Source organism: Dromaius novaehollandiae, unplaced genomic scaffold, assembly GCF_036370855.1.
Source record: "Dromaius novaehollandiae isolate bDroNov1 unplaced genomic scaffold, bDroNov1.hap1 HAP1_SCAFFOLD_37, whole genome shotgun sequence".
Taxonomy (NCBI): Eukaryota; Metazoa; Chordata; class Aves; order Casuariiformes; family Dromaiidae; genus Dromaius; species Dromaius novaehollandiae.
Window position 1 is genome coordinate 126,193 of NW_026991398.1, and position 70,059 is coordinate 196,251.

General features: G+C 52.7%; 3 protein-coding genes and 1 pseudogene across 3 annotated transcripts; 2 read left to right on the plus strand and 2 right to left on the minus strand.

The window, feature by feature from the left end:
• Window positions 1-4,691: 4,691 nt before the first annotated feature.
• LOC135326162 (olfactory receptor 14A16-like) lies at window positions 4,692-5,246 on the plus strand (the record flags this gene model as incomplete). The annotated part of the gene is made up of 1 exon (XM_064504010.1): window positions 4,692-5,246. A coding segment is annotated over one exon (555 nt), but the record flags the coding sequence as incomplete, so codon positions are not given.
• Window positions 5,247-16,488: 11,242 nt separating this feature from the next.
• Window positions 16,489-17,422, minus strand: LOC135326163 (olfactory receptor 14A16-like; annotated as a pseudogene).
• Window positions 17,423-22,272: 4,850 nt separating this feature from the next.
• Window positions 22,273-34,502, minus strand: LOC135326164 (olfactory receptor 14A16-like). Its single transcript, XM_064504011.1, has 2 exons — window positions 33,897-34,502; window positions 22,273-22,338 (listed from the first exon to the last, which is right to left on the minus strand). Exons 1-2 carry the CDS (start codon window positions 34,500-34,502, stop codon window positions 22,273-22,275), a joined length of 672 nt encoding a protein of 223 aa, XP_064360081.1.
• A 23,544-nt stretch (window positions 34,503-58,046) lies between these two features.
• On the plus strand, window positions 58,047-58,952 carry LOC135326146 (olfactory receptor 14C36-like; the record flags this gene model as incomplete). Its single annotated transcript, XM_064503988.1, has 1 exon — window positions 58,047-58,952. A coding segment is annotated over exon 1 (906 nt), but the record flags the coding sequence as incomplete, so codon positions are not given.
• Between the last annotated feature and the right edge of the window lie 11,107 nt (window positions 58,953-70,059).

The window sequence follows — 70,059 nt, forward strand, 5'->3', positions numbered from 1 at the left end:
CTGTGGCATCCCTTGCAACCGTCGATCCTAGAGGAGCTTTGGCTTTCCTAACTACTTCCCTACTTCCTTGGACAATATTTCTGAATTGCTGCTTTGCAGCCTCTCCCTGCTTCCCATTCCTGTGTGTTGCCTTTTTGTAGTGTTGTTCAGTTGTGCATTTAGCCAGCCTGTCTCCTGAGATGTCTACTTGTGCTCCTGGGTATCAGTAAGGGCCATTCTCGAGCTTGGAGGATGCTGCCTTAAAGACCGGCCAGTTTTCTGAGCTCCTTTGCCCTTCAGAGCTGCCTCCCAAGGGATTCCTCAACCAGTCTCCCCAGTAGGCCCAGGTCTGCACTTCTGACATCCACAGTCTGGACTCTGCTCCTCTTCTTCCCCGCTCCCCTCAGGAGCAGGAGCTCCACTACCTCGTGGCCACTGCAGGCAAGGCTGACACTGATTATCATCACATCCCTGGTCAGTTCTGCCTTCTTTGCAGGTTCCAGGTCCAGGAGAGTGTCACCCTTGTTGAGCTGCCTGGCTTAACTGTGCTTGGAAGTTGTCCTCCACACCCTCCAGAATCCTCCTGGACTCTGCACCTTGCTGCATTGCCCTCCCAGGGAATGCCAGGGAGATTAAAGTCTCCCCATAGGAACCAGGGTCTGTGATCCACAGACTTCTTCAGGTTGCTTAAGATTGCTTTTGTAGTTCTGCAACAGCTTGTGCATCTCCACTTCCTCTTGTTTTGTGGCCCAGGCTTTGTGCCTTTGTGTATATTTGGGCTGCAGAATCTCAGCTGTGGCACCAGGGCTGAGTGCAGAGTTGCTACTGTAAAACCTGTTCCCCAGAGACAAGGACGCCATGTATGCAATGGCCCCACTTCAGAACAGAGACCTGCTGATGTAGGCGATATATGGTGATATAATGATGATATGAGGCACCCACTAAGAGAGCAAACCCTGCAGTAGCCAAGGCCAGGGAGAAACAGAGCTGGGCCATGCAGCTGTGGCAGCAAAAGTGTTTTGTGCCCAAGACGACTTTGCAGCACCTTGGGGCCTATAATAGAAGTTACCAGATGTCCAGGAAGGACAAGGTGCCTCTGAGAAGGTCCTTGGGCCTGAACAGCCTGCAATCTAGCCACACTGTAGCTGCGTCATTAGCATGGTCCCGGTTCACATAACTGGGGGGTGAGAAAAGCTTTAGGGAGAGGAGAACTAGATGGATTTGAGAGTGTAGAAGTATGTGTGGAGACCGTGGTGCAATGTGCAGCACGCTTGGATGTAGATGCAATAGACTTTGCCTAAAGGCAGTGGTGGGAATCCCTTGCTTGGGAAGAGGTAGGAGACTCGAGATGCCCTGGGGTGTTTGTCCAGCTCCCACTCCAGAGTGGCATGATTTTCCTGTAGGTCCTGAGCTGTATCTGCTAGAAACATGGTGGTTGTGCTGGGCACCCCGTGCAGGTGACATGGCCCTGCAGGCCTGTTGTCATTGCATTAAACCAAGTGTCTGCACTGAATTACATCAGCTGTTTGCAACATCAGGATCTGCACAGGTCTCAGCTTCAGGGTGAGCGGAGCTCTTGCAGTAGTAGGTAGCTGGTGTCATTTCAAATGGCCAAGGAGATTCTCCACCTGGCAGCTGATGCCCCAGAAAGATGTGGGTTTCAGAGCTGTTACATCAGAGCAAGGAGACACTGGTACATGTCTTGGACCACCTCTGGCATTTCAAATGTCAGAAGCTGTTTGCATATGAACAACTGACTCCCACACTCCATCTCCACTGATTACAATGGGAGCTTAGACAAGAAGCAGACAGTCACACCATGCACCCCAAAACCTGGGCAAGGGGAATCCCACCTCCTGTGAGTCTGTGGAGTGCACAAGAGGGAACTGAATCCTACTGCATCCCAGGAGCTTCCAGATCAGTATTTAATGCCTAGCTTGACACCTCGAAACCAATTGCTAAGGCATGAATAAATGAACTCCCTTCTTGTTCCTGCCTAGGTGTCCTGTCTTCTTATGGGATGGGAGCAGGCCCTTCCAGAGTGGGACATTTCCACCTCTCCCAGATAACCATCTTCTGATGAGACAAACTGAAACACTGAACTCAGTCTCTCTCCCCTGTTTAGGGAGGGACAATCGGTGATTATTTTAGGCTACTTCAATGGGCATTTTCCAGGGGTGACCACATGGTCTTTGAGGAGATGTCAGCCCTGGAGCCCCGGGAACTTCCTGAAGGTGCACAGGGCACAGAGAAAGTCATGTCTTTGCTGGGCCTGGCTCCTGGGACTGCAGGAGCCCATGGCAACCTGGCAGGCACTGCAGAGAGACAGCTCTGTCCAGGAGCAGCTCCTCTTAAAGGAGCAACAAGACTGAGGGCACTGCCTGCAGGCACCAGGATGAGAGGAGCGGCTCAGAAGCTAAAGACAGTCAGAAATGGGAGGACGACTGAGAGCTCACTGTGAGGAGAAATCTTCACCACCCTTGACACAGTAAGTCTCTGGCTGCAGGGCAATGCTGCTGTGGTTCCCGGAGGGTTCTTCTGCAGCTGGCACCTTCCACAGCTGATATGTTCTGTCAGGGTGGCTCTGCCACCTTCTCCTGTTTGGAGCAGGTGGAGCTTTTGAGCAGGGATTCCCAGCCACACCATCACAGGGACAGGGCATCACTGCTACCTTCTCCCAGGGACAGTGCAGGGGTGTGAAGCCAGAGAGTGCACCCATGTCTGCCCAGGGCTGCAATTCAGAGCAGTATCCCTGAGCTCCAGGGTGCTGTGTGACCGGGGCAGGGACTCTGCCGCCTGTGAGGGTCAGCACTCAGCCTGCCCGAGGAACTCCCCACAGCACTGTGGGGAGAAGCTGTGGGTGGAAGGAGTGACCCCTGGCAGGGCAGGTTCATTCTCCTATTGAGAGAGTGCTGTGTGGATCGGGGCTGCACTCAGGTTCAGCTCACCCCCAGGATTTTTCCAAGGGACCTTTTCAAGAGGAATGTCAAGGCGAGGGTTACCTTAAAGATAAGGAGCTTTCCTAAGTCTCTGCTTTCACCTTCCTACTGTTTGCAGGTGGGGGGGGGCGGGATGTGTGTGGAAAAGGAGCTGTCAGGTTTGGACAAGAGACTGACACTCCTAGACCTTTACTGTGAGAGATCAAGAGGTCTGCGATGAACCTCAGTAAGCTCTTTCCCCACTCTGGATGGGATCTGTGAGCACTGACAGGGAATAGACATGGGATAGAGAAACAGCTCCCAGGAGGAAAAGGCAGTGAAGATACAACCAGTGAATGAGAAGAAACTAGAAACAGAAATGCTGTGCAGGGGGTAATTTGGAGAACTCCCTCAATGCAGACAGCTTCCTCTAAGCAATCCCCCCATGTCTCCTCTCCCACCCAGCAGAGCCTTTGCCCTCAAGGCCATGGGGTGCAGGCCATGAGCCCCCTCCTCGGCAGCCTGAGCTCCAGCTCCAAAGGAGCATCCCTCCTGCAACATGCCCATTTCCCACTGCACAGCAAAGGTGCTGAGAGTGACTGTCCTGAGATGTTGCTGTCTGGGAGGTGGTGTGCACAGCTGGGTGCAGTGAAGGCTTTCCTGCGTGCCCGCCTGCCTCTCCCTCCTTGCTTTCCCTTTAGGAGGAGAGTCACAGTATTCCTCTTTGTTTCCTCACCTCACCTCTCTGTGCTGGTCTGGTTCTTGCTCTTGTAGTCTTTGTGGTTAAGGCAGTAGCTTCCCACTCCCACTACATGGCCTGAAGAAACAGTGAAGATGGTAAACTTAATGTGAGGGCAGGGTTCATCTCACTGGGACAGAGACATCTAGAAGGTCAGGTCACCCCCTGTCTTCACTGTTTCTTTCCTTTGCTGGAGTGGGAGCTAATGTGACTGATTCTGATACAGACACTTCCATTCAAGAGGGCAAGGTTGGGGGAGATGACTCTCTAACACGGATCTTCTCTTTCAGCGACAGCTGGCATAAGTGTTATATTCATCTCTCACAATGATAAAAAGAGAATATTCCCACTGCATCACTGGACCAAATGCCCTAACTCAGCTCATGGCATCCATCTGCAGGTATCCCTACCAAATACACAGGATGGTCTGCCACCTCCATTTACACACTCCGGCAGAGCAGCACTGACTCCTCCGGAGCCCATGCGCAGAAGCCCATGCTCTGCACAGCACACTCAGACAGCACAAAACAGAGGTCAGCTGAAAGGAGGTAAAGCAGAAAGGCAGTGTTAGGGGGAGACTTGGGGGAGTGGAATGGGATTTGCTTAGAGAAGCCTGTCTTAACTTGACCATGCCTTTTCCTCATGGGACAGTTCCCCAAACTGAGATGGAGCACATGTCCAACAGCAGCTCCTTCAATGAGTTCCTCCTCCTGGCATTCGCCGACACACGGGAGCTGCAGCTCTTGCACTTCTTGCTCTTCCTGGGCATCTACCTGGCTGCCCTCCTGGGCAACAGCCTCATCATCACAGCCGTAGCCTGCAACCACCACCTCCACACCCCCATGTACTTCTTCCTCCTCAACCTCTCCCTCCTTGACCTTGGATCCATCTCCGTCACTGTCCCCAAATCCATGGCCAATTCCCTGTGGGACACCAGGGCCATTTCTTACTCAGGATGTGCTGCCCAGGTCTTTTTTCTTGTCTTTTTCATGTTGGCTGAGTATTGTCTTCTCACTGTCATGGCCTATGACCGCTACATTGCCATCTGCAGACCCCTGCACTATGGGACCCTAATGGACAGCAGAGCTTGTGTCCAAATGGCAGCAGCTGCCTGGGCCAGTGGTTTCCTGAATGCTCTCCTGCACACTGCTAACACATTTTCAATACCACTCTGCCAAGGCAACACAGTGGACCAGTTCTTCTGTGAAATCCCCCAGATCCTCAAGCTCTCCTGCTCAGACTCCTACCTCAGGGAAGTTGGGCTTCTTGTTGTTAGTATCTGTTTAGGCTTTGGGTGTTTCCTTTTCATTGTGGTGTCCTATGTGCAGATCTTCACTGCTGTGCTGAGGATCCCCTCTGAGCAGGGCCGGCACAAAGCCTTTTCCATGTGCCTCCCACACCTGGCCGTGGTCTCCCTGTTCATCAGCACTGCAATGTTTGCGTACCTGAAGCCCCCCTCCCTCTCCTCCCCAGCTCTGGATCTGGTGGTGGCTGTTCTGTACTCGGTGGTGCCTCCAGCAGTGAACCCCCTCATCTACAGCATGAGCAACAAGGGGCTCAAGGACGCAGTGAACAAACTCTTTCAGCTGGTACTAGTTCAGCAGCAATAAGCTGCCCATCCCTCTTCACAGGCGATTTCTAATTTTCTCAGACAACTCTTATGCCTTGGGTATTCTCCCTGTGATAATCATGCTTGTAGAGAACTTTTTTGAATTCATCCCACTTCTCCAGCAGCAGGGACCCCCCACTCAGTCTGCCTGAGAGGCCTTCTGTGAATGTGTCTGTCACTGTGTCAGAGCTGGCCTGTCTCTAATAAAAGGGGATTTCCTCAGTGCTGTGCTTGAAAGTTGATTTCTTCTTCCAAAACTGAAGCCAATAATTCACGCAAGAGCTTTCACCCTTGAAAGGACTGTTGCTTTCTGGGAGGTCTGCATGGGCTAAAGGCAATGAGCTCATGGGATACTGTGTTAGGGAATGAGGGCTGGATTCAGCTCTCACTTGTGGGTGCCCAGTGCTCCTGGAGGTGCTGAGTGGTCAGGCGGTATCTGCCTGGGACTGTCTGCCCTATGACAGGGCTGGTGACAGATGCCCACAGTGGGGACCCTGCAGGCAGAGGGAAGGGAGCTTGGAGAGTGGTTCATGTCACCTTCAATGGGCTGGATCTCGGAACACACCTGAACACAGCGTGAGCCATTTGAAATGTCCTGTGATTGCTCAGAGCATCATCCATGGCCACAGACCCCTTGGTAGAGGGTTGTCAGGTGCAATGATGCCCGTCCAGCTGGGTCTGCTTCTTGCCCCAGCCACCACGGCCAGTGCACAGTCACCCCATGGCCCTGGGGCACCACAACCCGCTCGCTCTGCAGAGCAGCACCACCAGCTCAGGGCCCTGTGGGGAGCACAGGGGAGGCTCCAGGAGTGGCCAGGCAGGCCAGCACTGATGCACTCCCTGGGGTGAGGACACACACCGGTGGGTTTGTGGGGCAGAGCCAGGTCTCGTGGAGGGGAAGCAAGACATGCCGGGTGCAGGAGAGTGGAGGCCATTTGCAGCCCTGGCTGCACAGCCCAGCTTTATGGGCGAGTCTTGCTGTGCGGCCAACTCGTTCCTGCTGGGCTCAGTGCCTGTATCGAGGGGAAGAGCCAGGCCTAGCCAGCCTCTCTGCTGGCCCAGACCCCAGCAGGCCCTGGGGACGGCTGTGTGCTAACCCCTGTGTGGGACATGGCCAGGGCTGGGCAAGGTGCAGAAACTGTGGGGGCTGCCAAAGCAGGAGGACTGTGGGGAGATGGGGCACCGAAGACTGTCGCAGGGACTGTGCCAGGGGGATGTTGGCCTGGCCCACGAGCTCTTGTCCTTGCTCCAGCTGTTGCTGGAGCAGAGGCCGAGGACCACGAGGTCCCTCAGGCAAAGCTGTGCTCCTTGGGGAGCTGCCCTGAGCACCACAACAGGCAGAGCTGTCAAGATTTGTCACAGGAAAACATGTTACCAAAGACCTCATGTATGCAAAGACTTTGATTGCAAGTGGTGACATGCTGGCATAGATAGCAGGTGGCAATGTAATGGTGAAATGAGGTTCCCCCTAAGAAAGCAAACCCTGCAGGGCCCAAGGCCAGGGAGAAACAGAGCTGGGCTGTGCAGGAATGCCAGGAGAGGGGTTTGCTGCCTGAGCTGCCTCTGCAGCATCTTAGGGCCTGTGGCAGACTTGAACCAATCTCCAGGTAGAACAGGGTGTGACTGAAGAAGCCCCTGGGCCTGGGCAGCTTGTGATCCAGCCACCCTAAGGACACCGTGAGCCCAGTGCCTGTTCTTATCATATTGAGGAGTGAGAAGACATTCAGGGGGAGGAGAGCTAGAAGGGTTGGAGAGGGTAGAGACTAGAGCAGAGACCTTGCTGTGATGTGCCTCTCCCATTTAGGAAGTGCACTTGGATGCAGACAGTGCAGATTTTGCCTAAAGACAGTGCTGGGATTCATTTGTTTGGGCACAGGCAGGAAACCTGAGATGCCCTGGGACACTGGCACAGCAACCACTCTGAAGGGGCATGCTTTTCCTGCAGGTCCCATGCTGTATCTGCTAGGGACACGTGGTTGTCCTGGACATCCCAGGCATCTGAAATGGCCCCACACGCCTATTTCTGTGTCATTAAATGAAGTGTCTGCCCTGAACCACAATAGCTGTTTTTAACATTGGGATCTTCAGATGTCTCAGCTTCCTAGTGAGACGAGCTGTGGTTGTAGTAGGCATCCAGGGTCTTTTGAGACGACCAAGAAGATTCCCCATCTGGCCCCCACCTGATGCTCCAGAAGGATGTGGGTCTCATAGTTGCTCCATCAGAGCAAGCAGACACTGGCACATGCCTGGGACCACCTCTGCCTCTTCAGCTGTCCCCAGGTGTTTGTGTGTGAGCAACTGACTCCCACCCTCCATCTCCAGTGATTCCAATGGGAGCATAGACAAGGAGCTCCCATGCAGACACCTCTGTTGTGCTCACTTTGGCTTGGTAAGGGGAATCTCACCTCCTGTGTGTTTGTGGGGTTCACAGGAGGGATCTGAATCCCACTGCATCCCAGAGGCTTCTAAACTGGCATGAGATGCCCAGATTGACTCATCTGCAACAACACCTGAACCATGTGTCCATGAGCTCCCTTCTTGTCCCCTTCTAGGTGTCCTGCCTAGTTAAGAGACAGGAATAGGGCCTTCCAGAGTGGGACATTTCCACTGATCATAGATAGTCATCCTCTGATGAAATAAACTGCAGTGTTGGAATCTGTCTTTCTCCACTCTTTAGCAAAGGAGAATAAGTGATTATTTTAGTCTACCTGAGTGAACATTTCCCAGGAGGAGGGAGCACAAGGGACAGAGAAATTCAGGCCTTCAGCTGGGCCTCTGCTCTTGAGTGGGGCCAGGCTCCTGGGATGGAGGGAGCTCATGGCAACCTGGCAGCACTGCCCAGACACAGCTGTGTGCAGGAGCAGCTCCTCTGCCAAGAGCAGCAGGGCTGCGGGCACTGCCTGCTGCTGCTGACATGAGCTGAGAGAAGGCAGAGAGAAGTGGAAGGCAGTGTGGAGTGGGAGGACAGAGGAGAGCGTGTTGTGGGAGGAATCTTCACAGCCCCTGACACGGTAAGCGTCTGGCTTCAGGGCAATGCTACTGAGGTTCCTGGAGGGATTTTCTGAACCCAGTCCATCCTATAACTGACAGATTCATACATGAATTCAGTGACCTGTGGCAGGACAGGTTCATTCTCCTGTTGAGAAGGTGCTGCATGGATCAGAGGTGCCAGCAGTGCGAGCTCATGCACAGGTTATGTCCGAAGGGTCTTTTCAGAGGAAGGTCAAAAAAAGGCTAATTGAAAGGGAAGGAGCTTTCCTTTTAGTAAAAGCTCATTAGTACTACTAAAACTAGAAAAAAATATATTCTAATTTTGGCAGGGAGAAAAAAGGAAAGAGCCTTCTGGTTTGGCAAGGAACCTGGACTCTGAAACCTTCACTCTCAGAGATCAATAGGTCTGTGAGAAACTCCAGCAAAGCCCTTCAACCCCACCTCAGCCGACAGACAGCACCAGCAGCACCTTTACTGCCTTTTAAGAGCTTTTCTGACCTGCTCCTTAGGACCTGTGAGAACAGAGATACCTGTGCCCAGTGCCCTGTCCTGGGCAGTTTCTGTAGGGCAGAACTGAACACACAGAGGGTGGGAAGGGGTCTGGGAGCACTGGCAGGGAAAAGATGTTGGGACAGAGAAAGAGCTGCCGGCAAGGACAGTGCCAGGCAGCAGAGATGGGCAGGGAAGGAGAGGGAACTGCTAACAATCATTATGGCAGGATGGATTTGAGCAAGTCTTGGTCAGTCCCTGCAATGCAGACAGCTTCTTCCGAGCAAGCCTCCCATGTCTCCTCTCCCACCCAGCAGAGCCTCTTCCCTGGCAGCCATGGGGTGCAGGGCATGAGCCGCCTCCTCTGCAGCCAGACCTCTGGCAGAGGAGAGGGGCTTCTCTCCTACCACGGGCAAGTTTACTGCTGTGCAACAAAGGGGCTGAGAGTGACTGCCCTGCGATGTCACCGTCTGGGAGGCAGCATGCCCGGATGGGTAAGGTGAAGGCTTTCCCGAGTGCCTGTCTGTCTCTCTCCTTGCCTCCCTTGGCAGCAGGATCATGGTGTTGTTCCTTGTTTCCCGTCCTCTCCATGCTGCTCCTGTTCTTCTCTCGGGCTCCCTGGGGTTGGGGTTTTTCAGCTGCAGTTGAGACACCCGCCCTGCGAGTTGTGCAAGAGAGGGGTCTGCACTGGAGCAGAGTGTCCGCAGCCCCCTTCTAGCCTGTGCAACTCCAGGAAATGCAGTCTGTGGGGTTGGGAATTGAGCTGACTCTCCCTTAAGGAGAGCCCATCGTCAGTCCTAATGGTCCTTTGACTGTTTCCCTGTTGGGTCCTGCCAGGCTGCGAGCTGCCCTCTAGAAAGGCACAGCTGTCTCACAGCATCTCTGTGATGTCTGAGAGAGAAAAGAAGAGGGTTCAGAGATGCTGAGAATATGGAGATTGTGGTGGGAGGCAGTATATGGGCATCTGAAAAGAGCCCTGTGTGTCCTTGGCTAGAAGGGGAGTGTAGAGACCTCCCTCTGGTGCCCTGAGAAAGGCAGAGAAGGTTGGAGATCTGCTCTTTGAAACTGGACTCATCTGCTCCCAGATGTGGCTGGTTTCTTTTTAGGGCAACATAGGAGTGTGATCATCCCCCAGCTCAAAGAGGTGGGAGCACAGGACAGCTGGGAACAAGACTAATAGACAGACTAGCTGTCCTCACTCTGCACCAAGTAGCAGTGAATCTTTTTGTTTTTAAAGACTCACAGTAGAAATGCTGAGAATTTCTACCTTTGAGGAACACTCCCCAGGGGTAACAGGGGCATCTAAAAGAAAATAAACCCCATTTAAAAAATCCCTAAAACTCTGTTCCTCATTCTTTAGAGCAGGTAGTGAAGACATTGAAAAGCTATTCCACATGACAAATAGATTTTTTTTTGACAGAAATTATGAGAGTCAGAGCTGTTTACCTGCATTCCCATGTTCCCACTACTGTACATCAGGACTGACTCCTCTGCAGCCCACGGACAGAGGCTTCTGCTCCTTACAGCACAATCACCCAGCACAAATCAGATCTCAAGCAAAGTACCTGCCCAGAGATCCTCCCAAAAAAGAGAGAGGCAAAGTAGTATTTTCAATTAGATTTTTTTTCTTTTTCCTTGGAAGGTCTCCCCTAACTTGCCAATGTCTTTTCCTCCTTAGACAATCCCCAAAGCCCAGTGGGACCACATGGCCAACAGCAGCTCCTTCAATGAGTTCCTCCTCCTGGCATTTGTGGACACACGGGAGCTGCAGCTCTTGCACTTTGCGCTCTTCCTGGGCATCTACCTGGCTGCCCTCCTGGGCAACGGCCTCATCATCACAGCCATAGCCTGCGACCACCACCTCCACACCCCCATGTACTTCTTCCTCCTCAGCCTCTCCCTCCTCAACCTTGGCTCTGTCTCCACCACTGTCCCCAAATCCATGGCCAATTCCCTGTGGGACACCAGGGCCATTTCCTACTCAGGATGTGCTGCCCAGGTCTTTTTCTTCTTTTTCTTATATTCAGCAGAGTATTCTCTCCTCACAGTCATGGCCTATGACCGCTTCGTTGCCATTTGCAAACCCCTGCACTACGGGACCCTCATGGGCAGCAGAGCTTGTGTCAAAATGGCAGCAGCTGCCTGGGCCAGTGGTTTTCTTTGTGCTCTCCTGCACACCGCTAACACATTTTCAATACCACTCTGCCAAGGCAACACAGTGGACCAGTTCTTCTGTGAAATCCCCCAGATCCTCAAGCTCTCCTGCTCAGGCTCCTACCTCAGGGAAGTGGGGCTTCTTCTGGTTAATACCTGTTTATTCTTTGGGTGTTTCATTTTCATTATGGTGTCCTACGTGCAGACCTTCACTGCTGTGCTGAGGATGCCCTCTGAGCAGGGCCGGCACAAAGCCTTTTCCATGTGCCTCCCGCACCTGGCCGTGGTCTCCCTGTTTCTCAGCACTGGCATGTTTGCCTACCTGAAGCCCCCCTCCCTCTCCTCCCCAGCTCTGGATCTGGTGGTGGCTGTTCTGTACGCGGTGGTGCCTCCAGCAGTGAACCCCCTCATCTACAGCATGAGGAACAAGGAGCTCAAGGATGCCCTGAAGAAACTAATTCAAGTGGTACTATTGCAGCAGCAATAAGCTGCCCACCTCTCTTCACAAGTCATCTCCAGTTTATCTCAGGCAACTCTTCTGTTTTGCGCTTTCTATCTGTGATACTCATGTTTGTGCACAAATGTTTGAATGCATCCCACTTCTCCAGAGACAGAAACGCCATCTGTCTGACTGAGAGGCCTTCTGTAAATCTGCCCCTCACTGTGTCAGAGCTGACCGCTCACGTAGCATCTCTGTAATAAAAGGGGATTTTTCTCAGTACTCTGCCTGAAGGCTGGGCTCTTCTTCCCATCTGGAGCCAAGAATGCGCTCAGGGAATTGCACCTGAAAAGGCCCTGTTGCTGTGCCTGGGTTTTGCATGGGCTTAGGGGCATCAGCTTGTAGAGTGATGTGTTAGGGAAGGAGGGCTGGATTGAACTGTCCCTTGCAGGTGCCCAGTGCCCCTGGAGGGGGTGAGTGGTCAAGAGGTATCTGCCCGGGGACTGTCCCACATATTACAGGGCTGGTGACAGATGCCATTCCTGCTGGAAGGGGATATGAAGCCACCCAGGGAGCACAGAGGATCTCCAGGGCCAGCATGTGCCTGGAGTGGGCAGGCTGCTCAATCCCTGGGGCCGCAGGAGTTGCTCAGAGGGGCTGCAGGCAGCCAGGGTGAAGGATCTCTGGTCATGAGAGCAGTGGAGACATGGAGTGCCTGGCCTCCATTTCCTTGTGCCATTGCTGGTCCCCAGGTGTGGGGCTGATGGGGAGGCTGACACCCCTCTCTGCCCCCCAGCAGCTGCTGTGGCCTGCAGAGGGGCTGGGGCTGTGGGGTGAGTGCCCAGAGCTCTGCAGTCCCCTGCCACAGGCACTGCTGTGGGGCCACCCCAGCCTGGGCTGCTCTGCTGGGTGTGCTGGGGAGAGGGCAGGGGAGGTGGGGAGAGCTGGGGAGGGTCTGGGCTGGACTGGAAAGGGCCTGGGAGAGGACAAATGCCAGCAGGCAGCTCCTGCGTGTGAACGGCAGTGTGGGAGCACACAGCCATGTGCTTGCAGGCAAATGCAGGTCTGCTGGGAAAGGCAGCAGGACATGGCGGGTGCAGGAGAGGAGAGCCCAGGTAGTTCCCTATGCTGCATGCTGTCATGGCAAGGCAGGAAAGGGAGTGTCCGACACCTGCATAGAGGGACACTCAAGGTTCATGAGAGGTTAATCAGGACAGATTTAATAGAAGACTTATACTCCAAACTACCTGGGAAGCCCTGGGAACTGCCCAGGGGGGTCGCTGTTGGACCTCTGTGTATCTTCAGGGCCCCTTAAATCTGCTAAAACTATTTCCTTATCTCAGTTATGCTAAGCTTGAGCAGCTACTGGCTGCGAAGCAGCTAGACATTGTTGACAAAATGGAATATGCATGTCTGACCTTTGACGGGAATTCGATCAGCGTGCAGAGAGCACATGCTGGGGCTGCAATCACACAGCCTGCCAGTCCCCTGCCTCCTCACCAGATCTCCTGCAGGTGCAGGACACTACACATGCACACGCTAGGGAAGCTGCCCCATGGTCATCGTCCCAGACCAGCCCTTCCAGCACTTGCTGCACACCCCAGCTGTGGGGTGGTCCATGGCCAGCTCCGTCCTTCTGCATGTCTCCATATCCCAACGGAGAGGAAAAAGCCAGCCTTGCATGGCCTCTCTTCTGCACCGGACCATGGCAGATCCCAGAGCATGGCTGTCTGCTAACCCCCGAGTGGGGCACAGCCCGGGATGGGCAGGGGCCGGGTGCTCAGATCCCCCAGACTCTGGGGGATCATTTAATAGTCATTTAATAATAACCCAGCCCTTTTGATGTCAGAGGTCTCTGGTGCCAGGTCCACCTCAGCCTGCTCCTGAAAGGCTTCAGCACAGCCCTTGAGGGAGCTGGAGCTGCCTCAGGCCTCAGGGCAGTCTGGCAGCAGGAGGGTTTGACATGGGCACAACAGCAGTGGTTCCGGGAGCAGGGAAATTGGGGCGAAGACCCCTGCCCTCGGCTGCACAGCTAAGGCACTGGATGGGTGATGCTTTTGTGGCCGGCCAGGCTCCAGGTGCAGGGTAGATGTCAGCTCAAGGGTAGGAGTGCCGCAATGGACTTCAGTGCAGCCGTGACTGTGGTGAAGGCAAGTGGGCAGACCCAGACATGTGCAACTGCAAAGGCTGCATGTGGAAAAGGCACTGTGGGGTTGGTGAAGGCCCTCCCTCTCCTCCCTATGGGGAAGAGTATCCCCAGGCGATGCTGGACTCTGGCTGACAGGAAGGGAGCACAGGGCAGGGCAAGAGAGGCAGATGGAGGCTCCTGGGATGCATGAGGGAGTTTTCCAAAGCCCAGGGCTGAGCCAGGCACCTTTGGATCTTCCCCCTGCTGCTCTCCCATCTGTGCTTGTTCTGCCCTGCTCTAGGAGCTCTCACCCCCTGCCAGCCATGCCAGAGCAGAGGTTGAGCAAGAATTCATGGAGTCACAGAGTTTTGGTGGGAAGGGACCTCTGGAGGTCTCCAGTCCAACCTCCCGTGCAAAGCAGGGCTGGCTGGAGCCCTTCAGTCTTGTCTGGCCATTGCTGGACTGTGCCTGACCCCAGTTACCATCCCCAAACCTGCTCTGCTCCTCTTGTCCAAGCACTATGGGACAGCACCTCTCATCGGTGGGTCCCTGCCCTGCCTGCCTTGCCAGCACCCTTGGCTCCCGGCTCTGCTTCCCACATGGAGCAGCCCCACTCTTGGTGCTCCTGACAACATCCTCTTTGCAGCAGGAGCCCTGTCACAAATGGTGCATAAACACTCGAGCTCTGACACAGAAAAGCCTCCTCTCCTAACTATGCATCATAAAATCAGACCCAAGTGCCTGTGCTTGCTTTTTCACCCAGCTCAGACTTTCTGTGCAGTGGTACCTGGGTAGGGGGTCCAAATCCAAAGCACTCCTTGCAACATCGAATTGGCTGTCAGGCAAGGGTTGCTGCTGTGGGCATATATGGTCACCTTCTGTACCTACAACCTTCTCTGGGATCTGCACAGTCCCAGCTTCCCTTGCCAAGGCTTTCTTGACTGTAGTACAGACACAGGTCTGAGGTAAAGATGAGGAGTCAGGTCAGCAGGACAGTGACAGGGTAAGGTCAGGATCTCAGAGGTTCGGGCCAGGCACAGCCATGTCCACAGCATCACTCCGGCAAGGCCCAAGGACAAAGGGATCATCTCCCCAGCAAGGGGGATGAGGCCCCGCAATGAGGCCAGTCACTCTCTGTCTCCCCTGCTCTTGTGCCCAGCAGATCCCCCTCCCTGTCAGCCTGCAGCCCCTCCATGCCCACGCCGCTGCCCAGCACAGCACCAGAGCCCTGGCCCTGCAGCCCCTCCGGCAGCTCCTGCTGCCCCAGAGACAGAGCAGCCTGCCCCAAGCTGGTGCACAGAGAAACCTGCTTCTTCTTATTTTCTCTCTCTGAATGCTGCCCTGCTTTTCTGCTGGGACATCCCTGCTCCCCAGAGAGCCTTTCCCCAGGTCAGTGTGTCTGTGCTGGCCTGGCTGTTCCTGCACCCCTGCCCTGTGCTCCCTGCAGAGCCCCAGGCTGGCGGTGCTGCTCTGCAGAGTGAGCGGCTGTGGGGCCACAGGGTGACTCCTGACTCAGCTCTGGCCATGCTGGTCAGGGCAGGAAACAGACCCAGCTGGACAGGGATCACTGATACTCCTGACATGTGTCTGTGCTCATGGATGGTGCTCGGAGTGACCCAGGACATTTGCAATTGCAGATGTGTTTGGGTGGGCACTAGCTCCAGCCTGTGGTGTTTCACTGCAGGTGCAGGAATCACTCTCCAGGGCCCCTTCCCTGGGACTCCTGGGTCCCCACTGCCTCTCCTGCAATTGCAGAGCCCTCGTTTCCCCATGCATACCTGGATTTAGTGCTTTACCTTCTTGTTACACCACCATGGACCATCCCTCACTTTGTGAGGCTGCAATCACAGCCCACCCCATGGGACACGCTGTCCCTGGAGATCCCCTGGGCTCTCGTGGGGTTCAGATTCCTCTCCAGAAGGATGGGCATCTCTCATCAGCGCTGTCACCTGTGGGACAGCCCCAGGCAGACATTTCAGAGACCATTCCCCCTCCCCACTGGCACTGGTCACTGAGAAATGAGCTCTGAGTGCAGCCCTCAGTTGCTAACAGATCACCCAGGGACTCTGAGCTCATCCCCTAGGACCCCTGGAGTTCACAAGCAGAACACCAACCTCTTAGCGGTGCAATCCCTGGGGTGTATTTTTGACTCCATCTCCTGAAGAAAGGACAGACTTCAGGCACGTCACAGGGGAGATCCCCTTTTATTACAGAAATGTCATTGTGGAGATCAGGTCTGGCATAAGGGTGCCCATTGCCTAGTACTGCCTGTACTTCCTGGACACACGCACATGGAAACACAAGCCTACCACCACCAGGTCATGAGAACTCCTGGGCCATATCCACAGCACAGAGCACAGAAGGCCAGCATGGAAATGAAGAGAAAACTCTGAAAAGAGAAAGTCCTGCTGCTGTGGGTGGATGTGTCTTCAGGACAGCTGCAGCCCCCCCAGGAAGGCTGCAGTGAGGAAATGCCTGCTGTGGCAGTGGGGGGATGATACTGCCAAGCACGGGGGTCTGTCCCCACAAGCTGCTGCCTGACTCCCCTCCCCTCCCCTCCCCCTCCACTTGTGGTGTTGGAGCGCTTTAGAGGGAAGGGACCAGCCCACGGTGACACTTGGCTGCCACCCTCACAGCAGAAGGGTGTGAGATCACACCCTGACTGTGACCCAGGGGACATGGGACCCATGGTCTCACCCCAGCTGCACTCGTCTGAGCCTGACTCTGTGCCCCTGAGCTCCCTTGGTGTCAGCGCCAGAAGAGACACTGCAAAGGGAAACTCTCCTCATTGCACTGGGGCATCCGAGGGAGCTCAGACTAGGGGGCTCTGAGGTTCCCCAGTCGCTGCTGATGAAGGGGGAAACCGGGATTCCTGCTTCAACACAGTCTCTGGGTGAGATTCAAATGAGAGATTCTTGAGTAGACATAACATGAACCTGATTTTTTTTTAAAGCAAAAAGAGGAAAATAAGAAAGAAAGAAATGCAAAACACACAGATTTGATGGGAGGTACCCTGAGGAATTGATGCAAAATGGACAGTTATCAGTGCTGAGATTGGGCCCATTGAATCAGTTTCCTCAGTGCCTCCTTGAGCTCCTTGTTCCTCATGCTGTAGATGAGGGGGTTCACTGCTGGAGGCACCACCGAGTACAGAACAGCCACCACCAGATCCAGAGCTGGGGAGGAGAGGGAGGGGGGCTTCAGGTAGGCAAAGATGCCAGTGCTGACAAACAGGGAGACCACGGCCAGGTGCGGGAGGCACATGGAAAAGGCTTTGTGCCGGCCCTGCTCAGAGGGGATCCTCAGCACAGCAGTGAAGATCTGCACGTAGGACACCACAATGAAAATGAAACACCCCAAAGATAAACAGGCACCAACCACGAGAAGTCCCACTTCCCTGAGGTAGGCGTCTGAGCAGGAGAGCTTGAGGATCTGGGGGATTTCACAGAAGAACTGCACCACTGTGTTGCCTTGGCAGAGTGGTATTGAAAATGTGTTAGCAGTGTGCAGGAGAGCATTGAGAAAACCACTGGCCCAGGCAGCTGCTGCCATTTTGACACAGGTTCTGCTGCCCATGAGGGTCCCATAGTGCAGGGGTCTGCAGATGGCAACAAAGCGATCATAGGCCATGACAGTGAGGAGATAAAACTCTGCTAGAGATAAAAAAAAGTAAGAAAAATATCTGGGCAGCACATCCTGAGTAGGAAATGGCCCTGGTGTCCCACAGGGAATTGGCCATGGATTTGGGGACAGTGGTGGAGATGGAGCCGAGGTCGAGGAGGGAGAGGTTGAGGAGGAAGAAGTACATGGGGGTGTGGAGGCGGTGGTCGCAGGCTATGGCTGTGATGATGAGGCCGTTGCCCAGGAGGGCAGCCAGGTAGATGCCCAGGAAGAGCGAGAAGTGCAAGAGCTGCAGCTCCCATGTGTCAGCGAATGGCAGGAGGAGGAACTCATTGAAGGAGCTGCTGTTGGACATTTGCTTGCTCGGGGCTTTGTGGACTGTCCAAGGAGGTAAAGATAGTGTCAGGTTAGAGCAGCCTTCTCTGAGCCAAACCCCTTCTGTTTCTCATAGAACCCCCCACCTTTCCTCTGTCTTTTACCTTCGTTCAGCTCCCTTTCTGGAGCTCTGTTTGCACTGTCTGACTGTGCTGTGCAGAGGAAGGGCCTCTGCCCGTGGGCTCCAGAGGAGTCAGCCCTGTTCTGCTGGGGGGTGTAAATGGAGATGTCAAACTGACCTTGCTATGTGGTGGGATGCCTGGGGCTGGGTGCTGGGAGCAGGGGACTTGGTCCACATACCATTATATTGGGGTATATTCTCTATTTACCACAATGAGAGCTGAACACAGCTCTCATGCCAGCTGTATCTGAAAGAGAAGATATACATCTCTGCCAGCCTTATCCTCTTGAACAGAGGTGTCTGTGTCTGGATCAGTCACGCCAACTCCCACTCCAGGAAGGCAGAGAAACAGTCAAGTGAAGGCAGGGGGTGCCTGACCCTTTCTCGATGTCTCTGTTCCAAAGAGATAGACCCTGTCCTCACACCAGTTTACCATCTGCGCCCTTCCTCCAGGCACTGCAGAGAGGATGGGAAGTGATTAGCTCTGATGCACACATCCTGCAGCAGAATATGTCCACCCCATGTGTGGAAGGGCTGGTCAACATTTGGAAACCCATTTTTCTCTGCAAAATGATCAGTGGAGGAGTCTGATGATATATTGATATACATATATATATACAGAGAGATATATATATAATGGTGTATACACACACACACACACACACACATTTTACATGCCTCCTTCTCAGCGTGGGAGCATTCTTTGATGGGGTAGAAATCTTTGGCATTTCAGTTGCTCTCAGCATGAGCCCTTGTGCATCCCAAGAGGGAACTCTGCGGTGACTTCGTAGGTGGCCATGGGACCTGGTCTGTCAGTGAGTCTTGTCCTTCACTGTCCTGCACTTGCACCTCACTCAGGTGAAGGACAACCACACTCACAAGTTCCTCTAAGAAAGACACTGGACTGAGCTGGGAGCGGAGGAGTTCAGTTTCACAGTGAACATTTCCAAATTCCTCTCTCTCAGCCCAGAGATGGAGAGGGTGATGAAGGGTGTGACAAGGTTTCTGACTCTCATGAGGAACAGCTCCAGGCAGCAGAGATGGGCAGGCAACGAGAGGGAACTGCTAACAGAAACATTATGGGAGGATGGAGCTGAGCAGGTCATGGTCAGTCCCTGCAGTGCTGACACCTCCCTCAGTGAGCTCAGTTCTCATCTCCAGAATTCTCCCAGCAGCAGGGCACTGTCCAGGGGCATCCCCATGTTTGCAGGTGCTAAGGAGCAGGTCAGATAAACCCTGAGGAGGCCAGCAAAGGGGAAGCTGGTGCTGTCTATAGACTGAGGGATGGGTGAAGGGACTGTCAGAAGTTCCTAGCAGACACATTAGCTGCTCATTGAAACTGTTAATAAGTCTCAGTCTGTTGTCCAACAAGCCTGACAGCTCCACTTTCATTTTCCCCTTGCCAGGTGGTAGAAAATCTAAAGCACCATCTCAGGAAATTGACTTCTCTTTCAGGAAATCCCTGCCTTCACTTTTCTTTTGAAAATTCCCCTCTGAAATGTCCCATGCATGAGCTAGAGCTATGAGCAGCCCTGTCCCACACAGCACCCTCTCAATGGGAGAATGAATCTGCCCTGCCGGGGGTCGCTCCTCCCACCCAGAGCTTCTCCCTGCAGAGCCGTGGGGAGCTCCCCAGGCAGGCTGAGTGCTGACCCTTGCAGGCAGCAGAGTCACTGCCCTGGGCACACAGCACCCCTGGGTGCAGGGAGAGTGTTTTGAATTACAGCCCTGCGCAGACCTGGGTGCACATCCCGGCTTCGACCCCCCTGCAGCTTCCTTGGGAAGAGGTAAAAGGATGCCCTGGATGCTCAGCCAAAGACTTACCGTGTCAAGGGCTGTGAAGATTTCCCCCACAAGGAGCTCTCCTCTGTCCTCCCACTCCACACTGCCTTGCACTTCTCTCTGCCTTCTCTCATCCCATGTCAGCAGCAGCAGGCAGTGCCCGCAGCCCTGCTGCTCTTGGCAGAGGAGCTGCTCCTGCACACAGCTGTGTCTGGGCAGTGCTGCCAGGTTGCCATGAGCTCCCTCCATCCCAGGAGACTGGCCCCACTCAGGAGCAGAGGCCCAGCTGAAGGCATGAATTTCCCTGTCCCTTGTGCTCCCTCCTCCTGGGAAATGTTCACTGCAATAAACTAAAATAATCACTGATGCTCCCTCTCTAAGCACTGAAGGCAGACTGATTGCAGCATTGCACTTTGTCTCATCAGAGGATGGCTATCTGCAAGAGGTGGAAATGTCCCACTCTGGAAGCCCCTATTCCTATCCCTTCACTAGGCAGGAACCGAAGCTGAGACAAGAAGGGAGTTCATTTACCCATGGTTGGGGTGTTAATTCAGATGAGTCAGTCTGGGCTTCTCAGGGTGGTTTAGAAGGCCCTGGACGGGAGTGGGATTTAGAACCCTCCTGTCAGCTCTACAAAAAACACACAGGAGGTGGGATTCCCTTTGCCAAAACTGAAGTGAGCACCACAGAGGTGTCTGCATGGGAGCTCCTTGTCTAAGCTCACACTGTAATCACTGGAGATGGAGGGTGGGAGTCAGCTGGACACACACAAACACCTGGTGACAGCTGAAGAGACAGAGGTGGTCCAAAGCATGTGCCAGTGTCTGTTTGTTCTGACGGTGCAACTATGACACCCGCATCCTTCTAGAGCATCAGGTGGCGGTCAGGTGGGGAATTGCCTTGGCCATCTGAAATGACCCTAGATGCCTACTGCAACTAGAGCTCCACTCACTAGGAAGCTGAGGCACAAGCAGATCTGTACAAGGCAAACAGCTAATGCAATTCAGTGCAGACAGTAGATTCAGTGACATAAAGATAGGCCATAGGCCATAGGCAGGGCCATGTCCCATGCCTGGGGTGTCCAGCACAACCACGTCTCTAGCAAATTCAGCATGGGACCTACAGGAAAGCCATGTCCTTCTGGAGTGGTTGCTGGGAAAGCACCCCAGAGCCTCCCAGGTTTCCTACCAGTGCCCAAACAACTGAATCCTTTGCCTTTACGCAAAGTCCATCCCATCTACATCCAACAGTATTGCATAGACGGAAGGCACATCACACCAAGGTCCCCACTGTAGTCCCTGCACTCTCAAACCCTTCTAGTTTTTCTCCATGAACAACTTCTCACACCCTCAGTTGATATGAACAGGGACTGGGCTAGTGATATCCACAGGTTGGCTGGATCACAGGACATCCAGGCCCAGGGAATGTTTCAGTGGCACTTGTCCTTCCTGGAGATTGGTTCATCTCTGTCACAGGCCCAATGGTGCTGCAGAGTCAGCTCAGGCAGCAATCCCCTCTCCTGCCATTTCAGCACAGCCCAGCTCTGTTTCTCCCTGGCCTTGGGCACTGCAGGGTTTGCTTTCTTAGCAACCTCCTTTCACTACTACATGGACGCCTGCTATCTATGCAAGCATGTCTCTGCTCCGAAGTGGGGCTATAGCACACGTGGTGTCCTTGGCCCTTGGCAACATGTTTCATCATGACCAGTCTGCACTCAGTGCCACAGCTGAGGCTCTGCAACCCAAATATACACAAATGCATGCAACCTGGGGCACAGGCGCAGGCAGATGGAGATGAACGAGCCAGAAAAGGATGATGTTTTCCTGGATATGGAAACTGCAAATAAGGAGGAACTGATCAGGGATGGGATAGTGTCAGGTTTTGCTATGGTGACCATGAAAATGTGGAGTCCCAAATCCTGGAGGGAGTGAGGAAGGACAGTAGCAGAGTACAGACCCTGGACTTCAGAGGAGCAGACTTCCTGGCCTCTTCAGGGGATTTCTGGGGGATGCCATGGGAGGCAGCTCTGAAGGGCCCAGGAGCTCCAGAGAGTCAACAGGTCTTTAAGGACAGACCTGCCAAGCACAAGGATGGGCCATCCTGGTAATCACTAAAGCTAGCCAACACCTTGGGGACCAACTTGACTAAACAGGGACCTCACACCTTAACTCCAGGGTACTAGGGCAGCATACAGCAGGGGGAAGAAGGGAGAGGCCAAGGAGGAATTTAGAAATATTGTCCAGCATCATAGGCATGGTGTTAGAGAAGAAAAAGCTCCTCTACCATTGACACTTGCAGGGGGACGTCAAGGGCATGAAGATGAGCTGCTACTGCTCCAGTAAGAATCAAAGAATAAAAAGGAAAATGTGGCCTCACTGCTAGATGGGACAGGGATTCTTGTAGCAGCAGATGCAGATAGGTCTGAGGAACTCAAGCCCTTGTTAGCTTCTGTTTCCACCAGCAAAGTCTCCCGGGATGTTGTGCCTTGAGTCAGGACTCCAGAGGAGAAAAACAGCCAGTGGTGGGTGAGGTTAGTGAGGCATTCCTCGTGAGAACTCAAACTACACAGGTCAGTGGGGTTGGATGGGCTGCATGTGAGGATGCTGTGAGAGCTGGCTGCTGTCACTGCAAGGCCACTCGCTACCATCTTTGCAAGGTTGTGGAGATGGGGCAAAGTCCTAATGACTGCAGAAAGGCAAATGCAGCATCCATCTTCAAAAAAGGCCCCAAGGGCAACCTGGGGAGCTGCAGGCAATTCAGCCTCACTTTGGTGAGGAGTGAGCCATGGAATGAATCCTCCTAGGTCACATTTCTGGGCACATGAGGGAGACTCTGCTTGGATGGTCAGAGGGCAGTGATGAATGGGTAGCACTCTTCTTGGAGGACAGAGAGAACTGCAGCACCATTGATGTCTCCAGGAACTTGTCTCATTTAGCATCTGCACTAGTTACATGCAGGAGGTAACACTCATCATACTTGTGGATGACCCCAAACTGGAGGTGGGGGGAGGGGGGGGGCAGCCATATGCTTGAGAGCTGCCATTCAGAGGGACCTGGACAGGCAGGAGGAATGGGCTGTCAGGAAGCTCAGGAAATTCAACAAGGACAAATGCTAGGTCTTGCACCTGGGATTAACCAACACCCCACAGTGTTACAGGCTGGAGCCTGAGTGCCTGGGGAGCAGCTCTGTGGAAAAGGACCTGAGGGTCCTGGGCGACAGAGGCAAAACATGAGCCAGCAGCTTTCCCTGGCAGCAAAGAAGGCCAGAAGCATCGCGGTCTGTCTGAGCAGGAGCACAGCCAGGAGGTCAAGAGAAATGATGATCGCCTTCCAGTCAGTATTCATTAGACCACCTAGAGAATATTGCATCCAGTTTCGGGTTCCCAGAACAAGAGAGAGGCTGATAATTGGGAGCAAATTCGGCTGAGGGTCCTCGCAGTAGTTGGGGAGCTGGAGCACCTGCTCTGTGAGGAAATGGGGCTTGTTCAATTGCAGAAGAGATGGCTTTGCAGGGATCTCATAGCAGCCTTCCAATGGCTACGAGGAGGTCACCTAGAAGATGGAGCCAGGCTCTTCACCAGAGTGCAGTGGGAGGACAAGAAACAATGGGCATAAGTTGAAAGAAGAGACGTTCATGCAGGACATAAGGAAAAGCTTTTCCACTATGAGGATGGTCAAGATTTGGAAGTGGTTGCCCAGAGAGGCTGTGCAGTCTCCTGCCTTGGAGGTTTCCAAGACCAGACTGGCTGAAGGCCAGAGCCACCTGGTCTGACCCCAGAGCTGACCCTGCTGTGAGCAAGGAGATTGGGCTAGAGACCTCCTGAGGTCCTCTCCACCTCAATCCCCAAGACAGCCCTGATCAATCCTTTACCTCACTTTGAGTTTCCTGGAGTTTTTTTCTTCCCCCCCTTCTCAGTTTGTCTCCTTTACCATCCTGATCCCTTCCCCTACAATCAGCCCACTCCTGCTTACTCCTAACTCATTGGTGCTGTATTGGTTTCTTTTTTGTTTGTTTCTTGGTCGTTTATTTTTGTTTTGACACAGGAGGAGCTAAAGTTCAGAAGGATCTTGAGGAACTCGGGTGATTTGGACAACAGGTACCTCATGAAGATTTACAAGAGAAGTGTCAAGTCCTGTGCATAGGCAGGAATAAACCTGTCCATGAGGAGAGGTTGAGGGACCTGGACTTCTTTAGCCCGCTGAAGTGCAGGCAAAGGGCAGTAGAATAGGAGCCTGTGACTGCTTGAAGGGTGGTTTCAGAAATGATGGAGCTTTTCTTGGTAGTGGGAAACAGCATGAGAAGGGGAAAGAGCCACAAACAGTAGCTTGAGAGATTCTGACTGGACTTCAGGTAAAAAGAATGTGACTCCTAGGGTAGTGCTGTGGTGCAACAGGTCACCCAGAGGGAGTCTGTGATCAGCCCTTGGCTTTGTGTTTCAAGGGAAAGCAAGTGAGGACAGGGAGACATCAGGAGAGGTCAGGAGATCCCGGGGTGAGAGCAAGGTGGGGAAGCAGGCCGGGTATCTACAGTCTGCAAGGAAACAGGCACAGGCGTGGGAAAGCATAGGATGGCCCGAGGTGGAGATGGCTGAGTGCCAGCAGAGCTAGGTCTTTGTCCTCTTGGCTATGGCTGGTGTCTCTGCCACCGAGGCCCATGAGAAGGCACCATGCCTTAAAGCACTGTGGCCTTGCTGCCTCCTTGTCCCTTGGGAGCCCAGGAGGTGCCGTATCATGGTCCTGCACTCGGCATTGCACACCCCCACCTGCACACTGCCCCCAGGAAGAGCCCTGAGCAATGCGTGATGGAAAGGATCACCCTGCCCAGGGGCTGGCTGTCAGTGCCTGGCTGCTCTGCCTGATAACACACATCCAGGTTGACTTGGCATCACAGCCACCTGCACATTGCCTTTGCCTACCTGCAATCAGGGCCTCCAGCCTTCTGCTCTAATCAGTCCCTGGGAGACTTTGTTGGTAATTGCCCTCAGTGGGACCTGTTATCACTCCAAGAAACTTGGGATTTCCTTCTGACTGTAACTTCTTGAGAGGTTTGTTCAGTCTCTTCTCAGCATCTGAGGTTCAGGGGCTCAGCACCAAATACACCTCAGGGGTCATTAAAATGCCAAAAACCCTAAGGAGCCATGACTCTCTGCATAATTTGCTTCAGTTCTTCAAGTCTTGTGTGGCTAATTGGGAAGCTTTCAGGAGAGTATTGAAATTAGGCAGATTTCAATGAGCACCTGAAATGAAAGATGTCTGCTTCTTAAGCTTTCTTTATTCTTCAGTTTTCAGAATAAGCCATACCCACATTCTCCAATTCACACTGACCCACTAGGTCTCCTAATCAATTCTGGGCAGGTAGGACAAGCAGGATTTTTGATAGGAGACATGTATGGACAGCCTTCCTCCCCAGCTCCCCAGCCCTGCCAGTTCCCTCATCAGCCACTGGGGACTTAGAGCACTCTGGTTAAAATCTAAGCTTTTTCCTCTCAGGTCTGTAGCTCAAGGTTACAGCTCATGTGCACCAATTCCCACCTGCCTTCCTTAGCGTATTAGCTGCAAAGAGACACAGAAGGATTTGTCTTAATTGCAAACAAACAAAATAAAATTTGAAAGTGTCATAAGAAGTAAAAGACACTCCTCAACTGTATGTCAAGTCCAAGCTGCCTCCAGTGAGTTCCACTTCCCACAAGACATAACCTTCCTTGAAATGTTTTCGACAGATAGATAGGAAAGGACAGACAAGAAGCAGAACAAAGGAGCTGGCTAAAGAGACACCGAGACTGCTGAAAGACGAGGCAAGCTTCAGGCTCCCAGAAGCTCAGAGCAGCAACTGGAGAGTTGAGAGGTATCTGAATGAGTAAAGAGCAAGGGGAGAAGGGAGGAAAATTGGATAACTATGGAAAGTGCATATGTCCAGAGAGTCTGATGCAAAGATGACTTTAGAAATGACCAGTTTAATCAGATCATGTGGAAATATGTGAGAGATCACTGAGATTACATCCACAGCCTAATAGACAGAGCAGTGGAAACACAAGGTCAAGGGCTGATCAATATTTCTTCTCCCAAGTTCATCACCTTTCCTGAAGATTTCCACTCTTTCATCAAAGCAAAACATTGACATTAAAATTGGTCAATCATTTGAGCTGATGAAAATGGGCTCATATTTTTGAAATGTTGAAAACAATTCTTCACCTTTCCAGGCAGAGCTCAGGTGTCCAACCACAAGCAGCCAGTGGCACTTGGAGTGGCCCTGGTGTCTGTGAGGGACCTGTCTGGGCCTGGCAGCTCTCGCAGGGGACCTGCGGGAGACTGGAGCCCCTCAGAGCTGCAGATGGAGGCTGGGCAGAGAGGGCCAGGGCACCTGCAACGGCACCAGCTGTCCATGACCCTGTGACTGCATCCCACCCCAGCTCTAAAAATCACTTTCCCAGTTCAATAAGAACACAAAGATGTTTCAAAAGCTGAAAGATGTAACAAAACTTTTTTTTTGCTTTAGATAATTTATTTAATTTCTTTCTTCTTTCATTTCTATTGACAGTTCCTGAAGACATCTTTTATAATAACGCCTACACTATTAAAAATACTATTTTTGTGTCTTGCACAAGTCCAGCGCCCCTCAAACCACTCCCTGCCCAGAATCTTCCTTGCCATATCTCACTCTTTGCACACAGTGAGTTGTAGCGTGAGGTGTCACCTGCTCACAGCTGATAGAGGAAAACAGGCTGACCAGCTTCAATAAAATGCTCTTGTTATCGATGGCCTAATTTGCACAAATCTCAATGTACCTGTGTTACAGTAACATCTTAAAGGAGTCCCTACACATCTAGCCACTCTCCCTTCTCATTCCCTGCATGGTCATGAAGTGTGACTCCATTTCAGGTGACAACAGGGATGGGAATTATCTGATCTGATGTTGGACGCCTGCAGTGCAGATGTCTCTGGCTAATCCAGTTGTCTGGACTGCCCTTTCTAGTCAGTGGAAAGAAAAAAGTTGTCCCACTGAGAGGTCTGGAGATGCTTCTCCTGGTGACCAGCTAATGCTCCAGAAAGGTTCTCATGGTTCCTGGGTCACATTTCCTAGCACCACATGGGAACACAGCTACACAGGGCATCTCAGGCAGCAGTGGCCTCTGTATGTATCTCTAAGGGCCTGAATGTAAAGTTCCCGTCATTGGGTGAAATCTGTGTCATGAATAGCTCTGTGCAAGAACTGAAACAAATCTTTGTCTTCAGAACTTCAGACATATCAATTCTAATGCATAATTTCTTTCCTTCTGATTGGCAGCACCATATGTATACACTACAGTAATTACACTGCATGAATGTATATATTTATATAAATGTACAGTTATTCAATGTGATCAATTTCCTACCAACACTCTGAATGGAAAAACCTTGTTCTGAGAAACTACTGTATTCAAATTGACATGTCTCCTCTCTCTTTCTCTGCCTCTCTGTCCTCTCTTCCTCTGCCTAGTCTCTCTTTACAGAGGCCTTATGGCCCCTCTGTCCTCCAGGGAAGTCTCCTGGGGGATCCTGCCAAGCAGATCCTGAATGAACTGAATCACTCCCAGAATGTCACCCAGACTGCTGTGTGCTCTTCTTCTTTCTACAAGGTCTCCACTGGCTCATCACCTGCTCCAAGGCAAAGCCCTGTGCGCTCCAGCCACCCCTTTGCACAGAGCACACCTGCACCTCCTCGCCATCCCAGCCTGCCTTCCCCAGGAGCCCAGTTTCATGAGGACAAGAAGAGAATCACACCACCTCTCATCCCATCAGAGATGATATACGAGCAGGAGGATGGGGAGAGGCAGGCAAAGGGGACATGGCTGCAGTGTTGGTTGTGAGGTCACTTCCACTGCAGCTGCCTGATTGGCCCTCAGCAGATGTGCTGGCCAGCAGGCATTGTGATGTCACCCAGTGCCTCAGAGAGCCCACCCAGCAGAAACGACTGCCCTGGGGAGGGGAGGGGGTGATGCAGGTGACAGGGACCCATCTGGGTGCTGATTGTGAGGGCACCTCTGCTGCAGCCACCCCACCAGCCCGCGGCCGGCAGGCAGGCAGGCACGGCTCACGGCCACCCTGCTCAGGACTAGCCCTGTGGAGCAGACCTGCCACCGAGCAGCGTACTGCTCCTTATGTAGGTCTCCTCCAAGTCCAGTGTGCTGCCCTGTGGACCAGAGACACCATGGACATTATCTGGAGGCTTCCTTTGGCAGCTCAGCCTTCCCAAAGTAGCACATGATGTATTATTACCATCCAGAGGGTTTTTTTTATAGTGTGCAAGGCCTGCTGGGACAGCCCTGCACCACTCCAGAAGGAACTGACTGTCACTTGCTTTTATCCACACCTCATTGCCAAGAGGGCACCTTTGTCCAGATTAGCCTCAGATCCACACTTGGGATCTCCTCTCACAGGGGATTCACTTGCAAAGAACAGTCCACAAGTGAGCTACTACCCAGGCTGTGCCCGAAGTGATCGGGCAGGAGCTTCAGAACCTGCAGGCCTCAACCAGCTCAGTGACACATTGCAAAGAGTGCTCAGCTGAGTTGGACACCTGAACTGTCAGGTCAGAAATGACTCCCTTAGAGCAGAGAGGAGCATGTGGAAAGGTGAGGAACATAATTCTGAGGGGGCTTGCAAGTCATCTGCACAAAACAGCTTCAGCTTTGCAAGCTGATTCTCACCTATGACCCCTGAAGTATTTCCTGCTGACTTGCAGGCAAGTGCTTGAGCATCACAACTAACTGCAGTCACTGCACATCTGGAAGAAGTGGTTTTAAAGGCCAATTATCTGCTGAAGAAATACTTTGTCTTTGGAAGTTTCCCTTGTTTTTCCCATTTTAAAAGCTAATGACTGTGGCACTAATGACTGACCGCTTGAAAGGGCACCTCCGAGTGCTCCACTGTGGCAAGACCATTTCCTTGTGAACTGTGTGGGTGAAAAAAGTCCCACATGATCTAACCTGCTCTCTGCGTCCTCCCACTGGATGTCAGCCCCTGGATGTCTGGTGTCAGAGCCCAGAGCAGTGCGCAGGGTGCAGGGAGCAGCACAGAGCCCCGAAGCAGCGAGGCCTTCAGCAAGAAGAGCTCAAGATCCTCTCTACAGTTCAGTGGATTGGAGGGGAGTTACTCAAATGGTTAAGTAAGGGCTAATTGGGAGATAATACTGCATTGTTAGCAAAGAGTTTCTAGGGTCCTGCCACATGAGAAGAAAAGAGTGTCTGCACCAATTAGCTATATGGGCAGTATCTCCCCATAGCCTTTGCTAATAGGAGGGAGAGGCAACTGCTATGCCTCTAGCCTAAAAAACCTTGTGGTTGGACAGATCCCAGAAATGATAACTTCAAGAATCTCCAACAAAGAAACTTTTCTGAAAGATGACCTCTTGTACTCCAAATACTCTAAGCTCCATATTTCTAGGTATTTCACAGTCTCTGTGGCATATCTGGCTGCAGATCCTGGCAAGAGCTTTGGAAACTCAAGGCCTGAACCTCAGTGCACAGAAGGCAGCAGGCTGCCAGCATCCCTGGCTCTCGCCACCAGGGCAGCCTGGGCCCTGCGAGCCAAGTCACCTCCTCACCTCCAAGGGCTCCCCAGCTCCCCAGCCTGGCAGCACTCCCCACGCACAGCACTGCTCTCTCCAGGCACCTCCTCCCATGCAGAGCAGCACCAAGACACTGGGGCCACCACTTGTTCCCACCACAGGGCAGCCCACCACTGTGACACACCGCATGACCCGCCCCTCGCCTCATAGAGGGTTGCCAGCCAACACACGCCTCTGCATCAGAGACATACAGGGGCCAGGACTAGATGTGGCAGCAGCTAGGGGACCCACAAGGGCCCCAAAACACACAAAGGCCAAGTCTATATCCCTTCACTTCCATTCCTCCAAGGCCTTGGGACAGGGAATTCCTCTGGACATTCATCTCCTGCTAGAACCTTTGCAGCCATTTGATAAGCGTCACACAGGCAAGCGTGGGACTCAGGATGGGACAGCCCACAGAAGAGGGGTTTGCTCTGGGGGGCTCCCCAAGAGTTAAGGAACCCGGGGGGTACCACGGCCAGAGTCACCACACTGTGCGGTTGCTGTAGCCTAGTGGCACACCCTCCAACGACCCCATGGTCGCTGAACAAACCTAGTCAGCAGAGGGGAAGTGACACCACAGACTCACACCGAAGACGTCTAGGTACTGTGGAATTCTCCACTGAAGGACCTGTTGATGTGCGTACTGCTATTGACTGAGTACGGCTGTCTGTTGAATAAGCGTACTGTTGTCGACTGAGCACTGGGTTGTCTCTTGGTATGCCTCTTGGTATTGACTGGGGCCGTACAGCTGTTGTGTAACTGTGGTCTGGCATCGTTTGACTGGATAATGAACCAAGCCCAGGAAGGACAAGAGAGTAAGCCACATACCTCTGTGGGGACTCGCACTCACCATCAGCTGGCCTGCGGACCCGACCACCCACCCATCAGTGGGGACGACCCTGAGGCCAACTGCCAGGGAGGACATGAATCATCCTGGCACAATTGGAGTGTGGTGAGAACAATATGGGGAAAACTGTTACCGGAGAGGTGGCCGCATAAGGACAAGGAAAAAGTGAGAATGGTCATTATACCATGCATCTGTTAAAGAACGGTGAATTGAAATTGTCTGGAGATAGCTGCTTAGCACAACTTACATAAAACTTGCTGAGCATGAGGAGCTAATTTTGCTGAAGCCTTAGGCCGCACGTGGGAAAAGTAATGAACCTTTACCTAGTTTAGTAAAAAATAGTGCCTCAGAGCTCATTCAGGCTGGGAAAATAAGGCAGCCACACGCAGTCTGCGTTCCTGTGTTACCCACTCCGAAAGGGAAGACATCAAAACTTTGAAAAATAAGACCTTGGGAGACAACCACCAGACCCAACAAAAACAGAGGTACAACCTTCATCAGAGACCGCAAAAAACAAGAATAAGGAGAAAAACAGCTTACCTAAGAATGATGATGAGACCCAATGAGGAGCAGGAGACCCCAGACCAAAAAAATTACTACTGGTCTAACTACCGCATGAGGGGTGGGAAATGTAAGTTGAAAAAACTATAATTGCCCAGGATTTGTTTACGTCAGGGGCCCTCTTAGGAGGCACCCAGCTCGAGCTGTAATTACTGCATGCATGTGATTAAAATGTAATTTGTTTTGATTTGCCTCTGAACTTTACTTGTGGGAACCTAGGGTCGAGCCCTGTTATGGTGGCCGATAAGCCTAATTTCCATAACAGATTAGAGCAGAAAGTTGGAGGCCCTGATTGCAGGCAGGCAAAGGCAATGTGCAGGTGGTTGTGATGCCAAATCAACCTTGATGTGTGTTATCAAGCAGAGCAGCCAGGCACTGACAGCCAGCCCCTGGGCAGGGTGATCCTTTCCATCACGCATTGCTCAGGGCTCTTCCTGGGGGCAGTGTGAGGGTTGGGGTGTGCAACGCCAAGTGCAGGGCAATGATAAAGCACCTCCTGGGCTCCCTGGGGACGAGGAAGCGGCAAGGCCACAGTGCTTTCAGGAAATGGTGTCTTCTCAGAGGCCTTGGTGGCAGAGACACCAGCCATCGCAAAGAGGACAAAGACCTCAGTTCTGTTGGGAGCTTTTACCCCTGGCAGTGCCCTTGGCCACCTCCACCACAGCCTGTCCTACACTGTCCCACACCTGTGCCTGTTTCCCTGCAGACTGTAGACACCCAACCTGCTTCCCCACCTTGCTTTCACCCCGGGATGTCTCCACCTCTACTGCTGTCTTCCTGTCCTCACTTGCTTCTCCTTGAAACACAAAGCCAGCGGCTGATCACAGGCTCCCTCTGGGTGACTTCTGGCACCACAGCACTACCCTTCAAGTGACATTTCCTTTTCCTAATGTCACAGCTGAGCCCTACAAGCTGCAGCTTGTGGCTTTCCCCTTCTCTTGCTGTTTCCCACTACCAAGAAAAGCTCCATCATCTCTGAAGCCACCCTTCAAGCAGTCACAGGTTCCTACTCGACTGCCCTCAGCCTCCCCTTCACCAGGCTAAAGCAACCCAGGTCCTTCAGCCTCTCCATAAAGGCCTTGTCCTTTAGACCTCTAACCTCACCTTTGCTGACCTCCTCTGGACCCTCTCCAGTTTCTCCCCATTCCTCCAGCACAGGGCATCCCACACTGGGACACCCTATTCTAGATGTGGCCACACCAGTGCTGAGACGAGGGGGATAATAGTTCACCTTGTCTGGGTGGCCGCTCACTTGCCAATGCCACCCCGTATGCAACTGGCCTCGTTTATGGTGAGCATGCAGCACTGGCTCATGTGGCATCTCTTGCAACATCCAGGTCCTTCTCCTCAGGGTCACTCCTCTACCCGTCAAGTCCCAGCCTGTCCTCATGCACAGGCTGTTCTGCCCCCTCTTAAACAGCACCTGCCATTTCTCCTTGTACAACGCCATGAAGTTTCTGTCAGCCAAATCCCCAAGTCTTTCAAGGCCCCTCGGCTTTGTACCACTGTTCTCCACCCTTTGAGCCAGGTGACCTCCAGCTCATTCCCCACACCCTCCATTGCTTACTCCTCCATCCCACCTCTCCCCAGTTTGGCTACAAAGAAGTTATGGAAGACCATGTCAAAGGCCTTCCTACGTTCAAGGAGTGCATGCACTGCACTCCCCTTGTCCACACAGCCAGTCATCCCATCACAGAAGGCAGCCAGATTGACCAGGCACAATTTGCCCTCGATGACTTCAGGCTGGCTGTTCCTGACCCCTTCATGTGGCTGGAGCCAGCTCCAGGAAGATTTGCTTCCCAGGGCCTGAGGTGATGCTGACCAGCCCATCACTCCCCAGATCCTCTTTCCTGTCCTTCTTGAAGATGGATGTAATGTTTGGCAGGCAGGAGGGGAGGGCCAGGGGCCGGGCAGCGGCTGTGGGTCTGTGCCAGCTCCTGCTGCATCACTGGTGCCTGCAGTGTGGAGAAGAGGGACAGAGGACGAGGCAGCACGGGGGTGGTGGCAGGTTGGCAGGGGCAGGTCAGCAGGGGCCAGTGTTTCAGCAGCGAGGGATGGTGCCCGTGCCACCCTCCCAGCAGGACAGGGACATACAAGGAGCGTGCTCTGCCTGTTGTGGTGCTCAGGGCAGCTCCCCAAGGAGCACAGCTTTGCCTGAGGGACCTCTTGGCCCTCAGCCTCTGCTCCAGCAACAGCTGGAGCAAGAACAAGAGCTCGTGGGACAGGCCAGCATCCCCCTGGCACAGTCCCTGCGACAGCCTTCAGTGTCCCGTCCCCCCACAGCCCTCCTGCTTTGGCAGCCTCCACAGTTTCTGCACCTTGCCCAGCCCTGGCCATGTCCCACGCAGGGGTCAGCACACAGCCATCCCCAGGGCCTGCTGGGGTCTGGGCCAGGAGAGAGGCTGCCTAGGCCTGGCTCTTCCCCTCGATACCGGCACTGAGCCCAGCAGGAATGAACTGGCCGCACAGCAAGACTCGCCCATAAACCTGGGCTGTGCAGCCAGGGCTGCAAATGGCCTCCACTCTCCTGCGCCCGGCATGTCTTGCTTCCCCTCCACGAGACCTAGCTCTGCCCCACAAACCCACCGGTGTGTGTCCTCACCCCAGGGAGGGCATCAGTGCTGGCCTGCCTGGCCATTCCTGCACCCTCCCCTGTGCTCCTGCAGGGCCCCGAGCTGGCGGTGCTGCTCTGCAGAGCGAGCGGGTTGTGGTGCCCCAGGGCCACGGGGTGACTCTGCACTGGCCGTGGTGGTTGGGGTGAGAAGCAGACCCAGCTGGACGGGCATCATTGCACCTGACAACCCCCTACCAAGGGGTCTGTGGCCATGGATGATGCTCTGGGAAATCACAGGGCATTTCAAATGGCTCAGGCTGTGTTCAGGTGTGTCCCTAGAAGTAGCCCAGGGTTTTCCATTGAAGGTGACATGAACCCCTCTCCAGGTTCCCTTCCCTCTGCCTGCAGGGTCCCCACTGTGGGCATCTGTCACCAGCCCTGTCATAGGGCAGACAGCCCCAGGCAGACACCTCTTGACCATTCAGCACCTCCAGGAGCACTGGGCACCCACAAGTGAGAGCTGAATGCAGCCCTCATTCCCTAACACAGCACCCCATGAGCTCATTGCCTTGAGACAATGGAGACCTCCCAGAAAGCAACAGTCCTTTTCAGGGTGAAAGCCCTTGAGTGAATTCTTGGCTCCAGTTGTGGAAGAAGAAAGCAACTTTCAAGCACAGCACTGAGGAAATCCCCTTTTATTAGAAATCCCCTTTTATTAGAGACAGGCCAGCTCTGACACAGTGACGGACACATTCACAGAAGGCCTCTGGGTCAGAAAGGCTGGGTTTGTGCCTCTGGAGAATTGTGAGGAATTTAAATACTTCTGTACAAGCCTGATTATCACAGATACAATGCTCAAAGCACAAGAGTTGTCTGAGATAAATCACTTACAAAGAGAGACGGGCAACTTATAGCTGCTGAACTGGTACCAGCTGAACCAGTTTCCTCAGGGCATCCTTGAGCTCCTTGTTCCTCATGCTGTAGATGAGGGGGTTCACTGCTGGAGGCACCACCGAGTACAGAACAGCCACCACCAGATCCAGAGCTGGGGAGGAGAGGGAGGGGGGCTTCAGGTAGGCAAACATGCCAGTGCTGAGAAACAGGGAGACCACGGCCAGGTGTGGGAGGCACATGGAAAAGGCTTTGTGCCGGCCCTGCTCAGAGGGGATCCTCAGCACAGCAGTGAAGATCTGCACGTAGGACACCACAATGAAAATGAAACACCCAAAGACTAAAAAAACACTAACCACAAGAAGCCCCAATTCCCTGAGGTAGGCATCTGAGCAGGAGAGCTTGAGGATCTGGGGGATCTCACAGAAGAACTGGTCCACTGTGTTGCCTTGGCAGAGTGGTATTGAAAATGTGTTCCCAGTGTGCAGCACAGCATGGAGAAAACCACTGGCCCAGGCAGCTGCTGCCATTTGGACACAGGCTCTGCTGTCCATGAGGGTCCCATAGTGCAGGGGTCTGCAGATGGCAATGAAGCGGTCATAGGCCGTGACTGTGAGGAGATAAAACTCTGCTGCAAGTAAAAAGAGGTAGAAAAAGACCTGGGCAGCACATCCCGAGTAGGAAATGGCCGTCGTGTCCCACAGGGAATTGGCCATGGATTTGGGGACAGTGGTTGAGAGGGAGCCAAGGTCCAGGACAGAGAGGTTGAGGAGGAAGAAGTACATGGGGGTGTGGAGGCGGTGGTTGCAGGCTATGGCTGTGATGATGAGACCATTGCCCAGGAGGGCAGCCAGGTAGATGCCCAGGAAGAGCGAGAAGTGCAAGAGCTGCAGCTCCCGTTTGTCTGCAAATGCCAGGAGGAGGAACTCGTGGAGGGAGCTGCTGTTGGACATTTTGCTCTCTCCAGGCATGGGGGACTGTCCAAAGAAGAAAAGACATTGACAAGTTAGGGGAGAATCTTCAGGCGACCCCCTCCCCCAAATGTTGCCATTCTCATACAACCCCCCACATTGCCCCTCTTTACCGAGACGATCTTTGTGCAGCTGCCTTGCTTCAGCTCCACTTTGCACTGGCTGAGTGTGCTGCTCTGACGTTCACAATTTTTGTCAGGTGAATTCCACCCATCATGTGGAAGAGCTTTTCAGCACTTTCACTCTGTAGTATAGAGAATGAGCGTTGAGAAACAGAGTTTTAGGGATTTTTAAATGGTGTTTATTTTCTACTAGATGTCCTTGTCATCCCTGGGGATTGTTCCTCGAAGAAGAAAGCCTTGGCATTTCTACTGTGAGTCTCGAGAAAAACAGATTCGCTGTCCCTATTAATCTCACAGAGTGAAGGTTTAGGAGTCCCAGTTCCTCCCCAAACCAGGAAACTCTTTCTCTTTTTGTCTCTGCCAAAATTAGGGAGAAAACTGAAAGCACAGACACCTGAAGGAAAGCTCCTTCTCTTTCAAGTAGCCCTCCTCTTGATCTGCCTCTTGAAAAGGCTTCTCGGATATCTCCTGTGCATGAGCTAGAGCTGTGAGCAGCCCTGACCCATGCAGCACCCTCTTGGTGGGAGAACGAACCTGCCTGCTGGTGGTTGTTCCTCTCACCCAGAGCTTTGTCCTGCAGCACCGTGGGGAGCTCCCTGGGCAGGCTGAGTGCTGACCCTCACAGGTGGCAGAATCACTGCTCTGAACTTGTCTGAATTACAGCCCTGCACAGACCTGAGGGCACACCCAGGCTTCACCCCCATGCAGCTGCCCCTGGCAGGAGGGAGCAGCATGCCCTGTCCCTGTGATGCTGAGGCAGGGAATCCCTGCTCTAAAGGATCTCCTCCTCTTATGCACTAGAAGAAGAGGGAGAGCAATTCTTAAAAAGCCTATCAGTCATGGGATGGGATGGGTTCAGAAGACCCCTCCAGGAACCTCAATAATATTGCTGTACAGCCAGAGACTTACCGTGTCAAAGGCTGTGATGATTTCCCCCACAAGCAGCTCTCCTCTGTCCTCCCACTCCACACTGCCTTCCACTTCTCTCTGCCTTCTCTCATCTCCTGTCAGCAGCAGCAGGCAGTGCCTGCAGCCCTGCTGCTCTTGGCAGAGGAGCTGCTCCTGCACACAGCTGTGTCTGGGCAGTGCTGCCAGGTTGCCATGAGCTCCCTCCATCCCAGGAGCCTGGCCCTGCTCAGGAGCAGGGGCCCAGCTGAAGACACAAATTTCTCTGTCCCTTGTGCTCCCTCCTCCTGGGAAATGTTCCCTGAAGTAAACTAAAATAATCACCTCTTGTCCTTTGCTAAAGAGTGCAGAGAAACTTATTCCAGCATTGCAACTTGTTTCATCAGAGGGTGACTATCTATGATAGGTGGAAATGTCCCACTCTGGAAGCCCCCTATTCCTATCTCTTCACTAGGCAGGACACCTAGACAGGGACAAGAAGGGAGGTCATTGACACATGTTTCAGGTGTTGATTCAGATGAGTCAATCTGGACATCACATGCTGGTTTAGAAGCCCCTGGGCTAGAGTGGGATTCAGATCCCTCCTGTGAATTCCACAGACACAGAGGAGGTGGGATTGCCCTTGCCAAAACTGAAGTGAGCACAACACAGAGGTCTGCATGGGAGCTCCTTGTCTAAGCTCCTGTTATAATCACTGGAGAGGGAGAATGAGTCAGTTGCCCACACACAAACACCTGGTGACAGCTCAAGAGACAGAGGTGGTCCCAGACATGTGCCAGTGTCTGCTTGCTCTGGCTGAGTGACTATGAGACCTACATCCTTCTGGAGCATCAGGTGGGGGCCAGGTGGGGAGTTTCCTTGGCCATCTGTAATGACACTGGATGCCTACTGCTACTACTAGAACTCCACTCACTGTGAAGCAGAGACACAGGCAGACCTCTGCAGTCCCAAAAGCTAACAGAATTCAGTGCAGACATGTGATTTAATGACATAAGATAGGCCATAGGTAGGGATCATATCTGATGCCTGGGGTGTCCAGCACAACCACGTGTCTCTAGCACATACAGCATGGCACCTACAGGAAAACCATGCCCCTTTGGAGTGGTGCTGGGCAAGTGCCCCAGGGCCCCTCAGGTTTCCTACCTGTGCCCAAACAGCTGGATCCCACCACTGCCTTTAGGCCAAGTCCATCCCAGCTACATTCAAGTGTGCTGCATAAACAGGAGGCCCATCATACCAAGGTTTCGCTGTAGTCTCTGCACTCTCAAACCCTCTTGCTCTCCTCTCCCTGAACCTCTTCTCACCCCTGGATGTTATGAACAGGGAGTGGGCTAATGATGACCTCAGGGTGGCTGGATCACAAGCTGTTCAGGCCCAGGGACGTTCTTCAGTGGCACCTTCTCCTGCCTGGAGAGCAGTTGACCTTTGCCACAGGCCCCAAACTGCTGCAGAGTCGGCTGAGGCAGCAAACCCCTCTCGCACAGCCCAGCTCTGTTTCTCCCTGGCCTTGGGCACTGCAGGGTTTGCTCTCTTAGTGGGAACCTCCTTTCACCATTACATTACCATCTGCTATCTGTGCCAGCATGTCTCTGCTCTGAAGTGGGGCCATTGTACACACAGTGTCCTTGGCTCTTGCTAATATGTCTCACCATGACCAATCTGTTCTCTGTGCCACAGCTGAGGCTCTGTAGCCCAAAGAGATGCAAATGCCTGCAGCCTGGAGCACAGCCAAGAGCACAAGCTGTCACAGGACTGCAACATCATTGGAAGAACTGAGATGTGGTGGGATCACCCACATGACTGGAGGGCTCTCCTTGTAGAGTAGGAGCTTTTCAGGAGAGACTGTTGGGGACAATGAGGAGGGGGGTGCCCTTTGTGTGAAGGGTCAGCTCAGATATGTGGAGCTCTTCCATGGAAGAAGCAAGGGTCTCGGTGAATGCTTGGATGCAGTCTAAGCAATGTGAACAAGTCTGTGGATCACAGGCCCTGGTTCTTGTGGTGGTGGTGGTGGTGATTTTCATGTCCCAGATGTTAACTGGAAGGGCAAGCAGCAGAGTGCAAGCAGGTCAGGAGGTTTCTGGAGGGCATCGGGGACAACTTCTTAGCACAGGTGTATGATGGGATGATACTCATGATACTTTCTTGTATCTGGAAATAAGGCAGCATGCAGGAAGCAGGAGGGAAAGGCTGCAATGAAGCAACTCAGAAATCCTGTCCAGCAAAGCAGGGATAGTGTTAGGGAAGCCAAAGCTCCCCTAGGATTGACAATTGCAGGAAACATCAAAGCATGAAGAGCTGCTACGGGTTCAGTTACAGTAGAAGAATATAAAGGAAAATGTTGGCTCACCGCTGGACTGGGCAGGGAATCTAGTAACAGAAGACGCAGGTAGGCCTGAGGAGCTCAGTGCCTTTCTTGGCTTCAGGCTTCACCAACAAGGTCTCCTAGGCTGTTGTGCCCACGGTCAGGACTCCAGAGGAAAAAAAAAAATCAACCAAAGGTGGATGAGGGTTCAGTGAGAGATGACTTGCAAGAACTCAACCCACACAAGTCTATGGGACCGGATGGGCTGCATCTGAGGACTTTGATAGGGCTGGCTGCTATTGCCACAAGGCCAGTCTCTATCATCTTTGAAAGGTTGTGGAGATCAAGGGAGGTCCCAACGAGCAGAAAATGGAATATTTTTGCCTATCTTCAGAAAGGCCACAAGGACACTCCAAGAAGCTGCAGGTCATTCAGCCTCACTTGAATGAGGAGTGTTTCATGGAGTGAATCTTCCCGCATCACATTTTTGGGCACAGGAGGGAGAAGAAGGTGCCTGGGAACAGTCAGCACGGATTTATTGAAGATAAATCATTCCTCAGCAACCTGATTGCCTGCTGTGATAGAAGACCTGCACTTGTGGAGGAAAGGAGAGTAGTGGCTGTCATTTGCCATGACTTTAGCAAGGTGTTTGACACTGTCTCACACTATATTCTTGGATACAAATAAGGCCTTATGATAGGCTGGGTAGACAAGCAGATGAGTGAAAAGCTGGTTGGATGATTGAGCTCAGAGGGTTTTTATGAATGGGTCAGGCTTTATTGGGAAGCCAGTGACAAGTGGAGGATGGAGGGCTCTATACTGGGACCTGTCCTGTCTAACAGGTTCATCAGTGACCTGGAGGACACAGCTCTCATCACATTTGCAGGTGGCACCTCATCAGGAAAACAGTCGTAAGCCCAAGGGCTGCCATTCAGAGGGACCGCAGCAGGCAGGAGGAATGCGCTGTCAAGAACTTTGTGAAATTCAAAACCAAAACCAATGCCAGGCCCTGCACCTGGGACACACCAACACCCTGCAGTGATATGGGCTGGGCAGTGCCCAGCTGGGCAGCAGCTGGGCAGAAAAGGACGTGGGAGTCTTTGTGGGCAGCGAGCTAAGCATGAGCCAGCAGCATGCCCTGGCAGCAATGGAGGCCACAGCATCCTGGGCTGCCTGAAGGAGAGCACAGCCAGGAGATCGAGGGAAGTGATTATTGCCCTCTACTCAACACTCGTTAGAGCACTTCCAGATACTGCATCCATTGGGGGCCCTCTGTAGAAGAACACTGTTGATCACTTGGAGTGAGCTCAGTGGCAGGCCTCCAAGGTGGTTGGCATTGGAGCACTTGCCCTGTGAGGAGACGCTGAGGGAACAGGCCTTGTTCAGCCTGGAGAGGGAGAGGCTTTAGAGTGAACTCATAGTAGCTTTCCAATTCAAGGTTATCATCAATAAGAACCAGGCTTTTGCAGAGTTGGCAGCACAATGAGAGGCAACAAGTATAAGCTGACACAAGTGCAGTCAGAATTGGATATAAGGAAGAAAATTCACCGAGGATAACGAAGCATTTGAAGAAGGGTCCAGAGAGGTTATGGACTCTCTGTTTTCACAGGCTTTCAGGACTCTGTTGAACTAAGTCCCAAGAAACTTGTTTTGAATTCAGTGTTGATCACAATGTGAGCAGGAGGTTGGACAAGAAACCTCCCAAAGTCCCTGTGTCATGGACCGAGTCTTCTCTGATCCCATTTCTAGGTAAACAAAGAAGAAGGTGACAGGGAACAGTCAGCAAAGATTTACTGAGGGGAAATGATGCGAGCCTCACCAACGTCATGCCCTACTGTGCTAAAAGCACTGTGTACCTTGACTTTAGGAAGGCTTTTGACACTTTCTCCCACAGTATACTTGCATACAAGTTAGTAGGCAAGTTAGACAGCAGTGTGCCCGGACAGCCAGGAAGGCCAACTGCCTGAAACAGGCTGAAAGCCTCCAACAGACCTGATGTCTTTGTCCCCTGTGGTTGTTGTCTCTGCCACTGAGGCCTATGAGTAGACATCAGGGCCTCACTGTCCCCTTGTCCCCTGGGGAGCCCAGGAGGTCTCATGTCATTCTCTTCAATCAACACTGCACACCCCCACCCGCACACTGCCCCCAGGAAGAGCCAGGGAAAACATGTAGGGGAAAGGATCTCCCTTCCCAGGGTCTCAGTGTCCATGCTTGGCAGTTTTGCTTGAAAAACACACCAAGGGTTAACATGGTATCAGAGCCACCTGCACATTTCTTTTGCCTACCTGTAATCACTGATTACAGTTTTCTGCTCTAATCAGCCCCCAGTGAGTATTTGCTGGTAATGGCCCTCAGTGGGATCTATTAACGCTCTACAAAAGTTTGGGATTTGCTTCTGACTTTGACTTGAACATTTTGCTCCATCTCCTCGCAATAGCTGAGGTTCATGGACTCAGCACCAAATACACCATGGGGCTCATTATAATGCAAAAAGGCCTGATGAACCATGTCTCTCCCTATAATTTTCTTCAAGTCTTGCATGGCTAATTGGAGAAGTTTCAGGAGTGTAGCTGAAAGATGGAGACTTCAAAAATATAGAAGTGTTTCTGCTTTTAAAGTATTATTATTATTACTACTATTACTATTACTATTATTATTTTATTATCCAGCTTTCAGAATAAGTGACAGCAACATTCTCCAGTTGCTATCAAAGGGTGTCTCTTTATGAAGCCTGGACATGTAGGAAAAGCAGTGTCCCAGAGGTCAGACACTGTATGGACAACCTTCCTCTCCATCTTCCCAACCCTGCCATTTCTCTCATCAGTCACCTGGAGCTTACATCGTCCTTGTTTAAAAGCTACCCTTATTCCACTGAAGTCTGTAGCTGAATGTTGCATCTCATATGTCCCAATTCCCACCTGTTTGCCTTACAGAACTAGCTGCATATAGACACACAAGGATTTTTTTTTAATTGCAAGAGAAAAAATAAAGCTTGATATATAAAAAATAAAGATAATTACACTCCTTAAAGATAATTACACTCCTTAACTGTATGCCAAGTCCAAGCTGCCTCCAACGAGGTTCACTTTCCACAACAGACAGGCTGACTAGAAATCTTTTGGATAGATAGGAAATGCTAGATAGAAACAGAATTTAGGACTTGCCTAGAGGAACAAACTACTGAAAGATGGAACAAGCTTTAAACTGACGGAAATGGAAATCAGCAGCTTGGTATGGAAATGAGCAGAGTGATTGAAGGAGTTGCAGTGTTACAGTGCCCAGATAGCGTGCTGTAAAGGGGATGTCGGGAATTGTCAATTTAATCAGGACATGTGGACATACAAGAGAGAGCCACACGGCTCCTGGGGATCCTGGGCTGTGCCAGGGGCTGTGCTGCTCTTGGGGATCCCAGACCAGGCTGTGTTTCTGTACAAAGGTCTGGAAAACACTGTGCAAGCCTGTAGAGAAGAGGGATTCTCCTGAGTGTGAAAAGCAACCCAGGCAGGACTCAGGCATGTCAAGGGAAACCCATCCCACCCACACCAAACTCACTGCTCTCCCCAGAGACCTTCCTGGAGCTTTGGGCCAGGAGCAGGAGAGGGTGTGGGGGCATGGCCATGTCCCAGACTAGCTGCTGTCAGATCTTCAGCTCCACAATGTGTCACAGGTTGAAGTGAGCTCTCTCAAGCAACACTTCCCATGGTCCTGGTGCACTGGCAAGACTTTGGGCAGACACCCAGGAGACAGGGCAGAGAAAGGGCAGAGACCTCAGGGTGCACAGCTGGGCTCACAGCATCACAGAGCGGGTGCCACAGGCTGGATAAGCAACCCAAAGAAGTAAAGGAGTCCTTCCTTTTGCAGTGACTTGGAAAGCCCCATCTCTGACAGTATTCAAGGGGGATGGAGTCTCCCTTCTGCAAGATTTGCAGAGGTGGGAGCTGGTCACCTCACAAACTTCTGAATGAGCCAAAATGCAGGTCTTGAGACACTGCACCACCTTACAGGTGCTACACAGGAGCCTGGGCAGCAGCAGTGTGGTGTGTGGGCATGTCCTGAGATGCCCAGGGTCAAAAATGTGGGAGATCCAGGGTGCCAGGGCTGTACACCCCCCAAGTGAGACAGTGTCCTGGAGGGGGTCCAGGGTGCCAGGGAACGTACCCAAGGGAGAAGCACTACCTTGAGGTGACACAGAAAAGCCCATGGACCAACTCACGTCAAAGATGAGAAACAGCTTTCCCCAGGCTCAGCCAAAAGGAAAGCAGGGCAAAATTCATGGGAAATGGGAAAACCCCCCAAATTTGCTGCCTGGGTATTTTGTCTGGCCCATGGCAGGGACCAGGGTCCTGGAGAAAGCCCCCTGGATGATGTGTGTTTAGGGCACATTTGCTCTTCTCTGGCATATTCTCTCTATCTTCAGCACTGCAGATGGAGGAACCTTGCTGAGGACTTCTAAAAACTTTGGTGCCTAAAGGAGGAAGGCTCTGTCCTGTCCCGTCCCATATTGTCGTACATCCTACTTTGACAAAAACAGTGACCCACAGCAGAAACCACTTTTGATGCTCACCAAAGCATCTCAGCCAATGGCCACCCTTTGTGCTGTTTCATCCCACAAGACTTTGATCCTGGCTTTGAAAAATGCCAAACCTTAAAGCAACCCTGAAGCCCTGGCTTCCCACACAGGTCTGCCCAATGCAGAGACCTGTCAGTGCCGGGTGCAGAAGTGACTTCTCTAGTGCCCCATTATAGCTATTTCACAGCCTTTGACACCATCTGGAGACATTCCTGAAGGATTTATCAGCAAGTTCTGGAAAATAACTGGGGGGAAGGGAGGTGACTGCTTTCCAGGACGTGAGGGGAAATCTCCCTTCTCTCTCCCTGGCTGTGCCATCTCCATGGCAGTGACCTACTGAGCCCCCTGATGACACGAGCTGAGGTCACAGTGGGATGTGCTGCATCACAGGGAGGTCTCCCCAGTGCCACAGGGGTACCCTCACTTCCCTGCAAGGCCTGCTCACTGCTGGGCACTGCTCATGTGCTGCCTGCCACTGCCCTTTGGAGCCACTCCGGGGCAAGGAGAGGGGATGGGAGCCACGCTGGGGCCCCTCACCAACAGGCAGAGGAGCAAGGGCATATCAGAGGGGAGTTTTCTGCAATGAGATGGGAAGAGCGTCCTTCCTCCTCGGCTGGAGAGGCGAGCCAAGGGCAAGGGAACAAGCAAGATGGAGGACTACAGGACTGACACCATCAGCCCAGACCCCAGTTCCTTGTTCCCAGTGCTCCTGCAGCTCTCCACTGAGGGTAAGGGCTTTGGGAGCTCCTTGCTGAGGGGTCGCACAGAGACTATTAATTGCAAACAGGGCTGTGGATCCTGGGCTGTGGGGGTGGCTGGACAGGTTGGGGGCTGCTGTGACAGCCCTGTTGTAGGGTCCCGATGGAGCCGAAGGGGTGAGAGGGCCCTGCCCGGCCTGCCACCAGCACTGGCCCCAGGCCTGCTCCCCCACGCCCCGGCATGGCCCCAGGGTGCCCAGCTGCCCCCAGGCCCTGCCGATGGTGCCCCACCACGGGGGGGGGGGGGGGGGGGGAGGGGAGGGGAGGGGAGGGGCTGCCTGCTGGGTCACACAGGGCTGCAGTGTTGCCATGGCATCGCCCCCTTATTTGCCAACAAGGGGAGGAGGGCAGGCTGGGCTGGACTGATGGCTCCGTCAGCCAATGGGAGTGCAGCAGGCTGCTGGTGGCCTCGCCAGGGCCCTGCCCCAGGCTCCCTTTTGTCCTGAACAGTGCGTTTCCCAGGGCTCGCAGAGAGGCTGTCCCCATGGGTCCCGCCAGGCCCCAGCCGCTGCGGTTGCTCCGTGCCTCTTGCTGGGCCGCAGCCCTGAGGCCCTGGCAGCAGCCGGGAGGGTGTTTGCAGAGCAGCTCTGTGCTGGGAGTTGCTGGGCTCCTGCAGGGCCTTGGCAGCTGCTGGGCAGCCAGTGCTGCCCTGGCCGGTGCCATTAGCCCTGCTCCCAGGCCGGGCTGCAGAGCTGCTGAATCCCGGCTCTGCTGGTTTCCCCCGCTGAGATGCCCTGGCCGCAGTCCTTCCCCGTGTCTCAGAGTGTCAGGGCCCCAGCCAGGAGAGTGCTTGTTGTCCTGGGGGTGTGGAGGATTTGCTGGGTGTGTTCAGCACTGGGGCAGGAACCAGACTTGGGAGTTGTGGGAAGGCTTCTCCCTCTGCCTGGGACATGAGGCCCTGCTGTCTCCAGCTCCATGGTCGCTGCTCCCATGCAATCCTCCTGTTAGGAGATGTTGGCCAGAATTACTTGCAGGCCTTTCTGCAATTGCTAAGTTTCACGGGCCAGGTGGAGGTGCTACCTAGGCAGGAGCTGATGTTGTCTTGGGGCAGTAACTGCTCCGTAGCGGGTGTTTTGCTGCCCGATGAGTGTTGCGAGGCCCCGGGGTGAGTCCGGGTGGCCGCTCAGGAGCTGGCTGAGCCTTGGGGGAGGCAGGGGCAGCTGCAGGCAGCAATAGCCACATGGCCGGGCTGTGGGCAGGGAGGTCACGGCTGTCTGCGAGAGCTGGGACAGGAGATCCCCAGTGTCAAATCAGCTCTTGGTCAGTAGCTGGACAGGCCAGCAGGAAGCCCGTGGCTCGGCTGTTGATTGTGAGGTCACTTCTGCCGGAGCCCCTTATAGGTCAGCAGCAGGAACAAGGCTTGGATGTTGATGCTGAGGTCACTTGTGACTGATAAGCTCATTGGACAGCAGCAGAGTGGTGGCTGGAAAGGTGACTGTGAGGTCACTTCCAGCTGAGCAGTGGTTGGGGCAGCAGCAGGTCCATGGCTGGGACATGTGCTTTGAGCTCACTTCTGCCTGAGCAGCTGATAAGCCAGGATTTGGCTCATGGCTGGGGAAGTTATCATGAGGTAGCTTCTGTCTCAGATGCTTATAGTCCAGTGACAGGCACATGGCTGTGCAGGTGACTCTGAGGTCATCTCCTTCTGAGGCCCTGGTAGGCCAGCAGCAGGCCCCTGCCTGGGAAGGTCCTTGGGAGGTCACTGCAGACAGAGCAGCTGGCAGGCCAGCAGCTGGCACCTGGCTGGGAACTGACTCGGAGGTCCCTCCTGTCCCAGCAGCCTCTGCGGCTGCAGCAGGTGCCTGGCTGTAAAGGTGCCTGTGAGGTGCCTTCTGGGTGAGAAGCCGATAGGCCAGCAGCAGGCTGTGAAGTGGGGAATGTGCTGGTGAGGTCAGCTGTGTGTCCTGTCTGTGATAAGACAGTAGCAGGCCCATTGCTGGGAACTGACTTTGAGGTCATTTCCTCCAGAGCAGCAGGGAGGCCAGCAGCAGGCCCGCAGCAGGGACAGTGTTTGTGAGCTCAGCTCTGTCTCAGTGCCTGACAGACTGTGTGGAGGCACGTTGCTGGGAGAGTCGCTGTGAGGTCACTTGTCTGTGCAAGGCTAGCACTTGGCTAATGGCTTGGGCATTTGCTTGTGAGGTCACATGCCTGAGTCCCTGATAGGCCAGCAGCAGGCAGATGGGTGTGGAAGTTGATAGTGAGGTCTCCTTGGCAGAGGACCTGGTAGGACAGCAGCATGTTGGTGGCTGGGGAAGGTATTTTGAGGAAACTTGTGTCTCTAAAAGCCACAGGTCATCAGCAGGCACCTGGTGTGGTCATGCACTTGTGAGGTCACTTCTATCTGAGCAACTGCTAGGCCAGCAGCTGTTGGTGGTGAGGTTCTGGGTGTGGTGAGTGTGCCCAGAGGAGGGATTGGTACCTGCAGATCTCTACAGCAATACAGAAATGCAAGTATGTGCGAAGCTGATAGGCCAGCACTTGACTCCTGTGTGGGGTCAGTGGCTGTGAGGTCCTGTCTGCCTGAGTACCTGATAGGCCACCAACAGGCACAGGGCTAGAATGTAGGTTTTGTGGTCACTTCTGTCTCTGCAGGTGATTGGCCAGCAGCAGGCACATGACTTGAATATTGATTGTGAGGTCCCTTCTGCCCAAGTACCTGACTGGACAGCAGCAGGCACAGAGCTGGGTCACGTCCATCAGGAAGCTGAAAGGCCGGCAGCTGGTGCGTGGGCTTGGATGTTGTTTGTGAGGTTCTTTGTAGCCGATCAGCTGATGGGCCACTGAGAGGCTGATGGGTGGCAAAGTTATGATGAGGTGAATTATGTCTTGGAAGTTCCTAAGCTACTAGGAGGACCCTGGCTGTGAAGATGACAGTAATGTCACTTCTGTCTCTGAAGATGATGGTCCAGCAGCAGCACGTGGGTGTAGAAGTGCCTGTGAGGTCACCTCTGTCTGTGCAGCTTAGAGGCCAGCAGCAAGTGTACAGCTTGGATGTTCATTGTGCAGTCACTTTTAATGGAGCAGCTGATAGGCCAGCATCAAGTACATGGCAGTGAAGGTGACTGGTGACTGTGAGGTCACTGCAGTATCAGCTCTTGATAGGCCAGCAGGAGACACATGGCTTGGATGTTTGCTGTGAAGTCACCTCTGCTGTAGTACCTGACTGGATAGCAGCAGGCAAATAGCTGGTCATGTCCATCAGAGAAGCAGAAGGGCTGCAGCAGGCACCTGGGCTTGATAGATGATTGTGAGGTAACGTCTTTCTGAGCAGCTGACAGGTCAGCCTTTGCCTCATGACAAAGGTAATTGCTTGTGAGGTCACTTGTGCTGGAGAATGTGATAGGCAAGCAGCAGGCTCACAGCATGGCATGTGCTTCTGAGGTCACTTGTGCCTGAGGACCTGATTAGACAGCAGGCACAGAGCCTGCTGACGCAGAGCCTGCAAGCACAGAGCCCTCGCCCTGCTGGCAGCGCTCTTCCCAGTGCAGCCCAGGAAACCATTGGCTTGTTTTTGACATGAGGACATGTTGCTGCCTCATGCTGCTTCATGTTGTCTAGCAGCACCCCCAGGTCCTTCTCTGCAAAGCTGCCTTCCAGCTGGTCAGCACCCAGCATGTCCTGGTGCATAAGGTTACTCTTTCTCACATGCAAGACATTGCATTTCCCTTTGTGGAGCTTCATGAGGTTCCTCTGTGCCCATTTCTCCAGCCTGCCGAAGTCCCTCTGCATGGCAGTGCAGACAGCTGTTGTATCATGGCTGTGTTTCAGGAGAAGATTGTGTCTCAGAAGCTTGTAGGCCCTTAGGTCTACATGCACATGACCCTGCAGGTGACTGTGAGGTGACTTCTGTGTCTGCAGGTGATGGGCCAGGAGGAAGCACAGGAGTTGGAAACTGTCTGTGAGGTGACTTGTGCCTGAGTGCCTGATAGGCCAGCAGCAGGCACATGGCTTGCATTGTGATTGTGAGGTCACTTCTGCACAAGTACCTGACTGGACAGCAGCTGGCACATAGCTGGTCATGTCCCTCTGAGAAGCTGACCTGCCAGCAGCAGGCAATTAGGGTTGGAAGATGATGAGGAGAGTACTGGTTTCTGATGGGCTGATAGGCCCCAAAGCTCAAAGGCCAATCTGAGGCACATGGCCATGAAGGTGATGGTGAGGTCACTTCTGTCTCTGCAAGTGATGGGCAGCAGTCTGTGAGGTGACTTGTGTCTCAGCACCTGGGGTGTGAGTTTTCTACCTGTGTGGTTTGCACCTCGAAGTAGATGGTGCCATCTTCTCCAGTTTTTCACTCCTGGAGCTCAGACATGGACGTTTTGCCCTCAGGGGAGCTGAAACCTGCCCATGACGGTTAAACTCATGCCCTGTGTTCATCCAGAGGACAGCAGGGAGGGTTTTCTCCTGTTGGCTTGCTGCCATGCCACATGGGCTCTTCAGCTGGGATTTGTCTCCCCTTGTTTTGGACAACTGCTGTTGAGAGGTCTGTGCACTCTTGCTTGTATAGGCTTCTTTTACAGCTGACAGAAGGTCTCAACCCTTATGCCAGCTAATTCATCCTTGCAGCACTGTGAACTCACCTGGCCCCTTTATCCTCTCGGCTTCTGACAGCCTGATCAGCGCAGGCACAGCCTGGCTATTAGCTCACTCCTGGACTCTTCTTTAGAGGTGAACCTCCTCTGAGGTGAAATCCCAAGTGTGGATCTGAAGCTAATTTGGACAAAGGTCCCCTCTTGGCATTGAGGTGTGGAAAAAAACAAGTGAGGGTCAGTTCCTTCTAGAGTGGTCCAGGGCTGTCCCAGCAGGCCTTGCACAGTTGAACTCACCCACCCATCATCAAACTGTACATTAGAGCACGCAGTGTGACTCCTTCTTGGTAGCACACTATATAAAACGCCCCCGTGGCTGGTAATAATACATCATGCACTACTTTGGGCACACCGAGCTGCCACTGAGCTGAACCTTCCAGATCCTGCCTGTGCTGTCCCTGGGCTGCAGGAGCAGTACCCTGGGCTCAGAGCAGACCTAGGCGAGGAGCTGTGCTCTGCTCGGTGGCAGGTCCGCTGCAGAGGGGCGAGTCCTGAGCAGGGTGGCCGTGAGCCGTGCCTGCCTGCCTGCGGCCGTGGGCTGGTGGGGTGGCTGCAGCAGAGGTGCCCTCACAGTTAGCACCCAGATGGGTCCCTGTCACCTGTGTCACCCCCTCCCCTCCCCAGGGCTGTCATTGCTGCTGGGTGGGCTCTCTGATGCACTGGATGACATCACAATGCCTGCTGGCCAGCACATCTGCTGAGGGCCAATCAGGCAGCTGCAGTGGAATTGACCTCACAATCAACACTGCAGCCATGTCCCCTTTGCCTGCCTCTCCCCATGCTCTGCAGATGCAGAAGAAAGGGCAGAGAGGCAGAAGAAGAGATAGGCAGTACGTCTATTTGAATACCGTGGTTCCTCAGAACAAAGTTTCTCCATGCAGAGTGCTGGTAGGAAATGTATCGGGAATTAAGTACATATATGGGTATATATATAATAAATATATACTGTTAAAGAATAGCGAACTGACACTGTCTAGAGGTAGCTGCTTAGCACAACTTATATAAAACTTGCTTAGCATGAGCAGCTAAATTTGCTGAAACCTTAGGCCGCACTTTGATAAAATAATGAACTTTTACTTAGTCCAGTAAGAAAAGGGCCTCGGAGCTGGTTCCAGCTGGGAAGATAAGGAAGTTACAAGCAGTCTGCATTCCTGCGTCTCACACTCCGAAAGGGAGGGTGTCAAGGCTTTGAAATAAGAGCAGTGCAGGGCATTAGGACCTTGAGGGACAAAGCCTTAGCTCACTGCTGGGGCAGGGTTGTTATGATTTAGAATCTCCTCCTCCTCCTCCTCCTCAGGACCTTAAGACACAACAGTAAGGCCCAAGAAAAACAGAGGTACAACCACCATCAGAGACTGCAAAAAACCAAGAATAAGGAGAAAAACAGCTTACCTCAGAATGACAATGAGACCCAATGAGGAGCAGGAGACTCCAGACCAGAAAATTACTATTGGTCTAACTACCGCGTGAGGGGTGGGAAGTGTAAGCTGAAAAAACTATAATTGTCCAGGATTTGTTTATGTTAGGGTCCCTCTTTGGAGGCACCCAGCTCAAGCTGTAATTACTGCACATGCATCATTAATATTTAATTATTTAATTTGTTTTGATTTGGCTCTGAAATTATCTGCGGGAACCTAGGGTCGGGCCCTGTTATGGAGGCCGACAAGCCTATTTTCTGTAACATATACAATAAAAAAAGAAATAAAAAATCCATTCCAATTGATAAAATTGCATAGAGTTATTTTTTGAATAGGTTTCACCTTATGACTAGAAGTCGGTGTTCAGGCCTTTATTCATTTGCCCACATATAGAGGCTATTGCTGCCTGAGATGCCCTGGGGTGGCTGTGTGGCCATGTGGAGGTGGGAAATGTGACCCAGGACCTACGAGAACCTTTTTGGAGCATTAGGTGGTCACCAGCAGAAGTCTCTCAAGACCTCTCAGTGAGACAACTTATTTCTCTCCCTTGACTAGAAAGGGAAGTCCAGACAATTGCATTAGACATGTGCACTAAAATGGCCTGGCGTTGTGTGAGATCAGCCTCATCTCTATGTCACCTCAAATGCAGTAGCATGTCATTTGCCGTGCAGGGAAGGAAACGGGAGTGTGGCTAGATGATTAGGGACTGCTTTTGGACATCACTCTAACACAGCTATGTTGAGGTTTGTGCAGATTTGGCCATCCAAAGATGCAGCATTTCACTGAAGCTGGTCACCCTGCTTGCCTCTATCAGTCGAGAGAGCGCGACACCTCAGTGTGTGACTTGCTCTGTGCAGAGAGTGAGGAGTGGCATGGGCAGCCCTGGGCAGGGGGTGGTTTTGGTGCACTGGACTCTGTGCGAGACACAAAAATATCTGTTTTAATGGTGCAGGCCTGATTATAACAGAAAGGTCTAGAAACAGTCAATAAAAAATGAAACAAGGAAGAAATTAAGAGAATGATCCAAAGCGAAGGAATGTTTGGTTACAGTTTCCAGGTTTTAACCTTCTCTGTGTTCTTATGGTCCTTCGCTTTGATTTCTTTAATATAGTGGTCTTTTATGGGGACTTTGTGTTTTTTCTTTGGTTTTTTATGTTTTCAGAAGGAAAGTAATTTTCAGAGCTTGGGTGGGAAGCAGTCACTGGGTCATGGGCATCTGGTGCCACTGCAGGTGCCCTGGTCCCCTCTGCCCAGTCTCCCTCTGCAGCTCCCAGGGGCTCTGGTCTCCCGCAGCTCCCCTGTGAAAGCTGCCAGGCCCAGGCAGGTGCCTCACAGACCCCAGGGCCTCTCCAAGTGCCACTGTGTGCTTGTGGTTGGACACCTGAGCTCTGCCCGGAAAGGTGAAGAACTGTTTTCAAGATTTCAAAAATATGACACCACTTTCAACAGCTCAAATGATTGGCTAATTTAAAGTCAATGTTTTCCTGTGATGAAACGGTAGAAATCTTCAGGAAGGGTCTTAACCTGGGGAGAAGAAATATTGATCTGCCCTTGACTTTGTGTTTCCACTGCTCTGTCTATTAGGCTGTGGATGAAATATCAGTGATCTCTCACATATTTCCACATGTCCTGATTAAACTGATCATTTCTAAAGTCATCTTTGCATCAGACGATCTGGGCATATGCACTTTCCATAGTTTTCCAATTTTCCTCCCTCCTCCCCTTGCTCTTTACTCATTCAGATACCTCTCAACTCTCCAGTTGCTGCTCTGAGCTTCTGGGAGTCTGAAGCTTGCCTCGTCTTTCAGCAGTCTCATTGTCTCTTTAGCCAGCTCCTTTGTTCTGCTTCTTGTCTATCCCTTCCTATCTCTCTGTCAAAACCATTTCAAGGAAGGTTATGTCTTGTGGGCAGTGGAGCTCACTGGAGGCAGCTTGGACATACAGTTGAGGAGTGTCTTCTATCTTTTATCAAACTGTTTCAAATTTTATTTTTGTTTGATCACAATTAAGACAAATCCTTCTGTGTCTCTGCAGCTAGTTCTCTAAGGAAAGCAGGTAGGAATAGGTGCACATGAGCTGTAACCTTCAGCTACAGACTTGAGAGGAAAAAGCTTAGATTTTAACTAGAGTGCTCTAAGTCCCCAGTGGCTGATGAGGGAAGTGGCAGGGCAGGGAGCTGGGGAGGAAGGTTGTCCATACATGTCTCCTATCAAAAATCCTGCTTGTCCTACATGTCCAGACTTCATTCAGAGACCCAGTGGATCAGTATGAATTGGAGAATGTGGGTATCACTTATTCTGAAAACTGAAGAATAAAGAAAGTTTAAGAAGCAGACATCTTCAGGTGCTCATTGAAGTCTGCCTAATTTCACCTGAAAACTTTCTAATTAGCCACACAAGACTTGAAGAACTGAAGGGAATTATGGTAAGAGGCATGACTCCTTAAAGGGTTTTTAATGACCCCTTGGGTGTATTTGGTGCTGAGCCCATGAAAGACAGTTGCTGAGAAGAGACTGAACAAACCTCTCAAGAAGTTGAAGTCAGAAGCAAATCCCAGGTTTCTTGGAGTGTTAACAGGTCCCACTGAGGGCCATTACCAGCATAGTCTCCCCAGGGGCTGATTAGAGCACAAAGTTGGAGGCCCTGATTGCAGGTAGGCAAACGCAATGTGCAGGTGACTCTGATGCCAAGTCAGCCTGGATGTTTGTTATCAGGCAGAGCAGCCAGGCACTGACAGCCAGCCCCTGGGTACGGTGATCCTTTCCATCATGCATTGCTCAGGGCTCTTCCTGGGGGCAGTGTGCGGGTGGGGGTGTGCAATGCCAAATGCTAGACCACAATACGGCACCTCCTGGGCTCCCAAAGCACAAGGAGGCAGCCAGGCCACAGTGCTTTGAGGAATGGCGTCTTCTCATGGGCTTCGGTGGCAGACACTCCAGCCATAGGAAGAGGACAAAGACCTGGCTGTGTTGGGAGGTTTCAGCCTTGGTGGTACCCCAGGCCATCTCCACCACAGGCTGTCCTATCCTTTCCCACGCCTGTGCCTGTTTCCCTGCAGACTCTAGACACTCAACCTGCTTCTCCACCTTGCTCTCACCCTGGGATCTCCTGACCTCTCCTGATGTCTCCCTGTCCTCACTTGCTTCTCCTTGAAACACAAAGCCAGGGGCTGATCACAGACTCCTTCTGGGTGACCTGTAGCACCACAGCACTACCCTACGAGTGACATTTCCCTTGACCTTCTGGCTGTGCTCCTGCTCAGATAGCCCACGATGCTTCTGACCTCCTTTGCTGCCAGGGAACACTGCTGGCTCATGTTTTGACTCTGTCCACAGGGATCCTCAAGTCCTTTTCCATAGACCTACTCCCCAGGCACTCAGGCCCCAGCCTGTAACACTGTGGCGTGTTGGTTAATCCCAGGTGCAAGACCTGGCATTTGTCCTTGTTGAATTCCATGAGGTTACTGACAGCCCATTCCTCCTGCCTGTCTAGCTCCCTCTGAATGGCAGCCCTCAAGCATATGACTGGGTCCCCCGCCTCCAGTTTGGGGTCATCCACAAGCGTGATGAGTGTTACCTCCTGCATGTAACTAGTACAGATGATAAACAGGACAAGTTTCTGAGGAGATCAGTGATGCTCAACTTCTCCCTGTCCTCCAGGAAGAGTGCTACCCATTCACCGCTGCCCTCTGATCCTGACCATCCAAGCAGCTTCTACGCATCCAGTTGTCTACTCTTCTAGCCTATAACATTCTAACGTGCATGCAAGAATATTGAGGGAGACAGTGTCAAACACCTTGCTAAAGTCGAGGAAGAAGAGATTTACTCTTCTCCATCCACAAATACCATTATTTTTTCATAGCGGGCAATCAGGTTGGTGTGGCACAATCTTCCCTGGGTAAATCCATGCTATGTGTTCTCAGGCACCTTTTCTCCTTCATGTGCCCAGAAATGTGATCTGAGAGGATTCTTTCCATGACTCACTCCTCACCAACGTGAGGCTGAACTGCCTGCACCTCCCCAGGTTGCCCTTGTGGCCTTTTTCAAGATGGATGCAACATTTGCCTTTCTGCAGTCATTGGGCCTTCGCCCCATCTCCACAACCTTGCAAAGATGGTAGCGAGTGGCCTTGCAGTGACAGCAGTCAGCTCTCACAGCATCCTCACATGCAGCCCATCCAACCCCACTGACCTGTGTAGTTTGAGTTCTCACAAGGAATCCCTCAATAACCTCATCCACCACTGGCTGTTTTTTGCCTCTGGAGTCCTGACTTAAGGCACAACAGCCCAGGAGACTTTGCTTGTGGAAAGGGAAGCTAACCATGGGTTGAGTTCCTCAGACCTATCTGCATCTACTGCTACAAGATTCCCTGTCCTATTTAGCAGTGAGGACACATTTTCCTTTTCTATTCCTTGATTCTTAGTGAAGCAGTAGCAGCTCATCTCCATGCCCTTGACATCCCCTGGAAGTGTCAATCCTAAGTGAGCTTTTTCTTCCCTAACACCATGCCTATGATGCTGGACAACATTTCTAAATTCCTCCTTGGCCTCTCCCTCCCTCCCCCTGCTGTATGCTGCCCTATTACCCTGACTGGTCATGGTGACACTTGTTACCAAGAGCCAAAGACACCATGTGTGCCATGGCCCAACTTCAGAGCAGAGCCATGCTGCCATAGATAGCTGGTGGCACTGTAATGGTGAAAGGAGGTTCCCACTAAGAGAGCAAACCCTGCAGTGCCCAAGGCCAGGGAGAAACAGAGCTGGGCTGTGCTGAAATGGCAGGAAGGGGTTTGCTGCCTCAGCTGATTCACAGCACCATGGGCCCTGTGACAGAAGTGAATCCATCTCCAAGCAGGACAACGTGCCTCTGAAGAAGTCTCTGGGCCTGGGCAGCCTGAGATCCAGGCACGCTGTGGACATCATTAGCCCAGTCTCGTCTAGTGATGTGCCTTTCCCATCTATGCAGCACACTTGGATGCAGATGGGAGGGACTTGGCCTAAAGGCAGTGTTGGGATTCATTTGTTTGGGCACAGGTAGAAAAACCTGAGATAACCTGGGGGGGTTGCCCAGCAACCCCTCCAAAAGGGTATTGTTTTCCCATAGGTCCCACCCATGCATTTGTGCTAGAAACCCCAGACATCCGACATGGACCTGCCTGACTATTTTGATGTCATTATACCAAGTGTCTGCACTGAATTACATCAGCAGTTTGCACTGTAGGCATCTCTGTGTGTCTCGGCTTCATAGTGAGTGGTGCTCTAACAGTAGTGGGCATCTAGTGCCCTTTGAGATGGGCAAGGAAGTTCCCCATCTCGTCCCCACCTGATGCTGCAGGAGGATGGGGGGGTCACACAGTCACTCCAACAGAGCAGGCAGATACTGGCACATGCCTTGGACCATCTCTGTCTCTTCACATGTCACCAAGTATTTGTGTGTGGGCAACTGACTCCCACTCTCCATCTCCAGTGACTCCAATGGGAGCTTAGACAAGGAGCTCATGGGCAGATCTCTCTGTTGTGCACGCTTCAGCTTGGGGAAGGGGAATCTCAGCTCCTGTGTGTTTGTGGATATAATGGGAGGGATCTGAATCCCACTGCAGCCCAGGGCCTTCTAAACCATCATGAGATGCCCAGATTGACTCATCTGAATCAATACCTGAACCATGACATCAATGAATCCCTTCTTATCCCTGTCTAGGTGTCCTGCCTAGTGAAGAGATGGGAAGAGGGGCTTCCAGAGTGGGATATTTCCACCTCTTGCAGATAACCATCCTCTGATGAGACAAATTGCAATGCTGGCATCAGTCTGCCTTCAGTGTTTAGAGAGGGACCATCAGTGATTATTTTAGTTTATTGCAGTGAACATGTCCCAGGAGGAAGGAGCACAAGGGACAGAGACATTTGTGTCTTCAGCTGGGCCTCTGCTCCTGAGCGAGGCCAGGCTCCTGGGATGGAGGGAGCTCATGGCAACCTGGCAGCACTGCCCAGACACAGCTGTGTGCAGGAGCAGCTCCTCTGCCAAGAGCAGCAGGGCTGCGGGCACTGCCTGCTGCTGCTGACATGAGATGAGAGAAGGCAGAGAGAAGTGCAAGGCAGTGTGGAGTGGGAGGACAGAGGAGAGCTCGCTGTGGGAGGAATCTTCACAGCTCTTTGCACGGTAAGTCTCTGTCTGCAGGGTGATACTACTGAGGTTCCTGGAGGGGTCTTCCGAACCCAGCCCGTAACGTGGGGTGATAGGCATTTTAATACTCTCTCTCCTGGATTATCCAGGGCATAGCAGGAGGAGATGCTTCAGAGCAGGATTCCCTGCCATACTGTCACAGGGACAGGGCATCCTGCTACTGGACAGGGCAGCCTGCTACCTTCTTCCAGAGATACTGCAGCAGTGTGCTGCTGGGGTGGGCACCCAGGTCTGCACAGGGCAGTGATTCAGAGCAGCATCCCTGTGCCCCAGGGTGCTGTGTGCCCAAGGCAGTGACTCTGCCGCCTGCGAGGGTCAGCACTCAGCCTGCCTGGGGAGCTCCCCACGGTGCTGCAGGGAGAAGCTCTGGGTGGGAGGAGCGACCCCTGGCCAGGCAGGTTCGTTCTCCCATCAAGAGGGTGCTGCATGGGTCAAGGCTGCTCACAGCTCTAGCTCATGCACAGCACATGTCCAAGGGGTGTTTGCAAGAGGCAGATCAAGAGAAGGGCTACTTGAAAGGGAAGGAGCTTTCCTTCTGGTGTCTCTGCTTTCCATTTTCTCCCTAATTTTGGCAGGGAGAAAAAAAGAAGAGTGTTCTGTTTTGGCAAGGAACTGGGACTCACAAACCTTCCCTCTCAGAGATCAGGAGGTCTGGGAGAAAGCTCAGCAAACCCCTTCAACCCCACCTCCACATACAGACAGCATCAGCATCACCTGTGTGGTCTCCCTGGGGTTTATGTTACCTGCTCCTCAGGAACTGCAGGCACAGAGATGCCTCTGGACAGTGCACTGTCCCGGGAGGTTTCTGTCGGGCAGATCTGAGCACACAAAAGGTGTGATGTGGTCTGTGAGCACTGCCTGGGAAAAGATGTTGGGACAGAGAAAGGTCCCAGCAGGGACTGCTCCAGGCAGCAGAGACAGGCAAGGAAGGAGATGGAACTGTTAACAGAAGCATCGTGGGAGGACAGATTTGGGCAAGTCATGGTCAGAGCCTCCAGTGCAAACACATTGCACTGAGCAAGCCCCCCATGTCCCTGCTCCCACCCAGCAGACCCTCTGTCCTGACAGCCATGGAGTCCAGACCATGAGCTGCCTCCTCTGCAGCCAGACCTCCAGCAGAGGAGAGGGGCATCTCTCCTGCCAGGGGCCTGTTTAGTGCTGCCCGACAAAGGGGCTGAGAGTGACTGCCCTGCGATGTCACCCTCTGCCAGGTGGCATGCCCAGATGGGTAAGGTGAAGGCTTTCCCAGGTGGAGGCTTTCCCAAGTGTCCCTCTGTCTCTCTCCTTGCCTCCCTTGGCAGCAGGATCATGGTGTTGCTCCTTGTTTCTTCTGTCCATGCTGCCCCTGTTCCTCTCTCAGGCTGTCCGGGGTGGATGGGTTTTCAGCTGCAGTTCAGACACCACCACTGCGAGTTGGGCAACAGAGGGGTCTGCATGGAAGTGAGGGGTGTGCAGCCCCCTTCTAAGCTGTGCAGCCCCAAGAAATGCAGTCTGTTGGGTTCGGAAGTGAGCTGATCCTCCCTTAAGGAGAAACCATCTGCAGTCCTGATGGGCCTTTGACTGTTTCCCCGGGGTGTCCTGCCAGGCTGAGAGCTCCAGAAAGGCGCTGCTGTCTCATAGCATATCTGTAATAGCTGAGAGACAAATGGAGAAGGTGCAGAGATGCAGAGAGTATGGAGATGGTGGTGGGAGGCAGTATATGGGCATCTGAAAAGAGCCCTGTGTGTGCTTGGCTAGAAGGGGAGTGTGGAGACCTCCCTCTGGTGCCTGGAGAAAGGGAGGAAGGTTGAAGATCTGCACTTTGAAACTGGACTCCTCTGTTCTCAGCAGTGGCTGGTTTCCCTTCAGGGCAACATATGAGTGTGATCGTCCACCAGCTCAATGAGTTGGGAGCACAGGACAGCTGGGAACAAGCCTAATAGCAAACTAGCTCTCCTCACGCTGCAACAAGGGACAGTGAATCTGTTTCTCGGCACTCACAGTAGAAATGCCAAGGATTTCTCCTTTTGAGGAACACTCCCCAGGGGTGACAAGACCATCTAAAATAAAATAAAAAATCCCAGAAACTCTCTTCCTCAAACCTCATTCTTTAGAATGGGGAGTGAAGACGGTGAAAAGCCCTTCTACACAATGAGTGGATTTCACCTGACAGAAACTGTGAGTGTCAGAGCTCGTCACCCCCTTCCTCTGTGTCCACTGCTGCACAGCAGGACAGACTCCTCTGGAGCCCACAGGCAGAGGTCCCTGCTCGTCACAGCAGCACACTCAGCCAGTGCAAAGTGGAGCTCAAGCAAGGGAGCTGCACAAAGATGCTCTCAGTAAAGAGAGAGGAAATGTGGGGGATTGTATGGGAACTGCAACAATTGGGGGCTTTTTTGCTTGAAGATTCTCTCCTAACTTCTCAATGTCTTTTCTCCTTGCACAGTCCCCCATGCCTGGAGAGAGTAAAATGTCCAACAGCAGCTCCCTCACCAAGTTCCTCCTCCTGCCGTTCTCTGACACACGGGAGCTGCAGCTCTTGCACTTTGTGCTGTTCCTGGGCATCTACCTGGCTGCCCTCCTGGGCAATGGCTTCATCATCACAGCCATAGCCTGTGACCACCGCCTCCACACCCCCATGTACTTCTTCCTCCTCAACCTCTCCCTCCTCGACTTTGGTTCCATCTCCACCACAGTCCCCAAATCCATGGCCAATTCCCTGTGGGACACCAGGGCCATTTCCTACTTGGGATGTATTGCCCAGGTCTTCCTCATTTTCTTCTTCTTTGGAGGAGAGTATTCTCTCCTCACAGTCATGGCCTACGACCGCTATGTCGCCATCTGCAGACCCCTGCACTACGGGACCCTCATGGGCAGCAGATCTTGTGTCAAAATGGCAGCAGCTGCCTGGGCCAGTGGTTTTCTCCATGCTGTGCTGCACACTGGGAACACATTTTCAATACCACTCTGCCAAGGCAACACAGTGGACCAGTTCTTCTGTGAAATCCCCCAGATCCTCAAGCTCTCCTGCTCAGACGCCTACCTCAGGGAAGTTGCGGTTAGTGTAGTTACTGCCTGTTTAGGCTTTGTGTGTTTCATTTTCATTGTGGTGTCCTACGTGCAGATCTTCACTGCTGTGCTGAGGATCCCCTCTGAGCAGGGCCGGCACAAAGCCTTTTCCATGTGCCTCCCGCACCTGGCCGTGGTCTCCCTGTTTGTCAGCACTGTCATGTTTGCTTACCTGAAGCCCCCCTCCATCTCCTCCCCATCTCTGGATCTGGTGGTGGCTGTTCTGTACTCGGTGGTGCCTCCAACTCTGAACCCCCTCATCTACAGCATGAGGAACAAGGAGCTCCAGGATGCCCTGAGGAAAGTGATTTCATGGCCATTTTTCAGCAGTGGTAACATTGCCATTGCTCTCCACAAATGACTCCCATGGTATCCCATACCAGGACTGAGCACTGTTTGTTCACTATTGTTACTTTGATTAGTAGTATTTGTTATCCTGTTGGTGCACAAATGCTTGGATTCATGCCAGCTTTACTGAGACTCCTCTGTCTCACCTGGTGCCCATATAGAATTGTTTCCAACGCTGGGTCAGAGCTGACTCCCTCACAGTACCTCTGAAATAAAGTACGTTCTTTCTGGTGTAGAGCTTGAAGGCTGGGCTTCCTCCAAAGCTGCTGTCAAGAATAGGCCCAAGGAAATCATGACCAAAAGGGCTGCTGCTGATGGGGTTCTCCATGGGTTCAGGAGCAAAAAGCTCATAGTCATGTAATGATCTCTTAGAGACCAAGGGCTGGATTTAGGACTCCCCCATCAGTGTCCAGTGACAGTGGAGGGGATGAATGGTCACAGATTCACATAGCCAGAGCTGTGCCACATGTTAAAGCACAGTGTCAGATGGCTGTCCTTCTGGAGGGGAAGCTGGAGGTGCCAGGAGAGCTCAGAAGCTCTCCGGGGACAGCATGTTCTACGGGTGGGCAGTGAGAGGAGCCTCACAAAGTGAGAGGCCCACCAAGGTGGAGTCAAAGATAAAGTGCCAGAACAAGGTTTCCACAGGCAAAGGAGAGGCAGTGGGGACCCATCTGGCACAGGGAAGGGAGCCTGGAGAGCGATTCATGTCACTCTCTGTGAAATACCAGGGGCGGGATATAGAGCCACACCTGGACACAACTAGCTCCCTTGGAAATGCTCCACAGTCCTTGCAAGCACCTGCCACATCTGCAGTCCCCCTGCAGGGATTAGAGGCTGTGATCCCCATTTGGTTGGGTCTGCTCCCACCCTGACCAGCACGGCCAGTGCAGAGTCACCTCATGGCCCTGTGGCCTCACAGCCTGCTCATTCTGCAGAGCAGTGCCAGCAGCTTGGGGCTCTGCAGAACAGGGGAGGGGGTGTGGGAATGGCCAGCAAGATCAGAGCAGTGACTGGGAGAGATGAGAAGGAAGTGGGACTGGGCTTGAAAGTGTCTTGGAGAGAAAAATGCAGACGCACATTTAAAAAAAACCAAACAAACGTTCAGAGTGTGGGTACACTAAAGCGAGTTCACAGTGCAGATCCAGAAGTCCTTGCTGTCCTGACCCTCCCCATGGCCTGGGCAGTGCCTGAAGAAGGATTAATGCTCCCCACCCTCCCAGCTCATAGTGCCATTGTCCCTCCTGGCGGGTGGCACCAAAAAAAAAAAAAAAAGGCTGGAACCCTTTGTGGGAGCCTGCATTGAAGGAAGCAGGACCCAGAAGCCACATCAGTTTGCTGCTGTCCCTCAGGCCCTGTCCCCAGCACATGCCCTTGAGCCAATCTCCCTCACCCTGCATGCTGGTCCTCACCCCAAAAGTCACATCCAGAAAGGGGTCCATGCCCAGCTGGAGGACTGGGCGTCCTGCTGTGACCCCCTGGGAGGACGAGCCCTCTCCTGGATCCTCTGCAGGGCTGGCAGGGAGCATGCAGAGGAGGCCCTGGGGCAGTCTACTCGGCCTGTAGACCATCCTCATCCCATGGGAGACCTCAAGCAGGGTGCTTCAGGGCAAAGATCCAGCCCACCTTGTTGTTGCATGAACAGAGAGGAGAAACTGTCCCAGGAAACTCCTCACACCCCCAGTCCCTGCTACCAGCCATCTCCAGCACTGGCCATTCCCTGTGGTCCTGGTGAGGGGTGATCTTTGAATGTGACCAGCTCCATCTGCCTGCTGGGCTCAGCACCTGTGTGGGGGGAATGACCACCCTGCCTGGCCTCCCTCCCTGGGCCCAGACCCCAGCAGACCCCAGAGCATGGCCTTCTGCTAACCCTGGGGGACAGGATCAGGGCTGGGCAGGGGCTGGGGACTGGTGGGAGGCTGCTGGGCAGGAGGGCCTTGGGGGATGGGGCACTGAGGGCTGTCATGGGAACCATGCTGGGGGACATTTCCCCACCCTGAACGCACCCTGTCCTGTGCGGTGCCTGCACAGTGGGGCCATGGGGTCACACGGAGGGCAGCAGGGCAGGGCCAGCGCAGGGACAGGAGGGAGACAGGAGCCGCGACACTCCAGAAGCTCCCGACAGTCCTGGAGGGGAACCACTGCTGCTAGCAGAGTCGGGGATTTCTCGAGGGCTGCAGCCAGCGGCACAGGCTGCCAGGACTCCCAGACCCAGCACAGGTGGTTGGAGCCCAGTAATGCAGCTCACGGTGCCCTCCGTCCTGCGTCACTGTCCTCTCTCAGGCGCACTGCCAAGTGTGTCACTCCCTGCACAGGCAGGGAGAGGAGCTGCTGGAGGTCTTGTGTTCTCACCCCTGCTGATCTCGGCTCTGCCCTGGTGTCAGCCCACAGGCTCTGCCCTGGGTCATGTCATGTCTCCCTACACTCTCCTCTGAGACCATGTAGAGACTTGCAATACATAGCTCTGCTTGGAGCTGGCCACCACAGCCCACCTGCACAGGGCCTGGAGATCCCAGCAAGGCTGTGCTTGAAGGTGAGGCTGTGATTGTCCTTGGTCAAAGTAGATGGGATGGTCTGGCTGGGGCCAAGGGGAGGAAAAGACAAGAGACAACAAGGAGAAGATTCAGTAAAGCAAATTTCAAAAGAGTTTAACAAAAAAATAAGAAATAACGATGACAGCTGAGCAGCACTGGGGCAGGGGCCCAGGGATTTTTAAAAATTCTCCTAGAGAAAGCACTTAACAACCTGATCTAACTGTAAAGTTAGCCCAGCTCAGAGCAGACTGTGGTCCCGGAGGTCTCCAGCAGTCTCTCCCAACCCAAATCCTCTAGGAGGAAGGGGCTGAAAGGAGGAGACCCCACGCTGTTCCCAGCAGACCTCCTGCCTGGGGCTGGAGGGTGCCCAGCAGCAAGGCAGGCATGCCTGGGGGTCTGGTGCCCTTGGGGTGGTGGCCTTTGGACCAGCCTCTGTCTGTAAGGGCCTCAGGAGCTTCTCCAGCTCCATGTTAGTGGCAAAGTTAGTTTCCCAGCTTGTTCCCTCTGGAGAGCTAAGGATTTAATTCTCTGGAGAAAGCAAAAAAGAAACCCTTTTATGCATGAGACTTCTACTATGCTGTCAGCTCTCTACTGTCCTCTCCTGCTCTATCACTCCAGAAGTCCTTTGGCAGGGGCATTTTTTGGTTTCTGACCCTCTCTCTGGCCCTGCTGTGAGCGGCAGGTTGGACTACAGGCCTGCTGTGGTCCCTTCAACCTGAATTATCCTAAAAGCCTGTGACCTCAGGCCCCATTTCAAGCACAGAGCAAATGTTTCTGGGACAGGAGTCATTTGTGCTTTATGTGACCATCTAAAAGCAGGCAGGTGAACACCTCCTCCTCCCTCTTGACTGTAAGGGCAGCCTGGGAGGCACTGCCTCAGGCATGTCTACCTTACCCCAGAAATTCCTTGCATCTGCCTTTAACCACCTGAAAGTCCATTGCCTGCATCCCTCAGTGGTGAGGGGAGAAAGGCAGGCTCTTCTGCCTCTAAGTAGGTGGTGCCATCCTACCCTTTCCTTCTTGCCTGAAGCTGAGCCTGGATGGGGATGTGAATGTGAAGGTTGTCTGTCACTGCAGTGACCATGAGATAGCGGAGAGGTAGGAGGAATAGCAGAATCACTGCCCTGGACTGCAGCAGAGGATCAAGATGATCCTTGTCAGCATCCCAGGGGTGACTGCCCTGGAGGGCAGAGGAGCCACGGAGCCCTCTTGGATCTTCAGGAACAATGTCCTCAAAGCATAGGAGCACAGGAAAGTCTGCAGGAAAGTCCATCAGGGTCTGGCCTGAGGCTGCCACAAATGAACAGGGACTTTGTGATTTCGGACTGGAAAAGGCAGAAGGAAGTGCACAGAGGGTTGGAGGGGGAATGGGCTACCCAGGAAGAAGACACAGACATTGTCTGTGGTGGAAGGGATGGAGTTAGGCAAGCCAAAGCTCAGCTGGAGCTGGAAAGGGATGGGGAGGACAACCAGCAGGGCTTCTGTAAGGATACTGGCAGCACAAGGAAGGCAGCGAGTCAAGGAAAATGTGGTGTCCCTGCTGAGTGGGGCAGGGGATGTAGTGACAATGACAGGGAAAAGCTGAGGAGCTCATTGCCTCTTTTACCTTGTCTTTTACTGGTATTGTCCACTGCCAAGGCCTCTCTGGCCCCTGCGTCCTTTGGCAGCATGTGCATTAACAAAGCCTCACCCCTGGCAGAGGAAGCTGCAGCTGGGGAGGACTTCTGCCCAGTGGCACACACAAGTCCACGAGACCAGATGGGAAGCACTCCAGGGTGCAGGGAGAGGTGGATGGAGTCAGTGCAACACTGCTCTTGATAGTCTTTTAAAGGTCAGGGTAATCAGGGAGGTTCCTGATGACTGGACTGGGAAAAGGCAGACATCACACCCATTTTCAAGAAAGGCAAGAGGGCAAGAGGGAAGATCTGGGGAATGACAGGCTGGTCATCTTCCTCTTCAGTCCCTGGCAAGGTGATGGAGCAAATCCTCCTGGAAACCCTCTCCAAGCATATGAAGGAGAAGGGTTGGAAGAGGCAGCATGGGTTGAGCAAGGGGAAAAGGCAACCGTGCCTGACCAACCTGATTGCCTTCTACCATCAAAGGAATGACTTTGTGCACAAGGTGGGGAAAGCAGGGGATTTTGTGAACCTTCACTTTAGCCTCATCTTTCAGCAGTCTCGGTATCTCTTTAGCCAGCTCCTTTGTTCACTTCTTGTCTATCCCTTCAAGGAAGGTTATGTCTTGTGGGAAGTGGAGCTCACTGAAGGCAGCTTGGACTTGGTATAGAGTTGAGGAGTGTCTTTTATCTGTCATTAAACAGTTTCAGATTTTATTTTTGTTTCATCGCAATTAAGACAAATCCTTCTGTGTCTGTTTGCAGCTAGTTCTCTAAGGAAAGCAGGTGGGAATTGGTGCACATGAGCTGTAACATTCAGCTACAGAATTGAGAGGAAAAAGCTTAGATTTTAACCAGAGTGATCTAAGTCCCCAGTGGCTGATGAGGGAAGTGGCAGGGCAGGGAGCTGGGGAGGAAGGTTGTCCATACATGTCTCCTATCAAAAATCCTGCTTGTCCTACATGTCCAGACTTCATTCAGAGACCCAGTGGATCAGTATGAATTGGAGAATGTGGGTATCACTTATTCTGAAAACTGAAGAATAAAGAAAGTTTAAGAAGCAGACATCTTCAGGTGCTCATTGAAGTCTGCCTAATTTCAATACTCCCCTGAAAGCTTCCCAATTAGCCACACAAGACTTGAAGAACTGAAGAAGATTATGGAAAGAGGCATGGCTCTTAGGGGCTTTGGCGTTTTAATGACCGCTGAGGTGTGTTTGGTGCTGAGCCCATGAACTGCAGATGCTGAGAAGAGACTGAACAAACCTCTCAAGAAGTTGAAGTCAGAAGCAAATCCCAAGTTTCTTGGAGTGTTAACAGGTCCCACTGAGGGCCATTACCAACAAAGTCTCCCCAGGGGCTGATTAGAGCAGAAAGGTGGAGACCCTGATTGCAGGCAGGCAAAGGCAATGTGCAGGTGGCTCTGATGCCAAGTCAACCTGGATGTGTGTTATCAGGCAGAGCAGCCAGGCTCTGACAGCCATCCCCTGGGTAGGGTGATCCTTTCCCTCATGTGTTGCTCAGGGCTCATCCTGGGGGCAGTGTGTGGGTGGGGGAGTGCAGTACCAAGTGCAGGACCATGATACAGCACCTCCTGGGCTCCCAGGGAATAAGGAGGCAGCAAGGCCACAGTGCTTTAAGGAATGGCATCCTCTCGTGGGCCTCGGTGGCAGAGACTCCAGTCATAGCCAAGAGGACAAAGACCTGGCTGTGTTGGGAGCTTTCAGCCTTGGCAGTGCCCCTGGCCATCTCCACTGCAGGTTGTCCTATGTTTTCCCACACCTGTGCCTGTTTCCCTACTCTACTACCTCCACTTCAGCAGAATAAAGAAGCTGAGGTCCCTCAACCCCTCCTCATGCACAGGTTTATTCCCACCAAGGCACAGGACTTGACACTTCTCTTGTAAATCTTCATAAGCTATTTTCTGAATCACCTGAGTTCCTCAAGATCCTTCTGCACTGTAGCTCCTCCTGTGTCCAAACAAAAACAGAACAACAACAACAACAAAAAAAAAACCTAAAAACCAGAAAAACAAAACAGAAAAAGAATCCAAAACAGCAGCAAAGACTTAAGGTTAGGCAAGAGTGGACTGATTGTAGGGGAAGGGATCAGGATGGTAATAGAGACAAAACTGGAAGAAAGAAAAAAACCCAAGGAAATTAAAAGCGAAGTAAAGGATTGATCAGGGCTGTCTTGGGGATTCCTGCTGAGAAGCCCTGCATCTGAACAATTCTGCCTGGAGGAGCACAAGAAAGCTGGCCTACTTACACTGTCACAGGGAACCTGCGTCCTTTCCCTGACATCAAGAGAAGATCAAGAGTGGAAAGAATCATGGACTCCTTCAGGGTGGAAGGGACCTCAGGAGGTCTCTAGCCCAGTCTCCCTGTTCACAGCAGGGTCAGCTCTGGGGTCAGACCAGGTTGCTCTGGCCTTCATCCAGTCTGGTCTTGGAAACATCCAAGGCAGGAGACTGCACAGCCTCTCTGGGCAACCACTCCCAATACTTGCCCATCCTCATAGTGGAAAAGCTTTTCCTTATCTTCTGCATGAATGTCTCTTCTTTCAGCCAATGTCCATTGTCTCTTGTCCTCCCACCATGCACCCTGGTGAAGACGCTGGCTCCATCTTGTTGATGACCTCCTCGTAGCCGTTGGAAGGCTGCTATGAAATCCCTCCAAAGCCATCTCTTCTGCAAGTTGAACAAGTCCCATTTCCTCACAGAGCAAGTGCTCCAGCTCCCAACTACTCCAACTACTCAGCCAAATTTGCTCCCAGTTATCAGCCGTTTTCTTTTCCTGGGAACCCAAACTCGGATGCAGTTTTCTAGATGTGGTCTAATGAATACTGACTAGAAGGTGATCATCATTTCCCTCGACCTCCTGACTGTGCTCCTGCTCAGACAGCCCACGATGCTTCTGGCCCTCTTTGCTGCCAGGCAACGCTGATGGCTCATATTTTGCTTCCTGTCCCCCAGGACCCTCAGGTCCTTTTCCATAGACCTACTCCCCAGGCACTCAGGCCCCAGCCTGTAACACTGAGGAGTGTTGGTTTATCCCAGCTGCAAGACCTGACATTCCTTGTTGAATTCCATGAGGTTCCTAACAGCCCATTCCTCCTGCCTGTCTAGGTGCCTCTGAATGGCAGCCCTCAAGCATATGACTGCTCCCTCCTGCCTCCAGTTTGGCATCATCTGCAAGCATGATGAGTGTTGCCTCCTCCCTGTCACTAACCAAGATGACAAACAGGAGAGGTTCCTGGAGAAATCAGTGGTGCTCCAATTCTCTCTGGAATGATCTCCTGATCATCCAAGCAGCTTTTTGCCCATCCAGTTCTCTTCCCCTCTGGAATGTAACGTTCTAACTTACATGCAAGAACATTGTGGAAGACAGCGTCAAACACCTTGCTAAAGCCTAGGGAAAAGACATTTCCTCTTCTCCATCCACAAATGCAGTTATTTAATCATAGAAGGCAATCAGGATGGTGAGGCACAATTTACCCTGGGTAAATCCATGCTGACTGTTCCCTGTCACCTTCTTCTCCTTCATGTGCCCAGAAATGTGATCCAAGCGGATTCATTCCATGACTAACTCCTCACCAAAGTGAGGCTGAACTTCCTGCAGCTCCCCAGGTTGTCCTGTTGGCCTTTTTCACACATGGATGTAACATTTGCCTTTCTTCAGTCACTGGGACCTCGCCCCATTTCCACAACCTTTCAAAGATGGTAGTGAGTGGCCTTGCTATGACAGCAGGCAGCTCTCACAGCACCCTCATAGGCAGCCCATGCAACCCCACTGACCTGTGTAGTTTGAGTTCTCACAAGTAATCCCTCATCCACTGCTGGTTGTTTTTCTCCTCAGGAGTCCTGACTCAAGGCACAACAGCCTGGGAGACCTTGTTGGTGAATACTGAAGCTAACAAGGTGTTGAGTTCCTCAGACCTATCTTCACATACTGTTGCTAGATTCCCTGTCCCAGTCAGCACGCAGCCCACCTTCTCCTTTTTATTCTTTGATTCTTACTGAAGCAGTAGCAGGGTGCATCGTCATGCCTTTGGCCTACGCTGCAAATGTCAATCCTAGGGGAGCTTTGTCTTCCCTAACACCATCTCTGCTTCACTGGGCAATATTTCTACATTCCTCCTTTGCAGCTTCTCCCTCCTTCCCCCTCCTGTATACTGCCCCGGAGCTCAGGCGTGAGTTTCCTGTTTAGCCAGCCTGGTCCTTTGAGATGTCTGCTAGTTTTACTGAGTATCAGGATGGACCATTCTTGTGCTTGGCGGGTGATATCCTTAAAGACCCACCAGCTTTCCTGAGCTCCTGTGCCCTTCAGCTCTGCCTTCTATGGGATTCCCACCAGTCCCCTGAAGAGGATGTAGTTTGCTCCACTGAAGTCCTGGGTCCAAGCTCTGCTACTGCCCTTCCTCACTCCCTTCAGGGTCTGGGACTCCACTTTTTCATGGTCACTGCAGTCAAGGCTGACACTGACTATCTCATTCCTGATCAGTTCCTCCTTGTTTGCAATATCCAGATCCAGAAAAGCATCCTTATTGGCCCATCAGAGACCTGTGCTAAGAAGTTGTCCCTGAAACCCTCCAGAAAGCTCCTGGACTGCTTTTACCCTTTGGTTTGCCCTTCCAGTGAATGTCCGGCAGATTAAAGTCCCTCCAGAAGAACCAGGCTCTGTGATCCACAGACTTCCTCAGGGTGCTTAAAGGAGACTGCATCCACCTCCTCACCTGCACTGGCTGGTCTGTAACTCCCATCACAATGTCACTCTTTCTCTCATGCTCACCCACAAGCTGCCACCCAGTCTCTTGTCTGTCCCACTGCTGAGCTCCATACATCTGAGCTGCCCCTTCACACTAAGGGCATTCTCCCTCCTCATCTACTCCCTGACAGTGTCTCCTGAAGAGCTGGTGCCCTACCAGCACAGCCCTCCAGTCATGTGAGTGATCCCACCACATCTGCATTATTCCAATGATCTGGCAGTCCTGTGACAGGTCCTTCTGCACCCCCACCTGCTCCTGCCCGGTGCCCCAGGCTGCATACGCTTGTGAATATTTGGGCTGCAGAGCCTCAGCTGTGGCACTGCTTTCAGACTGATCATGATGAAACATGTTACCAAGAGTCAAGGCCACCATGTATGCAATGGCTCTGCTTCAGAGCAGAGACATGCTGGCATATGTGGCAAGTTGCAATGTAAAGGTGAAACAGGGTTCCCACTAACAGACCAAGCCCTGCAGCACGCCAGGCCAGGGAGAAACAGAGCTGGGCTGTGCAGGAATGGCAGGAGAGGGGGCTGCTGCATGAGCTGACTCTGCAGCACCTTGGGGCCTGTGACAGGTGAACCGATCTCCAGGAAGGACAAGGTACCAGTGAAGAAGTCCCTGGACCTGGACAGTCTGTGATCCAGCCACCTTATGGACATCACTAGCACAGTCCCTTTTCTCATCATCTAGGGGTGAGAAGAGGTTCAGGGGAAGAGCAGCTAGAAGGGTTTGAGAGTGCAGAGACTAGAGTGGAGTCCTTCGTGTGATGTGCCTCCCATTTATGCAGCATGCATGGATGTAGATGGGATGAACTTGGCCTAACGGCAGTGGAAAGTTTGAGTGTTTTGGGCAGATGTATAAACCTGAGATGGCCTGAGGTTTTTGCCCAGCAACAATTCCAAAAGGGTCTGGTTTTCCTATTGGTCCCACGCTGTATCTGCTGGAGACATGTAACCACACCCCAGGCATCTGACGTGGCCCTGCAGGCCTATTTTTATGTCATTAAGTCAAGTGTCTGACCTAAATTACATCAACTGTTTGCACTATTGGGGTCTGCATGTGTCTCCCCTTCATAGTAAGTGGAGCTCTAGTTGTAGTAGGCATCCTGAGTCATTTCAGCTGGCCAAGGAAATTTCCCACCTGGCCCCCACCTGATGCTCTGGAAGTACTAAGGTCTCGTACTCGCTCCACCAGAGCAAACAGACACTGGCACATGCCTTGGACCACCTCTGCCTTTTCAAATCTCATCAGATGTCTGTGTGTGAGAAACTGACTCCCACCCTCCTTATCCATTGATTATGATGGGAGCTTAGACACGGAGCTCACATGCAGATGTCTCTGTTGTGCAAACTTCATCTTTGGCAAGGGAAATCCCACCTCCCGTGTGTTCACAGAATTTGCGGTAGGAAGGTGAAGCCCACATCACCCCAGGAAGTGTCCAGACTGACTCATCTGAATCAATACCTGAACCATGGTAAACAAATTCCTTTCTTTTCCCTCTCTAGGTGTCCTGTGGAGTTAAGAGATGGGAATAGGGACTTCCAGAATGGGACGTTTCTACCTCTCATACATAACCATCCACTGATGAGACCAATCACATTGCTGGAATCAGTCTCTCTTCACTCTATAGAGAGATCACAGATGATTATTTTAGTCTATTTCAGTGAACATTTCCCAGGAGGAGGGAGCACAAAGAACAAATGAAGTCATACTTTCAGCGGGGCCACTGTTTCCTAGTGGAGTCAGGCTGCTGGGACAGAAGGAACTCATGGCAACCTGGCAGCACTGCCCAGAGACAGCTGTGTGCAGGAGCAGCTCCTCTGCCAAGAGCAGCAGGGCTGTGGGCACTGCCTGCTGCTGCTGACATGAGCTGAGAGAAGGCAGAGAGAAGTGCAAGGCAGTGTGGAGTGGGAGGACAGAGGAGAGCTCGCTGTGGGAGAAATCTTCACAGCCCTTGACACGGTGAGTCTCTGGCTGTAGAGCAACACTGCTGAGGTTCCTGGAGGGGTCTTCTAAACCCTTCCTATCTCACAACTGATAGGCTTTCTAAGGATAGCTTTCCTGGCTTCTGCAGTGTGGAGGTGGAGGAGGAGTTGCTTCAGAGCAGGGATTCCCTACCACATCATCTCAGGGACAGGGTGTCCTGCTGCCTTT

What these genes read in the sequence shown, in the direction of transcription:
- LOC135326164 (XM_064504011.1), bottom strand. Translation starts at nt 34,502, where the DNA reads ATGGCCAATTCCCTGTGGGACACGACGGCCATTTCCTACTCGGGATGT. An exon ending in TGTACTCGGTGGTGCCTCCA is followed by an intron (nt 22,339 to 33,896) that starts GCAGTGAACCCC and finishes CCCCACCTCCAG; the next exon opens with TTTGGGGTCATCCACAAGTA.